General features: G+C 37.0%; 6 protein-coding genes across 14 annotated transcripts in view; 4 read left to right on the top strand and 2 right to left on the bottom strand.

Moving 5' to 3' along the window:
• The window catches only part of plekhf2 (pleckstrin homology domain containing, family F (with FYVE domain) member 2), a 22,969-nt gene extending 5,936 nt beyond the window's left edge, over positions 1 to 17,033 (bottom strand). The window contains exons 1-2 of one of the 3 annotated variants that reach the window (XM_084089890.1): positions 16,811 to 17,033; positions 14,972 to 15,013 (exon numbers count right to left, since the gene is read on the bottom strand). The gene's annotated coding sequence lies outside the window, so the exon portion shown is untranslated. The other 2 variants (XM_084089889.1, XM_084089891.1) reach the window with 2 other exon arrangements.
• Positions 17,034 to 18,852: 1,819 nt separating this feature from the next.
• Positions 18,853 to 21,575, top strand: LOC311067789 (RYamide receptor). Its single transcript, XM_084089882.1, has 2 exons — positions 18,853 to 18,976; positions 19,470 to 21,575. The coding sequence occupies exon 2, from the start codon at positions 19,588 to 19,590 to the stop codon at positions 20,632 to 20,634; it is 1,047 nt and encodes a 348-aa protein (XP_083946008.1). The 5' UTR covers positions 18,853 to 18,976; positions 19,470 to 19,587; the 3' UTR covers positions 20,635 to 21,575.
• Positions 21,576 to 26,337: 4,762 nt separating this feature from the next.
• On the bottom strand, positions 26,338 to 34,741 carry ndufaf6 (NADH:ubiquinone oxidoreductase complex assembly factor 6). Of its 3 annotated transcripts, XM_084089884.1 has the most exons (10): positions 34,481 to 34,741; positions 33,487 to 33,586; positions 33,178 to 33,300; positions 32,513 to 32,569; positions 32,218 to 32,320; positions 31,243 to 31,376; positions 29,097 to 29,198; positions 28,018 to 28,074; positions 27,854 to 27,915; positions 26,338 to 26,552 (listed from the first exon to the last, which is right to left on the bottom strand). In XM_084089884.1, exons 1-9 carry the CDS (start codon positions 34,669 to 34,671, stop codon positions 27,889 to 27,891), a joined length of 894 nt encoding a protein of 297 aa, XP_083946010.1. In that variant the 5' UTR covers positions 34,672 to 34,741; the 3' UTR covers positions 26,338 to 26,552; positions 27,854 to 27,888. The 3 variants fall into 3 exon arrangements, with proteins under 3 accessions (XP_083946010.1, XP_083946009.1, XP_083946011.1); XM_084089883.1 differs by lacking the exon at positions 27,854 to 27,915; XM_084089885.1 differs by lacking the exon at positions 27,854 to 27,915 and having other exon boundaries at positions 33,483 to 33,586; positions 34,481 to 34,718.
• Positions 34,742 to 34,940: 199 nt separating this feature from the next.
• nagpa (N-acetylglucosamine-1-phosphodiester alpha-N-acetylglucosaminidase) lies at positions 34,941 to 56,545 on the top strand. Of its 2 annotated transcripts, none has more exons than XM_084089874.1 (11): positions 34,941 to 35,144; positions 36,979 to 37,461; positions 38,978 to 39,117; positions 39,312 to 39,420; positions 40,479 to 40,607; positions 40,701 to 40,903; positions 42,726 to 42,773; positions 42,988 to 43,116; positions 44,003 to 44,134; positions 45,689 to 45,770; positions 56,407 to 56,545. In XM_084089874.1, the coding sequence occupies exons 1-11, from the start codon at positions 35,059 to 35,061 to the stop codon at positions 56,441 to 56,443; spliced, it is 1,578 nt and encodes a 525-aa protein (XP_083946000.1). In that variant the 5' UTR covers positions 34,941 to 35,058; the 3' UTR covers positions 56,444 to 56,545. The 2 variants fall into 2 exon arrangements, with proteins under 2 accessions (XP_083946000.1, XP_083945999.1); XM_084089873.1 differs by lacking the exon at positions 56,407 to 56,545 and adding an exon at positions 46,822 to 49,876.
• Positions 56,407 to 61,672, top strand: tp53inp1 (tumor protein p53 inducible nuclear protein 1). The gene is made up of 3 exons (XM_084089895.1): positions 56,407 to 56,729; positions 58,996 to 59,347; positions 59,425 to 61,672. The coding sequence occupies exons 1-3, from the start codon at positions 56,606 to 56,608 to the stop codon at positions 59,675 to 59,677; spliced, it is 729 nt and encodes a 242-aa protein (XP_083946021.1). The 5' UTR covers positions 56,407 to 56,605; the 3' UTR covers positions 59,678 to 61,672.
• A 550-nt stretch (positions 61,673 to 62,222) lies between these two features.
• Positions 62,223 to 70,914, top strand: ccne2 (cyclin E2). 4 transcript variants are annotated; one of them, XM_084089877.1, is made up of 11 exons: positions 62,223 to 62,316; positions 67,120 to 67,160; positions 67,252 to 67,327; positions 67,431 to 67,484; positions 68,075 to 68,223; positions 68,522 to 68,657; positions 68,748 to 68,894; positions 69,006 to 69,236; positions 69,326 to 69,437; positions 69,525 to 69,682; positions 69,769 to 70,914. In XM_084089877.1, the coding sequence occupies exons 2-11, from the start codon at positions 67,147 to 67,149 to the stop codon at positions 69,871 to 69,873; spliced, it is 1,182 nt and encodes a 393-aa protein (XP_083946003.1). In that variant the 5' UTR covers positions 62,223 to 62,316; positions 67,120 to 67,146; the 3' UTR covers positions 69,874 to 70,914. The 4 variants fall into 4 exon arrangements, with proteins under 4 accessions (XP_083946003.1, XP_083946005.1, XP_083946004.1 ...); XM_084089879.1 differs by having other exon boundaries at positions 62,243 to 62,316; positions 67,434 to 67,484; XM_084089878.1 differs by lacking the exon at positions 62,223 to 62,316 and adding an exon at positions 66,184 to 66,202.
• Positions 70,915 to 71,262: the final 348 nt, after the last annotated feature.

The raw sequence follows: 71,262 nt of genomic DNA, 5'->3' as shown, positions 1-71,262 counted from the left end.
AGGCGACACATCCTATATGAGATTAATCAGATATAATGTAACATTACAACTTGTATCTGCAAAAGAGGACCCAAATGTAAGTCAACTTGAACTAAGTTAAGTGTTAGCCATAAAGTGTTACTCCCGTTGTGGATGCGCTCTTCCCGTAACAACAACACTGAAACACGGGCAACTAAAGCACAAACAATTTAAAACAGTGTTCTCCTTATAATGTTGTATGTGGCAGATTGGCGGTGCACATCTTGCACTTAACTGTATTTTCATGATCAAAGTGATTCCAGACATCACTGCGCACTTTTAAATCCATAGCTTTACTTCATTTTGCCAGTCTGGACCTGCATGCTGCTATAACCAATCAGAAAAAATGTAATATATTTTTTGAAGTCACAACGATCATCATTTTCATGATCGATCGTCGCTGTCACGTCCAAGTACTCGTGCACATCCCCAGTTGTAGCCCTAGTCTCTTGCATCATCACAAGAAAGACAAGTCTGTTCAAAGGAGATGCGTTCCTGCAGAACAATACATCATTGTGAAAAATGTTTTTGTTGTTGTTGTTGGAGGAATAGCCTTCAATCTGCGAATGTTTTGATGGAGAGAATGGGTCAAAAATGACAAGCATTTACAATAAAATGGTAAATATAAAATTAATTTCAACAGATTATCAAAATAGTTGTTATTTGCAGCTCTAATAGTAATCCTCCGATAAATCGAAACCAACTCAAACTGCATCTTTTTGATCACTACATTATTACAGTGTCCTTTAACAGCGCAAGAGAGAAACAGAGCTAGATGAGCATGAGCTATTCAAGGTAGGACAACAGGATCTGATCATTCTCACATTACATCCTGTCTGTCCGCCTCTTCAGTCGCATCTGTGCTGGTCTAAGAAATGAACTGCACCGGTTTAAAAAAAACAACAACATGATGTGACAGCAAATGACAAACACCACATAAAGCTACTGATTCATTTAATAAGCAGGTGCTAAAATCAAGTAATACTGTAATACTATAGTGCGTCACCCTTGTTTATTCACTCGCCTTTGGACGTAAACAAATTACATAATCCAAAGCTTCTTCAGATGGCAGAGCAGATTATGACAAATCGCACACTAATGTAGTGTCATGCAAACGCTATCAATCACATTTCCTTTTTGTGAATTAAAAAACAATTATGAAACCGGGTATTACCATCACGCTGTCTGGGTTTCCAAGATACAGGGTGTTTGAAAATGGAGAATCTGAGGTCTGTATGGGGTCTGAGGTCTGTATAGCTTGGTGAGCTCATAAGTCACACGAGATTTTCATAAGATCAGTTAAACTCTGGGGGATTAAGAGACCAGAAAATAGTGCTGGGCGTATTTCCATTATGCCATGGATAAGGTAAACCCCAGTTCTGGTTCTGTTATGACTATCATATTGTAATCTGATGATATGGCACACAAAATGAGCCTCAACCAAGAGAGGAACACTATGACATTTAATACATCCTACACGTTGACCTCGATGTTGAAAAACCAAGTTTGCCCATGTACAACTTCACAGTTCATGCACAAACCACATATTAATCTAATGCAATCTTATCCCTGAGCAGGAAACATCACCACACAACTAACCTTCCCCCCAACTAGAGTTTCTACAAGTGATAGGCAAAGTAAAAAAAAAAAATTTTTTTTAAGATTATGTATATTGGCTGATAACTGGCTTGGCTAATGAACAGCAACTTGACTTGCCTTGTTTTGGTGAATTTTAAGAAATTATTATTATGAGAATTGTTTAAAAGGATAATCCATTCAAAAATGAAAGTCGCATGCCATTATTTACTCACCCCCATGTTTAAAACCTGTTAAACTTCTTTCTTCTGCTGTACACAAACGATGACACACATGATTTTTGGATTTTTGTGTCCATACAATGAATGTTAAGGAGGTCAAAAACAACTTTGGATGTCAGAGACTTTAAACGCAAGGACAAAAATGACAACAAATATTCTACAAAATAGAAGAAAGGAAGTCATACAGATTTGGGACAACATGAAGTGAGTAAATTATGACAGTGTGAACTATCCCTTTAATGTCAGCAAATTGCATCATATTAGATAATATCTCACCAAGTGCCAAAAGGACGTGGCACTAGAACAGAATGCATAGATCTCAAGACACTTTTAAAGGTTAGCCTATTTTTAACACAAGTGTCTTAAAAATGGTGGATTGCTCAAATAACTGCACAAGACATGATGCAACAGCCAAAGACGTCCATCTGAATGTGCATGGCCGCAGTGACAGTGCTTTAAAGGGGATTAAGTTAAAAGATGCAACTTTTCCAAGAAGGTTTTACTGCAACTCGCCAATCGATTAGTCAGTTGTAGAACAACTAATCAAGCTTTAACCATTTGTGCTGTTTACTTCCACATCCACAGGACACACAATGGTTGGGGTCTGGGAAACAAACGGTTGACTTATTGGTTAGCGATATAAAACCAGAAAGGAAAAGACAAAAACATGTCACACCATCTTTAACATGGACACTCAGCATGAATTTTGAAGTAACGTGATGGGCAGTAGAGAAGCTCTGTGTGCCTGAAACTCAGTGAAAGGACACCGCTGCCTCCTACACAACAGCACTTTCCTGACTCACTTCCTCCTTTCTAATGAAAATGAAAACTACTGTTAAGTTACTCCACACATGCTGTGGGCAATACTACATGTTTAGAATAGCCAAACATATTGCAGTTACAACCATTTCCATTTCCACAGCAAAAACCAGTGATACTTTGAGCATTATAAGCATTGTGCTTTACATGTGTCTGCAGTATTATCAACACATTAACCTATCAAAAGTCAGTAAATATTGTATTACAATGCCCATAGACAAATACATAAACATTCTAGACAGAATTAGAAACCACATACCATAATGACAAATTTAAAAAAATTACCTGCATCAAAGAAAAATGACACTAAACACTAAAATGCCTTTTCGCTTTCACTTGTGAAAATCTAGTTTCAATGTTTTTAAAAGTATAGTAATTTACCTCATGTTGTTCCAAACATGTATGACTTTCTTTCTTCTACAAAGGAACAATGATATTTTTGGTCTATACACTACACACAACTTTGAACTCCACTGACTTTCATGGTATGGACAAAATGTATCTTTTGTGTTCCACAAAGAATAGAAATGCAAAAAATGTGTCATGTGCTGCAAACACCCACTCTTTTCAGAGGCTTCCCTAAACCAGCGTCTGGTTTAAAACCGAGAGGCACAAAGCGTCTTATTAGCTGCCTTGTAAAAGGTTTCCTCTCGTGTTGCTGAGTGACATTAAGGTCAATGATGAACACTTAGCAATGGCACATTAAGCAGCTAAAGCTTCTTTCTTTCAGGCATTTGTGAGCGACACCCTCTTGGTAGCAAATGAGAATATCAAGTATATAAACTCTTCATCTACATATTCAAAGAAATAATAACAAATCAGGAATGAGAATTGCTGTGTAAAGCCTAATTTTACCTGGAATCAGCCTCAGAAAAACTGCAACAGAAATGCATACTAAACATAAAAATGGCACGTTCCAATGTGAAATCCTCAGATGAACAACATACCAGATGTTTAAGACACTATACGCTCCAAGTATGATTTTTTTTAATAAAAAAATTATATCTAATACTCTAAATACTCATTTTATATGTCTGTGTGAATGTCTCTTTGTGACTGAAGCCTTGTCAAAGAAAATTTTCTGTAACCCTATAGTGTAACAGACAATAAAGTATTATCTTATCTTAACATCAAGTAAAAAAAAAAAAATGTTGTTTTCCAACATGTTTCATGTTGTTTTACATGTCAGACAGATGGCACATGTTCTTGGCCAGAACAAGCTGTTATGTTATTTATTAGGGCTGCACAATATATCGAAATATCGCAAATGTATCGCAATATGCATATCGCAACGGCTTGCAATAACTGGGGCCATGAACAAAAGACAAAGAGAAAATAACTCACTGCTCTTGGCTAAATAGCTTTTGTAGCTTTAAGAATCAGTATTTAAAGGTGCCTTGTGTAATGTCCGCCAAAAAATCAATTCATACTCCACATTCCATACCAGATGGGGGCAGTATACCTCCAGAAAGTGAGTTGGTCTACTCTAGAGTAACAACCGAGAAACGGCATAGTCTCTATGCTCCGCCCCTACCTTCACAACGACCCTAGAGCCATAGCCGAAGCCGAGCCAACTCCTAATAGAGGACGTTTTGACTCCAGAGGAACGTTGGTTGATGTCAAGTGATTTTGAAATATGACATCTTCAAGCTACTCCCCTTCACCTTTACCAGTGAATATGTTCATATTCGTTTTGTTCATATTACATTTTTATTGTTAGTTTGAATTACATTAATTTGACAGACAGCATTCGCTGATGTTGACCAAGCTAGCGCCAACGTAACCAGAGCTGCCAACTCTCATGCATTCACCGTGAGACACAAGCAATTGACACTTTTCACACGCTCTCACGCCACACAATTTTCTCACGCACAGAAAAATCGCGAAGCAAAGAGGACACGGAGACCGACAGACTAGACAGAGCAGGTTAGTTATGATATAAAAAAATCTCAGCTCTCAGATTCTGTCAATTTTATTACGCAATTCAAACAATAAATACCGTTTTGGCGCTTGTAAATGTTACACGACAGATCCCTAGCGCACGTGAACCAATCGTCTCTACTAGCTAATAGTAAAAAAACACGAACACTGTTGAAAGATGCAGTAGGCTACAACTTACCAAAATGTATTCCTCATACATAATATCGACCAATCAGTGTTTTTTATCAGCGTGAAGAGGTCAATAACATAGCTGGAGAACAATCATGTCAGATGTAGTGGGCTGTACTTTCCACACGATTGACATCAGGTTCAAGTACGCCCACAAGCCGTGCGAGTTATTCGTGTATTGCAGTTTGGCTGGTGGTTATGTTGCCCGCATACCGCCTCCCACGGCCGAAACTGGTATTATGACACCCGTCGGGCTGTGGCTAGTAATTTAGCATGCTAATTCAGGTTGATATCTCTGCAGCACTATAACTTGTCATTTTTTTAATGACATCATCGCCCTTATTTCTTCTCATTCTTTTGATGCGTGTAGCTCATTTTTTGGATATTTTTACCTCAATTCTTACACATGGCACCTTTAATTCATACAGAAAAAACCAAGCAGTATTTTATTTATTTGATTATTCAGTTTCTGTTGTTAAATAAACCTAATTTTGCTAACCTAAACACTGCTGTTCACTTTCAGAAGTTGTAGGGATGTTTTCTTGTCACAAAAAGAATGTGAAACACGTATGTAGGTTATATAATTTTTAATATATTTGAAAGATAATTTAAGTTTATTTTACACACTTTAAGCATTATCGTATCGCATATCGAATATCGCATTATTTAATGAGTTATCGCATATCGCAATTTTCTTCAATATCGGGCAGTCCTATTATTTATTTACTATTATTAACACTAAATTTGAATGCATTGCTACAAAATTGGGGGGGGGGGGGGGGGGGGGGGGGGGCACGATTGCAAAGACCAATTAATACAAACATGCTTGAAAGTGCATATTAAGGCCTCGATATTCACTTTAAGTACATCAGAGAATTTAATCACTGTAGCCTCTCAAAGCAGTCTGCTTCACTAGATTGCTCAAATGCTTATTTCCATTGCTGAAGCATATGAGTCTGGCGATTAAGTCCCTGACAGTATTTGCTTAGATGTCCTGCTGGCAATGACTAAGTGAATCTGATCTGGAAGAGAAGCCTGGAAGGCTTACTCTCGACATGCAGGCCGTGTAGAGAGATCTCATCCTAATTCTGCCAGCCTTCATGACAAAGGCTGATGGATGGGTGCCTGTCTCCATAATTAGACTCTCTCTGCTATGACTCACTAAAGCATTAGCCACAGCATCTATTTCACTCAGTTCGCAAACCCTGCAAAAAGCTCATTTATCATTCAACAGGCAGGAAACAAATAGAATGTTTATCAAGCGATGTCCAATCAAATATTTGCAACAATTATAAATTAATATGTTATTATGATCAACTGAATGTGTCTTTGCAGAATTTGATTTGTTTTAGTCATGTTAGTTATAATCATTGTTACACAAATATAGTGTTTGTCATGTGTTTTTCCTCCATTTCACACAGTCGCCTTGTAGTACATCAGCTGCTATGTGGAAAAGCACATCTTGACACTTTCAGACATTAGTACGGGAGATCAGAGACAGCTGCAGGTGGGAGAGGAGCAGCAGGTGCGGACCAGACCTTTCTTTCTCTGCAGAACGCTAATTTTGCAGGTCTAACAGCCAGCACCTGGCCCTCCAGAAGCCAAGCAACTTGATAGTCCATCTGCTGGAAGAAAGCCGGAGCTGTCAATCACACCAATCAACAGGAAAAACAAAGCACAAATGGTCTCTAATAGGCATTGACTGCTTTCTTGACGCAGATTTATGTGATTATGAGTGCTGTGAGACAGTATAGTGGCAAATCACAATGGTGTGCTGTTGATGAAATGACACATATTAGCTCAAAATATCCTAAGACTAAAGGAGTTTGGTATGACCTGGGTCACAAGCCTCCTCAAAATGTATCAGGAAGGTGACATAGGGTGGGAATGCGATGGAAGAGGCGGTAAAAGAAGATTAAACTCAAACAGCTTGGACAGCTGAAAGCTCAGACTACACCAATTAATTAATGACTGCTGGTTTCCGTGTTTATCCAAGCACGTCTGGAGCATACTAACTGCAATTAAATGATTCAGAAAAAAAAAAACACTAATAGCCTTACATAATACATATAGATGCACTGATATTTATAAGACAATTGCTGGTTAAAACCATCAGTATATTATTGGCCATACTAATGTTACATGATGAAAGTGTTTTTGTACAAACACATTACAAAGTGAAAGTGCTGGATGATGCAACATGCCAATTAAAAATGTTTTATGTTTAATATACATGCAGCATGGGATTTTCATCCAGTGATATTTCACTTTAAGTGGGGCTACCAAGCACAGCAAAATAGAAACCAAGTGAGCGAAAATGTCGAATGCTTTATTGCATCACACCTGGTTAGGACACGGTTGTGACTGGTATAGCCAGACACTTTTACAGATAAATAATAAAATGCCACAATAGTACAGCCTAAAAACTATACAAACTACACAAACAAAAACTGCATATCAAGCGCTTCATAAAGCTGAAATTTATGACAGGGCTGCTATTTGGAAACTATATGCTTCCAAGACCAATAAAAATGCACAAAACCTAAACTTTCCTTGAGAAAAAGTAGTCAAATGTTCAAATAAGTCATACTTACAAAACAATACTATTTCTAAAATAAAGATGGGTTTACATTTAAAAAACCAAAGAATCCCTCCAACTCACAATGTCTGCCGCCAGCTGTTTGGATAAATTTGTTATCGTATGGACCAGTGTAATTCAAATGTAGGGTGGACATAATTGGGCCATTTTACAGTTTCTACAGATTAAAGTGAGCAACGTGTGAAAACAACAGAGTGGTTCACACCACAAGCACTCAGGGTCGTTTAGGGTAATGATCTTCATTCAAGCCCTTTCCACTTCGTGTGCATTGCTTCTCTCTCTCACTCGCTAAAAACGTAAAGAGCCACATTTAGAGCTGCAGATTACATGGTTATTTTAACAACAGTAGCAGAAACCCGATGAGCAGCAAAATAGATATAGTCTAGCAGGAGAAATAGGTTCCCATGTACCCGTTTGGCATTTTTTTGTAACCTGTTTTTTTTGGGACCCTAATGGTGTCTGGTTAAGAATTTTTGATGTTGCTGAGGTCAACTAATGTCCCATGTAGGGCTGGGCGATATGGCAAAAAAAATAAAAAATCTAGGTTTTTTCATAAAGTTTGACCGATTCACGATTTCGATTTCGATTTTTTTTATTGTGTAACTAGTCAACTTAAAACATTATAACAACATGACTTAAGTAACATTCTCTTTGTAAGTAACTTGAAAAACCATTTGGTTAAGGAACATTGTATTTTTAATGGCCATGCCATACTTGGTCAACAAGGTGTAAATAAATGTAAAACAAATTCACGAGTTAAATATCTTTGCAGAAGATTTGAATGAAATATGAAAGTAAATATTGTGCAATTTGAATGAAACATTAAATACTTCTGAATATATAGTAAGAAAATAACCATTTTAACCAATGTAAACATTACATCAGTCAACTCAAAAAGTTATGCAAATTTTCAACAGTAAAAAAAAAAAAAAAAAACACTTTGTAAACCATCGTGCAAACATAAAGCATGTTAATAAACTGCGCTGCACAAGTGCGCATTTAAAAGTTCACGGCACAAAGCGAAGAAATGTCGAGCGCACAAATCCTAGTGTCTATCTGTCCAACAGTTTATTGATCATTTGTTTCTTCACAGTTTTAAATTCCAGTTATTGTGCGTTTGATGCCGATTTAGTCCTTGTGATGTGTGATCTAACAGGCACACGGTAGCGCGAGTCGTTTAAAAACAGCAACAAACTCCAACAAAATAAAGTCATTTTATGCAAATCCACAGCCCTTTCTCTACAGATCAAGCATTATAATGTGAATATCATATTGGAGAGAGTTTTACCGTGCATGTATGCTGCTGTAACCGGAAGAGGCGCGCGCGCTGTTTGAATACCGAATGGAGAATGACAGCCGCAGAGGAGGGAAAACTAGTTTTCGTAAACTTTAATGATGTAAATAGACTTCTGTTGCGCGGGGACGGCGATTGTGGTTCCGTCCCGGGTTAACATGGTGACGGGTGTGATTATTCTGCCATTGGTGCAATTACAATATCTATTTTTTTTATTAAAAAATCGCGATACCTCGATTTAATAAAAAAATAAATCGTCTTAAAACGTAAATTCGAATTAATCGAAAAAATCGAAAAAATCGCCCAGCCCTAGTCCCATGGGGTTCGTTTGGCAGCCATCTTGAAGTGATGTCAGCGCTAGGGGCGAAAAATTTTCATATCTCCTGAACCACACAACACAAAGACAAATTAACCCACTTTTCCATTTAATTCTAACACCAGGAATCAAATGGAAAGGTCACTGACATGGTACAACCACTCTTTATTGGTGAAAAACAGGCAAATAACACATTTTATGCTCATAACAATGTAACTTTTGCTATTATGTTTTTGCAATAGTTAGGGCTGGGACGGTTACCGCATTACCGCAATACCGCGGTCACGTGACGCCTACCGCGGTCTGAGCTCGTCACCGTCATCACCGCAAAAAAAAAAACATTTTTAGAGATGGCAAGCGAAGATAAAAATACTTTTAAATTAATACTAGTTAACTTTGTTTTATCCTCATGATTTAGATTTTTAGATTATGTACATTGTTTGTTTTTAGTAGTTTATTGCTTTGAGCAAAATAAAAAAATGGTCCATATTTTTATTAAGAGGTAAACTCTGCACCCCCAGTATGTTTTCTTTGTCCCAAGGCCTTCTATGTACCATACACAAAGGTGACTAAATGTAAAACAAGTAAATAAATAAAAAATAGCCAGTTAAAACATCTGATAACCTTTTATATTCATATCTAGTTGGTAGAAATATTTATTTTTTTGGGCCCAAGATTCTACTCTTTGATTAAAACTGGAACAAGCTCCCTGTAGCCATCCGAACAGCACCGTCTCTTTGTTTTTGAATCTATGCTTAGATCCTATTTCCTTGAACAGATGTTGTTAGTCTAAAATATTTAATCCTTTTGTACATTTTTAAATGTTTAATTTATTTTATGTACAGCACTTTGGTCAACCCATGGTTGTTTTTAAATGTGCTAAGAAAGAAAGAAAGAAAGAAAGAAAGAAAGAAAGAAAGAAAGAAAGAAAGAAAGAAAGAAAGAAAGAAAGAAAGAAGATAAAAATTGCATTTGCAATTCAAAATGTGATTTAAAAACTTGTTTGCAGGGCTGCACAATTTAGCCCAACATTTTGGATTATTAGGATTTTTATTATTACATAAAAATATAAGAAAATAAGAAATATCACTACTGTAATATTTTACTGAAAAATAAAAAAGCGTATTAAAGAAAGAAATATTATAATTTTATTTTACAGCACAACTATAAAATTGCAATACTATACTAACATTTACAGTACAACCGTTTTAATGTCCCTCAAACATTAAACCATCAAAATTTTATTTTCACGGAAAACTGCTGGGAGCTCTTAAAGTTTCTCTTTTGTTGGCTTTAATCAAATAAATGCATAAAACTAACAATTTAATTAAACTTTTAAAATGTAATCAATTGAAAATGTTTAAATTTTATTTTTTGGCAAACAAAGTGCTGCACTACAGAGGTTTACTGTTTAACCATCTGGGGACCAAGCTGTTTTTGGGGTCCTTGAGATGTTCTGACATGCCTTGACATTTGTGCTTTTTTCAGTTATTTATAAACATGTTAATGGCAAAGGTGTAAATTCACTCTATATAGCACAAACAGGGCTACCATAATATGCGAGCAACGTGTATGTAGATGTTTGTATTTTTAAGAGAATAATGTTTATGCGTGGTTATTGAAAAAAATTAAAATGAAAGTTGCTGAATTAAGACCACAAAACACATATTAAATATGTGTCCACAAGACTTTTGACTAATTGATGTTGTCCCTTTGAGTTCTAGCTTCAAAATGATGTAAAAATAGTCTTGCTTTATCGTTCACAAAAAAAAACACATTGATTTAAATGGTGTAAAACAGGTTTTGCTTGGAAAGCCAATATGCGAGGGGGAGGAGTAGTTTACACCTTAGATTATGAATGTCCCACCCACTCTGTATAATGAGCCATTCACTCAGGTGTGAAACTGACTGAGCCACAATGCAAGGACAAAAGATGTATTTAGAAGAAGACTTATATTGACCATTTAAGATTTCGCTTACATCTCTCTTGTAAATATGTTTTGCTATTTTATTCAAAATGTTACAATAACAACAATAATTACAATTTCAACAATATTTCAAGTGTACTCTTTCTTTGTAAAAAAAAAAAAAAAAGATTATAGGCCTACATTTTATCATGTATTCATTAGTTTGAATATAGCCAACATTGGAACATCTAACATCTTAGTCTATGAATTTATTTTTGACAAAAATAGTATTTTTTTTGCAGTTTAATACGTTGCTTATACAAATACATTTTATTTCAACATATTGTCGATTTTTACTCATCTCAGTAGGCTATAGCAAAGCAGTTTATTCTTTCACACACAGACGCGCGATTCATATTTAGGCTAAACAGTCTTTACAAATATGTCCCCTTCATTCATCTCACAGAAAGGCGAGTCATATTATAGAAATGCGATTCATCTTTTTGCGGTTTACATAGGCCTACACTAACGTTATTCCATAACGTTATTCCACACGTGAGAAAAGAAAACAGCCTACCTCACTCCTCAGCGGAATCTGCTCCTCATTTCAGGAGATATTGCTCCTCATCAGCACTGTTCTGAGGAATATTTTCTCCATAAGGTAGGCTATGTCTCACTCGCGAGGAGTCGCGACGCGCTTTGTTTACAGCTGATGTGGGCGTTTCACAGCTCTGAAATAGTTCTCAGAATTTGCGTTTGAATAGCACGCGCTCTCCGGGGAGTGGTCACATTACTGTGAATGAGCTCCTAATGAGCTCGACAGGAGTCGCTCTCTTTTTATACAGATTACAGAAGCTGAGAATATTTGTTTTTTATATAAATGACTTCATTTAAAAGATGCGATCTCAAGCTTTATGCCCGTGGGTCTGTTTGCCTGTTTGACTGAATTTTCGCGGAGTTTTTATATCATTTTCGAACGCGTTTCAAATGGGAGTTTACTGACAGAGAGAAGGCAGAAATCGCATCATGTTAATTTTTCTTTATTTGTCAAAAAGCAAAACACTTTATTTTTATTGTGAGTATACAGAAAAAAAATAGAAACTGAACAGGATCGATTGATGTATTACACGAAAATGAAAGATCAAAATTAACAGAGCATTTAGTGTTTATTTTCATTGCTAAAAAAAAAAAACGAGCAAAACGCGCGGGCGCGTTTGTGGTCCCCAGAGGGTTAAGTTAAATTGTGGATGGAAAATTGTGTGATATTAAAAAATAATGTTTTCATAAATTGAATAATTTATTATTATTATTATTATTATTATTATTATTTTGAACCAAACTTTTATTTTGGCGGGTTGGCACTGAAAACACCACAAGCATCACGTGTGCTTGAGTATGTGTGAAACTCATTCACACAGAGATATGCAGAACATGCAGACTTTATATTTAAATAGCAGTCATGATTTAATTAATTGTACAGCCCTAATTTTGATTTATTCTTCCTAATTTTGCCAAATTCTGTGACATTTCGCAATATACATTAAATTTCTTTTATGACTGGATTTAACAATTCTGAAGTCTCTAAGTGTGCTCTTAAATGTACGTTATAAGCGACCCAAACCAGGTTTCAACCAGAAGTCGGCGCTGCAGACAAAAAATTATATAATGGCTAGTGTGCCTGTCCTTCTGGATTCGTCTCAGAGCACTATAACTCAACAAACCTGTCAAAAGCACCTGGAATCAGCAGTTTTGTGCAGTAAATGCCTGACCCTAAAGCAGCCAATAAACCATTCTGGGCCAATTAAACAGTTAAATGATGCCAACATAGTGCCTTTCAGTAAGTTAAGATATTAAGGAAGTACAGCAGAACTATTCACAGGCTGCTACACCACAGAATATTTTTATCTGTTAAAACCTAATCTTTTGGTATCTCCATCAGCTCAAGAAACAAACAAGATCTTCAAAGTGAACTATTTCTGAGCTACGCAAACCTTTGAGCCCACAAAATTAGATTAAGCCTGTTCAAATATACAGACATTCAGCATTCACACACAAAGTCTAACCATACATCCTGTCACATCAACATACCTAAATAACATACAAGTAAAACATGAGATAAGATCATAACACTGGGGAATCTGGCTTAACAGATAAAGAAAGCAGCTAGCTATTAGTAAAAATTGGCATTTATTATAGCACTTTGCATTCTGCAGTATAGGTTAAAAACTCAATGCATGGTTCTCTTGCTTTATTACTGCTAACTAGGGTTGTCACCGTACCAAAATTTCAGTAGTCGGTACCAATACCAGTAACATTTTGTGCTTCTCTGTACCAATTTCGGTACCAGAGCAAAAACTGTTGAATCAACAGATATGATTGTGATTGGCTACAATGCTCAACACTAGTTAAAAAGACCCCCCCAAAAAAACATGCTGTAATGTAAATAAAAACCTGTTTGCGAAGAGCATCTATCAGTGGGTACCAAATATACGAAATACACGAAAATTCGCGGGACGAATACGTGTACCGTTACATCCCTAATTACTATTTAATCAAATGTCATGGAAGAAAAATTAGTTTTGTGACATAGGTAAAGTGAGGTCAACCTCGATAATGGGCTAGGGCTGGGCTGCGGGCAGGGCAGCGTTCGGTACGTCATGAGTGTGTCGCGATACGCACCGTGGGTGGTGTATCGCGGTTTTTGGGTTCGGGTTTGTATATCGTTACACAGCCTAGCTAGTACCCTCAACTTTTTTTTGTACCAACTGGTACCGGTACATTTGACAACCTGCTAACAATGACTACGTTTACATGCAGCCAATAACCCGTTCAAAACCGGAATATTAGCAATAACCCGGTCGCGCACGGCCATGTAAACACCGGCAAAAACCCGAATATGCTCATATCCCGGTTTTTAAAAACCCGAATATGATCCCTGGGGTACCCCTTTTCTAACCCGAATATTTGGTCATGTAAACGCGTATCGGCATATCCCCATCAAAAGGAACATTGATTTGTGTTCTGCGCATGTTCTATTCGCAAGGAATCTTGGTCTTTTTAGTAGAGACGGCGCATACAAAAACCCGCGTGCAGTATACCGGAAGTAAACAAGAAGTAGAGGTAAACATGGCGAGACGCAGCACAGCACCACACTTTTGGAGCGAGGAGGAAAGCGCAAACAAAGGTGATCGCTATCTGCCCCGAACTATTCATTATCCGCGTGCTGCTGCTGTTGTTGTTGTCTTTGGATACAGGAAGAAGAATCGGAAATGACACATATTGCGTCTTAAGGTTGTCCATACGTCCAGACGCTAACCGTGCGTCGCCGTTTACATCGGGATATTGCCAATCGATTACAAATTCCATGTATACAGGAGTAACTCTCTCTGCTCACGCATGTAAACGGGTTATTCCGAATGTTTCAGAAACCCAAATAGTAACCTTAACCCGACCATAACCCGAATATTGACAGCTTGTAAACGTAGTCAGTGTTAAACCATCATCCAGCATCATAAAATCGCTCGGCACAGTCTAGGTACATAAAATCAGTGACTTTACACTAAATTCAAGTTCACATGTCCGTTAGCTGGAAAATATCTCTGCAAATGAAACCTGTTGTTTCAGACTTAAGGAATATAAAGCATGTGTTGCTTAGTGTAATAATTCCAACAACTTGCTTGGTAATAAGCCACAGATTACCTCTCACCAAACAACATGTTCAGGCTACAGGAGGGTAAAGATCTCAGAACTTCTCACACATCCTTTATTGGAGTGTTTTGGAATCTTGCCCAACATGCACTGTCTGCATTTGAATAAGCTGTCTACAGGAATGAGGTCAATCACTATTTCCAGGGACTTGGTTACGTTGAAGACCTAAGCCAATTTCCTACTAATCACCACTGGATCTGTTCTATGAATGGATTAAGCAACATACACTTTTGTTTTGATGGCATGCTGAGGGGTGGGACTGGGAATCTTTAGGCATCTTGTGATTCATTTCAATTCCAAATGCTTTAATGGCTGATATACAGGCCTAGATGTTGATACCAACAATAAGGTGGGGACAAAAGCAAATTATTAATCATCACTTACTGAAGCCATTCCAAAAACAGGTTATTGTGCAACCAAACGTTCCTATAACCAAAAAAAAAAATGAAGATTAACATTGGTCTTTTTTTTTAACTATAAAAAAAATGGACTGTGCTCCTGGCGATTCACAAACAGAAAAGAAAATATGTATTCTTTAAATCATCTGAGACAATACAATAAATGCACCCTCTTCATGCACTTTTCCCAATGTCGCACACCGCATGGAACTTGACTGTATCTGTAATGTTGTCTCACCTATGCTTTTAAATCAAACCAAATTGTTTTTGATGGATCAGTTCATAATTGTTAAAAATGTTGTGCAGAGTAGAGCCTTGAATTTAGGCTCCAAGTGCTGTTTTGACAACCATTTAATCTCTATGAAAATCTACCTTAAACTGTGTGTGCACAGCTGTCCAGACAGGAGGGGATCAAACAGGTCATTGACACACATTTGAGCATGCAAACATTTAAACCTTGTATGAATTCCTGCTAACTGGTAGTTTCAATAATATTAGGCAAGACATCTTAATAGGACAATCTTTTCTTTAACATATAACAAAACAAAATCCACATAAGTAGCTTTTGCTTCATTACACTAAACAACTTTTCAATTTGACCTTTCTGTCGGTCTTGCTGACACTGCCATACGCCTGTACCCATTATTATTACAGACATGACGAAGTTAGCAGCACCATTTCAACAACCTCTACTTTGACAACTAAGACAGACTTGCATAAGCACAAGCTGTTCCTTGGAAGTACAAAATTGTAAGATTCATTTGAAGCATTATGAGTGGTTGACTCACCCTCTTCTTCAGAATACATTGCTTTTACATTTACGATTTTAGCTGAAGAAAAAACATATATATGTGCAGGCTACCTTTAATTCACTGTTTAATTCACACTTATCCAAACTAAGAACCATCCAACTCCAGTGGCTTTTAAAAAAAAACAAAAAAAACAGGTGTGAATCAAACAGCCATATGAATGCAGAAGCGAAACTTTCACTACAGAATATATTACATTACTAAGGACTCGTTTGAAAAAACTAAAATGAATGCTCAGTGTGTGGTCATAAGAAAATCATGTACAAGTATTCTTATTGTGAAGCAAAAAAAGAAGCAAAATCAGTCCAGGACTGCTTCCTTAATTCATGGTTTTACAGCAACTAATTAAAAGTTTCATACTGCTAAAATTCACTACATGACTGCTGTTTAAGCCAGGAACGGAGTTGGGTGGTTTTCACTAACGTTAGTTTCGATGACTCACCCATCACTAGCTGTCACACAGGCGAGGTTAATAGTAAAACTTCTGATGTCTCGGCATCAAAACCCTAAAGGTTTAAACCAGAATGAATGAAGGTACTTTGTCATATACTTCTATTTTAAACTTTTTTTTTACTTACTGTAACGTTAACTTACTTGTTTTGACACACTGACAGCTAAACCAGAAGACTAGCAACTCTCACAGAGTTTTGCATTGACTGACTAGGTATTGAGCTATAAATTAGAGAAAAATATTCAAACAGCCACCTGTAGTGTTGTTGTCAATTTAGTTTTACATTTCGTCGTTGACAAAGTTTTCCCACACGTTAGCATGCTACAAGCTAACAAGGCGCATGGATTGTCCCATTCCGCACTAATAGTTCCTTGACCTCGTCCAAAATCTTTCAAACTTACCTTGCTGAAACACATTTCACCAACACTACTGCAGCCGAAATAATAAAAGGTAACCATAGTAAACAAGTAGTAGTAGTTCAACAACTGCAACTTGCTCTGACAGGCGCGAATGGAAACTAGACTATTCGCGAGCGCTTCGTAAGTTTAGGCACGCACGCACTTACCTCAAAGCAACTGATCAACGGCTGTAGACGCAAAGCCACAATCTCAGGTTAGTTTTCCGGCGACCAAAGTATTCAAATTCCAAATTCAAAAAGCGTTAGTTGGAAGTTCTTCTGCCACCTTCCCGGGCAGCCAAAGTCGGAAACTGTCGTTTCAATATGGCTGAGGGCAGGAGCAGGGAATGTAAACGTCACTAGCGTGACTCCGGGTCGGGGTGGTGTGGGAGAAGGGGCAGGGACTAATCTGGATAAATACTGAGCCTTGTATTTAACGTTGTCGAGTGTTCCTGTAGCTCCTTTCACTTTTCTTACTCGCTGTAAACATTAACTTAGCCTATGTTTCTTAGGAATACACCGCAGATGTGGGTTAGTGTGTGTGGTAATCAATAACCAAGTTGAGTAGTAAAAGTAGTCCCAACTGATAAAAAGTTGTAAAGGAATAATCTTTAGTTTTACAACTGGGCTATTGGGTTATGATGACAATGACTATTTTTTATTTAGGTTTGCTGCAAACACACATGGTCTTTCTCAGGTAAGTTGACATGAATGACCATGCAAAACAACAAACACAACAAAAAAGTTGTCTTATTTCCATCGTTAAGTGGGTAATGCCATATTTTGCAGTGTTTTGCAACCATTCTATTGTCTTCAGGCCGTTTTATTTCTAAAGGATATTCTATAAATATCAGCCAGACCCACCTTTATTCATTTACATATAAAGACCTGTAAATATGTAAACATGAACATTTTTCTCATTGCATTTTTTTTTTTTTTCAAAAAGACTGAAAAGCATAAATGTATATTATATTGTGGTGCATAAGTGTGGACTAAGTACTTCAGTCTAGTAAACACCAAAAGTGGCAGCAAGCATTTCTCTGTTTTCATTGTACCAAAGAATCCCAAGAATGTTTTCATGTGTTGTGTGAGGGAAGTGGCCGCTGGTGATTCAGCACATCTATATTAAGGCCATTCACTGTATTTCCAACAGAGAAAAACATTGTCATCTAAACGTGATACCCGTACCTCACTGAAACTGTTTTGCTGATTATAACACTGACAGCAGTTTGGACGTCATGGAGCAGCCTGACTGTTGAGGACATTGCACAGCTCTGTTTGTTTTAAAGATTATAACTTTTCATTTTTATTGTTATCAATTAGGTTTCAGGTTATTTATGGTGTGATCTGAAGAAATGACAGTAGCCTATGTTTAACTTTAAATTATAAATTAATATAATTATCTTATTAATATCATTATATTATATTAATTAATATTGATGATATAATATATATATATATATATATATATATATATATATATATATATATATATATATTAATACATCAACATATTTTATACATTCATATTAATTAAACATGTTTAATGCAGTAGGCTATTTTCTATTGCTTCACTGTTTGGTCAGAAATGAATTTAACCATAAGAATTAATATATATATATATATAAACTATAATTAAGAGATCAGATGGCATATTTAGTTCTTAAGATAATTTTAGGGTTCTCATTTGATCCACCTTTAATATTGAAATGCAATTTGCATTGAAACTCTCTGCTGCCCCCAGGTGCCAGGTATACACCCCTGTCTTATTAGGATGCAGACAGTTCCATAATAAAACGTTTATTTTGGTTTTATCATGTATCTTAGGTGTCACTTTGTTCATTGCATTTAGTTGCAATTAAATGATGTTCTTGTACACCACGTCATTGACAGTTTATTTGTGGCTATGGTATGGTGCTCTAACTGAGTCATTGGTTGATTACTCATGATGATTGATCATTTTATAGCTTCCCTAATGCTTATGCCGCATAGTAGGCTAATTGTGGGAAAAGTAAACAATAGCCATTGGGAAATCCAGTGACTGCAGCAGTGCGCGTCAGACTGGCATTACTGCACGCGCTCAACGCTGTTCGTGCACACGCGGAATGTAAAGAGCAGTCAGAGAAAGGGGATTGCAGAGGACATTTGCCCATTTATCAAAATGCAAAACTAGGGCTAAGTTCTCGCTTATAAGTTGCTTAGGCTATAGCCTAAATTGTGAAAAGATAAAAAAAGAAGAAAAAAAAAGAAGTCTTGACAGAATATTCCGGACTCCTACAGAATATTTTCTCAAAAGTGCTGAAAGACGAGGAGAAGTTGGATTTTCCTTTTAAGGTATGTTCACAACAGCTCTACCTCATTACAATGCCATATGCACTACTCGCATATCTAGCCTATATTAATTGCTCTCGCAAATGGTCTTTACTCTTTTACTCTAATCGTGTTTAGCCTATAGTGTTTTTTTTTCCCAGGGTACATTTTGTGAGCGTCTTTGGCTCATTTCGACAAATGGGTAGCTTTTCCATTTTAAAAGGCTGGTTTTAATGTAATTTTATTTTAAACATTCTATCAGGCAAATATTTAAATTATTTGGGCTAGTTACAATAAGGTTGATGCATCTGATCCATAACTTCTTCAACCAGACGTTAAATGTACACTAAGATCCAAAAATAACAAAGAGAGAACACTATTTGACTTTCATTCACAATGTCCATTACTACTACACCAAGAGGACCTTATAAATGCACCATTTTTGTGGAATAAATATCCCCTTCTTTCCCATTTATTCATAACGTTATATTCATCATTATATCATTGCTCTTGGCAGGAGTGAATTTCTCAGTTTGGACACAGCACCATGCGTAGGTTGCCGTGCCTTGCCTCCGAGCCAAGAGGAGAAATACCATTGTGCTACTGACAGGATTTTTACGCGCAGCTGAACAAGGATGCCAGAGCTCGCAAACTGCAGTGTGTGTACCAATAAGATACTCATGGTGGTCTTCATGATATCACTGATACTTGCCATACTCTTCGGAAACATCTTGACATTAGCAGTGATCGTTGGAACTAAACACTTCCACACTCCACAGGGTTACTTAAAAGCCTCACTGGCCGTGGCAGACCTGGCTGTGGGAATTTTTGTGGTACCCGTTTCGGTTTACGTTGAGATATCCCTCATGATCTACAATTCAATGCCGGAGTGGACAGCGCGCAATTCCCAAACCACACCTTTCCACCCGTGCAGTTTCATCGGACCTGTGTTTGCGGGATGCACTTTAGTCTCCATTACAACCATTTTTCTCCTTACCATTGAAAGGAGCATTGCCGTTTTGAAGCCACTGCACAAGGAATCTGTCATAACTAAAAAAAGAACAAGCATACTAATAGTTTTTTCCTGGATGGGCAGTTTTTTCCTGGCAATATCTCCAATGGTTTTCAGCAGTGCAATCGCGCTGGAATACAATCCTTGCAGCCGCATGTGCAATTACGCGCTGGGAAGCGCAGAATTCCCATCCCAGGCTTGGAAGATTCTCTTACTCTTCCCTGCTTTTGACTTTACGCTGCTCGGAGGTACTGTTGTCATCAATATAATATCGCTCACCACAATCCGCCAGCATTCAAAAAGAAGGAAACATCTCGCTGAGACAGAGAATCAAAGCGCAACCAAACCAACCTTCTCTGACATCAAGGCTGCCAAGACTATAGGCACTCTGACGTTGGCTTTCACTGCTTCTTTCACTCCCATCGCTGTGTTTGTAGTTGGGAATGTGTTGGGAAACGAATGGTGCACTTTTTCCTTTTTTTCCTTTTGGATTTTGACCACGAACAGTTGCTGGAATGTTATTATATATGGTGTGAGAGACCAAAAGTTTAGAAGTCGTGCGTATCAGCTGCTCATATCCGCTCATTTGAACACTGCGCCCAAAAAAACTGTGAGTGAAAACACTGTAAATGGGGGGAAACTCAATGAGGAAATAGTCAAACAAACCTAATTACTTACTGATCATAGCCCAATTTACGTGCAGCTACTGTATTTATAACTGGCCCCTTAAGCTAGTATCTGGGCATTACATAGAGCAAGCTGGTTATTAGCTGGCGTAGCTATAATGTTCCATATACTAGCTTATAAAAATAGCTGGTTTATTGCTGGTCCAAGGTCCACCTTAGGCCAGCTAGGCCACCTAACCTGCCAGCTTTTTCAATCTCCATGGATCAACTTGAGGTTAAGTGTCTTTCTTAAAGACACCTTGTGGATATGGATCATTCTTTGTAATCAAAATGTTTTTATCATCAGCCTAAATCTCCAACCATTAGGCCACAGGTGCCTATTAATGCCTTCATAACCACCTGTTGAGTGGCATCTGCTGCTATCCTCGTGTCACCTGTTTTGTTGAGTGTGAGATCTATTCTAAACGTTGCATGACTTTTCATTGTCACAAGATTTCACCATGCATTTGAATTTAATCATGAAAGTCCCAAATATCTGCATTGAGGTCTTTATACATACTTGTAACATGGATGCTTCTGTAGGATATTGATTTGCTTTTGTTTATTTTTTTATTGATACTGACAAGATATTCACTCAAGATATTGCGTGGCTTCAATAAAATGTGCATATAAAATACACTCAACAAGAACTGATACTTATGTAAAGGATCAATGTAAACACTAGGGGGCTAAAGTACAAATTATTATAGGGTTAATTGTTAAAGGCTTATGTAATAAAACATATATATATATATAGTGCTAGAAGGGTGTGCCATACAAGACAAATGCATTTCTCATCAGTGTATTCATATGCATAGTTTGTTTCTCTTGACACAAATGGGCCAACACATACTGTATACCAAACTATGGTTGATGTTCAGAGATTGATTTATTATTTATTCAGACTATTATTCTTTTGCACAGTTTTGTATACAATAAAGCATTATTCATCAAAGGTCTGTTTTAACTAATTAAATCCCAATCATGATTTTGGTGTTTTTTAAAGTATTTCTTTGACCATGACAATGCACTTTAAATGTTTCTTAAATTTGCAAAACATGTAATCCTCTAATAGACTAATTAACTCAAATGACAGCAATATACTGAACAGCTCAATCTCAGTGCTTCACCTTAAAGGCTCAAATGGACAACTTACCCGTCAAAATCTTTCATCTCTCTTTGTGCAAATACACTCAGACAGATGTGATGCATCTGAAGATCCTGTAGAATAGGCAAATGTTAATCTTAAGTCAGAATTTAGTAAGCTTTAATCTTGTTTTGGAGATTACTGTCTGGTGAAGCTCCAATCATTCGTCCCCTCATAGATGTGACAAGCCTGGAGGGTCCAGTTTTGTACCCGGGGTTGTCCAATTCCCATAAGACCTTGGGAGGAGTGCAGATGGCCTGGCTTTAGCATTTTTTTTTTTTTTCAATGTCATTTCAGTGGAGCAATTGCACGATTGTTATTTATCACAACAAAATATGGCAGCTGCCTTACTCATAGGGCCTTGTAACAGTGGGAAAGGCTCTAGAGAGCATGCCAGTCACGTGTATGTGCAGAAAACCAGTACATATGTGTGTGTGTATGTTCACCTCACTTTGAGGTCATATATAAAACACACTCATGCAATAGGTTCAATGGCGTTCTACCAGGGTTCTTGACTCAATGCCAAAACGGTTCAATAGAGAGAAATTACTAATATGATTGCATAATATTTTCATGTTTAATAGATTATTTCAATTTATTTTTAGTGATAACGTATTTTTATGAGCTGTTTAATTGATAAAATGTAACTAATTAAAACAAAAAGGAATTAATTATAACTAAATCTGTAAAATGATCATGGGAACACCTTATGAAGCAGCTGACAGAACCCTTTAAGATTTTAAATATAATCTTTTATTCTAAGAGTGTATGCTAAATGTAATTGAATTTATTGCTGGTATTGTAGTATAAAGTTCACCTCATTTATCACTTAATTTATTCTAACAGACTTGGTGGAAGTTGAACATTACATTTTAAGAAGTGTTTGCAAAGTGGTTTTCATTAATCCTGAGTTCCTGTTTGTCCATTTCTGCAAAACAAGTCTATTTAAACTGGCGTTTATGAGGTCATAATGAAGGATGCGTGTCTGGCATCCATAAAACATATGACCTGGAATTGCCTCTGTAAAACTAGCACATCAGGAGGAAGGTCGCATTACTCTGATTTGCCTTTGCTGGTGGCTGTTTGCTGCCATGGAACATGTGAAAGTCACATACATGCATGATGTACTGTTTTAATTTGTGACACAGTTACATACATTAAAATATAAAACCTCACAAAACTCTTTGGGAGAAAAAGTCATGCATATTTGCGTTCTTTAAAATCCGGCAGCATTTTAGCGACTCTTTCCCCCACTCAGATTTCATAATTGCTCTATTTGGACAATCGGAATGCAGTTTTTATAGATCTGTCCCTGCTTGAAGAAAATTACCCTAAATATACCACTTTAGTGGAATCCATGCGAAAGTGAGAAATGACAGCCAAATGTCATACAGTTGATCAGAGACACAATACCCCTCATTACACATGGCATAGATGCAAAGGATGAAATGCATTCAATGACTTGTGCCAGTGATCCAACAGGATAAAAGTGGCTGAAAGTTAAAAGACCAAAAGTGATGATATTCAACGATGATTCATGCTGGTAATAATTGGCTCAGAGAGTTAATAATCTACTTTCACGAGTGAATTCCAGTTTGGGCTTTTGTGTGCTGCATAATTACTCAAACCTTTATAAAATAATGAAGAATTTGACGTAAGAATGGATTCTTTTTAGAAAGCTTCCTACACACTTTAAAAGAATAATAATAATACATTTTATTTGTAACGCACTTTATATTTAAGCAAAATCCCAAAGTGCTACAATTTAGAAACAACCAAAAAAAAAAAAAACGCTTTTAAAGGCATCTATTGCGTGACCTCAGATGGTCAGGGAGAGCTTCCACAGACTGGGAGCGGCTGCACAGAATAATAATGAAATAGTTCACGCAAAATTGAATATTCTGTCATTATTTACATTTTCCTCACATACATGATTTCAGAAGACTTATAATCCACGAGTCATTTGAACAATTAACTTTTTATGGTGCCTTTTTGTCATTTTGTAATTTCCCATTCCCTTTCAATATGTGGAAAAGAGTGGCCAGAATATTAAAACATTCTCCTTTAGTGTTGAAGAAAGATGATGAAAGAATTTCAACTTCTTTCATTTATTGGCAAACTATTCTTTTAAAAGCATTTAAAGGGACAGTTTAGCCCAAAGCGAATATTCTGTTATTGTTTACTCACCCTCAAGTCATTCCAAATCTGTATGACTTTTATTCTTCTGTTGAACACAAAATAAGATATTTTTAAGAATAAGTAATATTTTTAAGTTGATTTGTATCAACTGTTATGGTTTATTTAATGAAAGTCAGTTGGGTGATCCCCTTGAATTAAAAAAATGGACAGATGAAAATCAAGACTGCAAAAATATGTGGGAAAATACCATCACTGCTCTAAGATGATAAAGGTCTCGAAGGGTCATTGCGTCACTTTTTAGATATTCTTTGTATAAAGATAAAAGTATTGCTAAGAGGCTTTACATTACTACACAAATCCAACTGGATTATGATTCTTTAGTATTTAGATTGGCAATAAGAACTTAGATGCTAATTATAATTGGTTCTTTTCATGCTGGTGCAGTTTTTCAGCACATAGAGCCATAAATGTTCACACAATCAAAATTGCTTCTAACTCTGCTGAAGCTCAATAATAAAGTAAATCAGAGGACAAAGAAATGGGTTTCTGCTCATCCAAAGATTCTGGCCTTTCCTCTTAAGCAATTTTTAGGGATATAGGGATAAATGGAATTTTACCTTGTTATTTTGGTGTCAATGATCACACACACTTAATTTGAACAGAGATCATACTGGCATTCAGCAGCAAACCAGCTATGGCTATGGATGGGTATTTAATGATTTTGACATAATGACAGGTGTTTCATTTGTAGTCAATTATCTCCTAAGTTGATGAATCGCTGTTGTCACTTTATAAATAATAGGAATACCATTTACCACAGGTCATAAAATGAACAGCAATCTCAAGATCTAAATGCGAATAAGAGGGCCGTGATGGGCTAGCAGAAGCTGTCACTTCCATTTTAGAGGTGCAGTGCAGCAATTAGAAACTGTTTTCAAAATGCATCAGCATCTCCACTGGCCAGAATTGTTTTGTTTTTATCTCCATCATCTAACTTTCTTAAAAGAACCTCTCCAAATTCTTCCTGATAGAGAATCAGATAGAAGAGAATGTCATGGACATTAGAATAATGAGGCACACGAAATCAAGAAAATGTCATGTTGCGCGAAGGAGTGAAATGTGATGGTAGCCTAAACGTTCAAGACGGTTAAACATGCTATGGATGAGGTTTCTAAATTGGCTGGAAAAACAGAACTCCAGTCTTAAAAGAACATGTCAGGAATCAGGATCAGTCTCAACTCACTTTTATTAATAAAAAGATTCAGTCTGACACTATCTCAGTGAAGGAGGAAGTTATTTGCAAGTTTTGTAATGCGTCTCCTTTCATTTCTGCACCTCTATTCGAAGAGGCAGAACTTAATCACTGACCCCCAGCTGACTAGATCAGATTTGAGAACAGAATGAGCTTTAAATGTGCTTATTATCTACGTGCAGAAGTAGACTAATGAGCTCCAGGCAGTTTTTTACAGTGTTGAGATTCATTGTTTTGAATGCATGTGCTTTAAACCAAATCAATTTAAAATCTATGGATAGGAGCTCATTAATAACTCACACTGCATGCTATTAGAATGCATATTATTCTGTTTATAATCAAAAAGCTTTTCTCATTTCCTTGTTCTAATGAGATAATTTCAGTGGACTTGTCACATGGCAATGAAACTCTGAAATTAAACACAAATTTGTTTTAAAAAAACATACCTATTGGGAAAAGCATCTTAAATCAGCCCAAACTGGTCTTAGCTGGTCTCCGAACCTTGCCAAGCTGGTTTAGCTAGTCCGCGAGCTACTTTTCTTTATTTACAGAATGAGCATATATATTTGAGTGTCACACCCATTGCCGAACACAATCCTTTCACATATTTTCTTTCCTTCTGAGTGAGTTAAGCAAAGCAAAGAGGACCTCACTCCCAGCGAAATACTCTCTGCAGTTCAAGAGCAGGCACAAACAGCCAGGAGTTGTTTTCTTGTCGATCAGATGATAGTTTCTGTGGCAGAGGGAGGACTGTATTTTTCATGACTAAATAAACTCATGATTGTGCCACAAAAAATACACCACCTTGCAGCATGAAAACAGAATTGGTTGACCTTGCCTATCAGGAGGGGGCATATGACACATTCCTCAGCTATAAATATTTAAAATTGGTGCAAATTTTTTTTTTTTTTGCAAAAGCCTAAATAATTGAATTCATTATGAAACCCGTTCCATGAGTCAAGTTGTGAACAGTTTGACATATTTTGTATTATCTCTCAAAATGTGTTTTGCTGTTGTTTGTTTCTGAGTTCAAACACATTTTTTTAAATTAATGTAATTGACTTTTTTGGTTGTGGATATTTTTCTGTGAAACTTGGTAGTTATTCAGTAATCAAACTATTTCCTTTTATCTAAAGTATACCAGCATGAAAAAGGACATGAACACTTAAAAATTGTCAACATACAGTAGCTAGATGATTTATTGCAAGTAGTTGGCTCGTTTGACAGGGACGAGAATCAGATGTTATTCAAACTTCTCAGTAGATCTTCCTCCATGATCGTAAATACAGCTGAAGGGGCAGCATTGGATTCCTCCTCTGTAGGCTGGGGTGAAACACGTCGAAATCTACTTTCCTCACTCTCTGCAGGTAGTCCTCCAAAACAACCTGCGGCACAGGACACAAAGAGGCTCAGGAACTCCTAGTTTAATTAATTTTGTGCAAGCCTGGAGGATGATACATTATTGAAACTACTTTAAAGTATAAAGAAAAATAAAAATAATTATACGGCTGGAAATTTAGTAGAGTGGCGACATTACACAGCTTTTCTTTTTTATAATCTTTAACAAAAAATTGAAAATATCTTGATGTTTTGGGGTTAAGATACAGCTGCAGGAAAAAAATATGTGAAACCTTCAGCTTTATCTGGATTTCTGCATAAATTTGTTACAAAATTGCCTATTAAAAAGTCACAACAATATAACAATCAATAACACAAAATACATTTTCAGGTCTTAACTGAACATACACTACCATACAAGTCTCTTATACTCACCAAGGCTGTAAAACAGTATTAGTGAAATATATTTACAATTTCCAAAAACTGCATTCTATTTTAATATATTTGAAGTCGAATCATTACTGCAGTCTTCAGCGTCACATGATCCTTCAGAAATCATTCTAATATGCTGATTTGAATGTTGAAAACATATGTGTTGCTTAATACAGTTTTCTTTTTTCAGGATTCTTTGATGAATATGAAGCTCAAAAGAACAGCATTTATTTAAACATATTCTTTGGAACATTATTAATGTCTTTAATGTCACTTTTGATCAAATTTAAATCCTCCTTGCTGAATAAAAGCATTTCATTTCTTTAATTTCTCGTCTTGAACAATATAGTTTACCATGTAAAGTGGAAGATGGGAAAACATAGGCCTATGTAAATCCTTAGGTTATTGCTAACATGTCCTAAAAAAAATTTGGAATTTGCCATTCACAAGAACACATAAAAGTTTGTGTTCTTGTGAATATAGAAGTTTTCACATACTTTTTCTTGCAACTGTACTACAAAAATACATTCCTCAAATGTCAAACCTAACAGTACAGTCCTTTCGTGAGCACACAGTTAACACCAGCCAAGGCAAGTGGAGCGCGATGTGTCACTAGATGGCCTGTGGGGAAAGGATGGCTTTAAAGAATTCAAATGACAGTTAAACACTGGGATGTGGAAATGGAAAGTAAGAGCAGAATATTACAGTGACAGAAAGTGAAATAAAAATGCTTTACAGGCCATTTAGTTCACCCAAAAAAATAATTTAGCTGGCTAAAACATGAATTGTACTGAAAATGACAGTGTTTCCCTATTCATTGCCTCGTAATACGCTAAGAGTTATTCCCTCAGCTCTTCTGAGGCGGGCTTCCTTTACTGTAAAAGAGTAAAAAAAGGCTCAAGATGTGTAATCAGACCATGCGATTGTAGTGGCGCCTCCAGGGAGCAGGAGTCATGTGGGACGAAGGGGCTCCAGTCTCTTTGGAGGCAGAATGAGGATAAGCCATGAGCTTCTCTGTGTCACAACACATTAGAGAGGCATGGGGAGGGGAGAGAAGCTGAAAGAGATGAAATTACTCACCGTTTGTAGAAAGGCAGGCATGGCCGCATGTGGAACGTTCTCGTTGAATGATCTAGCCTGTAAGACAGACAGTGCAGTAATGAGATGACAAGATATCAAAGTTCACGCAACTGTGCTGTATAGTATATCACACAAACCCTTCAATTACTGGGTCAGTCTCATGGTAAATCAAATTGGGTCAAACAAACCTGTCAAGATACATATTTCAGCCCAATATAAAAAAGAAACATATTTTTCTCAAAGAGAATTATAGCATTTTCTTGCGTTGTGAATTTTTTTTCATAACAATTAAGCACAGTTCTCCAATAATTTTCAATGGTAGTCTATACTATACTGGCTTAATTGTATTATTTTGTAAGAATTATTGTATTTTATAAAATTGTATAAAAAGACAGTATTTTACAGTACTTTCTTTCTAATTATATTCTCATTATTTTAATAGTGAATTTCTTTTACCGCTTTACCGTTACGAAAATTAACATTGAGAATAATATGAATAACAAAAAAAACAAACAACTAAAACATCTGAATGCCTTTCGATAATGCAAATTAATAGGGGGAAATGTGCTTAATTGTCATCTCACATTGCAAAAAAACTTAAAAAACAGGCTATTATTTATGCAAAATGTAATTAATTGGGGCAAAAGACAATGTTTTCATAGCTCACCCAAACTTTGAACCCACACAAATACATAAAAAGTTAGATTAAAAGGATCAAATTCTAGTTTAGCCCTTGTTTGTTTGTGATATTTTAGACGGGGTCTTCACCAGTGAGTTCATTCGGCGCTAACCTTGAGTCATACCACCCGACCAGATATGCAAAGTGGGGTGAGCAACATCTGATGAAATCTCTGATTAGCATTTTCTCGGAAACACCCTGAAATACTCTTTGGTTACACTGGACTTTTAATAATTTCAGTAATGAGGAGAGGGCAACAATCGAGGGTCATAAGTGCTGCTGGTGGAGGAGGGGTGCTCTCCCTTGTGGAATTTAATGAAGTTAGTATGCAAATGGAGAACATACAACAGTCAACATCTCCCATCTGACCACAGATATTAAATTGAAGGGCTTCGCATACGTGTTGGAGATGGACATGGGCTTGACTGGCAATGTCATAAACGACGTCCCTGACGTTCTGGTCCCTGCTGCCACGGATGAAATCCTCTTGAGACGCTCCATGCTGGGTGAGAAACAGTGAAAGTGCATCATCAGTAAACCTCTGCTGATAGACAGAAAGAGGAGCTTGATGAGATCACAATCTTTTCCTTATCCCTCCATATTTCAGGCACCATCACAATAACATACCAGTCATATTTTACCACAAAAATCAAAGAAAAAGCACATATTAAGCACATTTTCCCCTTAAATTCTAATTACTGTAATAAAAACTCACTCATTAGTAATAAAAATCATTATGTTATGTTATTATTAAATATTTTTACTATTTTATTAGAACAATCTCTGTACAACAAAAGAAATTACGTATGGTGTCAATTGTACTATTTTAAAATTAAAATAATAGTTTTTTGGCATAATTAAAAAATAAATTTGCATTAGAGTAGGCTACTGGAAATTGGAAAGGGGGAGGATGTGCTAAATTCATGAAAGCATGCATGAAAATAATGTAAAAATACTGTCTTAAAATAGGCTTAATTTAACAAATTCACACACAAAAATAGTTCTCTTTTTTGGACTTTGGGGTGAAAAACGACCCAGGCATTTCTTGACAGTTTTCATGAGATTTATCTTTATAGATTTTCTTAAACAGCAGAACAAATTAGTATGCTGGATGAAAAATCTGTATGCAGAACGTAAGAGGTGGTGTGTTTACAACTCAGCATCCCAAGACTTCTTCAAAAGAAATATTTGCTGAAATTACACTTATTTATATTTGTGAAAATATTATTCAAAGGAAGTCATAAATGAATGAACAAGTGTAAATTTCTTCTTGCCTGTGATTGCACTGCCTTAACTGTGACCTGAACAAACAAGAATAAATCCACGATAGCAAGGGATCAATAAACACATACTGCAAAAGCTTTCATTTAGAATTTAATTTAAAAGTCAATTGTTCCTCAAACAATAGCTGTGTGGCTAAATAAAGCATTGGCATGAATAACCAGGCAGTGTATTTGTAGGGGGGCTATCATTATTGATCTAATCTGATTATTGAACGGGGGTTTCACATCACGCAGAGCCCTTAAACTGTGACAAAAATTGCTTGCAGACACTCAGAGGCTTGTATTCACAGTTTACCTAACAAAAAATACCCACAAGCACACCTTGCATTGTTTTACAAGCACATTTGGCTCAGGGGTGTTTTCTCCGAGGAGGCGAGGAAGGCAGTGCCTCCTCAAAAAATTCCCTCAGCAAATATTCTCTAAACAACTGCAATGAATGTAGATAAACATTCAAAGACTTGGCATTTCCTTTAATTCAACATTGTACTTGCAATGCATTATTAAAGATATTTGTTTTCGCCGATTGCACATGTTGTATCTGCCTTTGTTGGGTCATAGAATGTCTAAGAAGTGACATAATGTAATCTGGTGATTGTCATGTTTGTCAGCGTCTGTTGGTTCGGTATTAGTGAGCATTTATCAATCTCAGAAACCAAACAACATCTTCACATAATCTATGGTGAAACAACAGTGCCCTCTTCTGGTGAAAGTGCAATCATACAGCAAAACAAATACAGTATTGACATCATCTTCATATTGCATAGTTGTGCTCAGTCTATTGTTTTATTTGTGATAACGCAATGAAACATGCGACATGCGAAACATGCAAAAATGCGAAACATGCAAATTTAAAATACATTTAAAATAAATATTTTGATGGTTTAATCAAACTTGTAGGGTCATTAAAAACAAATCCCCAAACCAAATCTCTTCCAGACATAATTTTTGGCCACTACTGTACATAACGTAATTTGATCTTAATACTCTAACTGAGATTAGTTGAGGATAAACGACAGATGATTTTCTTTTCTTTTGTTACACTAAGGAAAAGATCTTCTAAATCCCATTTCTAATGGTTTGTTCATGCTGCAATGGCGACAGATGGCTGACACAAAGCCCATGGGATTGGGCTTTGCAGGCGAGAGGGCACTGGGCAGCTTCATCCACGGATATGTCCCTAGTCCTTCACAACAGTAACTCTGATGAAAAGCTTGGAATTACAGCCAGCTACACACATCATAGGGTGACAGCAGATTTACCCACCAGCATGCAGATGTCCATGGGCAGGTAGACCTTGCGTCTGCTGCTGTTATAGGGGGTTGCCCGCAGACATGTCAAGATGCCCTGGGCTTTGCCAATGTGGCTTGCGGCGTGGTCTGCATGGACGTTTTTCACACCTACATAAACACATGCACAAAGCACACAACTTCACGAGACCAGGTTTGACTTTTGTGTCAAATTGTGAATATCCAATTGTTTTACTACGCAAAAAAAGTTCTCAGATTATCTTTTTAAATAGGTCATATAATGACAAAAAGTTATAAAATAAACAAGAGTTTTGATGTATTATAAAAAAGCATATTCTAACTAAACTTCCTCAGTCTGACATTTTCAGCTTATGCATCATATTTTCAGTGGACTGTTTTGTGATCTTGTAATGCAAGGCTGTTATTGAAGGATGGGGCAATACAAACTACTCTACCCATTTAAGTACGTTTTTATTAATTCTTTTTTGAAAGAGCAAGGATGCATTTAATTGATCAAGTGTAACAGTAAAGACTTTTACATTCAATTAAATGCTATTGTTTTGAACCTTCTATTCATCAAAGAATCCTAAACAAAAATGAATAGCACAACTGCTTTTTACATCGATAATAATTAGAAATGTTTCTTGAGCATCAAATCAGAACATTATAACGATTTCTGAAGGATCACTCTGAAGACTGGAGTAATGATACTAAAAAATTCAGCTTTGCCATCATAGTTATAAATTAAATAATATTTCATAATATAACTGTATTTTTTATTGGAACTATATTAGCAAACCTACAGCACAAAAAGTGTTCAGTTATTCTGAATGGTTTGCGGTGGCAATGGAAAATTGTAAAGAACAAAAGACTGAATGTTAGGGACTGACAGCCTCAGTCACCATTTACTTTTATTGCATATTTTTCCTATACAACAGTGAACGTTGGCTAAGGCTGTCAGCTCCTAATATTCCACCTAACATCTCCTCACCAAGTGTCTCCAGCAGCAAGTAAAGAAGCGAGGATTGTGTGTTTTCACCATAGGCCTCCAGATCCTGAAGGTTCCTGTACGCTCTGTCCTCCATGTCTTTCTCCTTTTCAAAACAGATTTATTTTTTAATACAATTGCCAGAGGACAGACAGACTGCATAATGTGTCGACTCACAGAATTACAGAATTAGCCATGCATATCTCTCGGACAGCTGTCAGAGTTAAAATGAGTTATTTTAAAGAGAACTTTCCAGTATTTTCTTTAATCGTATATTAGGACAGAAATTACTACTTACTCTTTCAGATATGATTCTCAACATCCACCTCCTTGTTAATGTGTGCTTTCTTACTGCCTGAGAACACAGAGTTATAATATATCAGTGACTAATATTTAAAAAAACATTGGGGTCACAAAAAAGTTGTATGGACAAACTTTTCAAAAATAATTATTTTGTGTTACACAGAAATAATGTCATAAAAGTGTGAAACAACATGAGATGTAATGTAATTTATAAAAGCATAAAATGTAATTTTAAAAGCTGAATTTTCAGTCACATGATAATATAAACATCATAAATCATCCTAATCTTAAATCACACTAATATGCTGATTTGGTGCTCAGGGAACATTTCTTATTTTTATCAATGTTGAAAACAGTTTAATGCTTGATATTTTTGTGGAAACTATGATACACTTTCTTTCAGGATTCTTTGATGAATAGAAAGTTTAAAAGAACAGCATACATTTGAAATAGCTATCTTTTGTAACATTATAAATGTCTTTATGGTCTCTTTAGATTGGTTTAATGTAGCCTTGCTGAAAAAAGTATTAATTACTTTTAAAAAATTGTAATGACCCCAAACTTTTAAGCCGTAGTAAATGACAACAGAATTGCATTTTTTGGATGAACTATCTCCATCCCTAGTCATTTAACTCTTTAATTTACAGATGGAAGACCTACCCTCCACAGTTCTGCACCGATGGGCTGGGCTGGAGGGTCATCTCTGTAAATGTCTTCCACTGCGCTCTTCCAGAACTGCATTCGCATTAAACCAATGGTTTTCTGGGAAACAGAGTCCTTAATCTAAAAGAGAAGCAGCAAATAGTATATGAGCATATACAGGTGTATTTTACTACAAGCACTTTTATGTCTCAAGGCTTTATTTTATACTATGATACACAGTTAGAAATGTACATAAATTAAATTAGCATAATCTGAATTGAATAAATAAGATTGTACATTGTTGCACTTATTAGCTGGAATACCTGCCTGTGCCAGTTCTACATTGAACGCCCTCAGCGCCAGTGTAGAGCGACGAACAGCCTCAGGAAGCAGCAATGAACATAAAAATCCATCATAGTCCCTCTTCCTATGGGTGAGAGTTCAATGTTATACACTATACACTTGGATCTGTTGTGTCATTTACCTACCATTTACAAAACTGGCTAAGCCTTAATAGTGACGGAAATTTCTTTTGGCATAATTATCATTATCATATAAGGATTTCCAAAATGAAGGATTTCTGAAGGAACCGGCTTCTATAATGAGAAAAATGAAGGGCGTGATTTTGTCCATGGGGAATTGATTGGATCGTTGTGGTTTGCTATTGCTGTGATCTCATGTGAGTGACAGTTTGTCTTGCCCTCGCGTCAGTAAAAAATCATAAGAGAAGAGAAGAGAAGAGAAGAGAAGAGAAGAGAAGAGAAGAGAAGAGAAGAGAAGAGAAGAGAAGAGGCTGCAAGAGGGAGGGGAAGTTATTTTGATTGAAAGTGATAATAATACTGCAAAATTCCACACAAATTAGGAATTGTCCATTTTGATTTAATTCATAATTCATGCTTGTTTCAGTGTTATAAAAAGTGTTGAAACCATCAGATAAAAAGTACTGAAAATCCATGCATTATGCATACTGAAAAAAGTCGACAAGTAAAAAAAACATGACTTTTTTGCCAAATAACTTTTGCATTTCATTTATTTAATTTTCAGCCTTTTAATAACAAGTTTTCTATTTATTTTTAATATCTGGAAAGCTACACCATCAAGACGTTTCTAACATTTATTTAAAAGGAAAAGTCAATTTTGTACTGCATTTTACTTTATTTTTGAGCAAAAGAAAAAAAAAAACTACTGATTTATATTCATATACATGCACAGGAATACTACTCTGACGTATACATGGTATTTCCGGTTACATTAAAAAAAAAGATTATTTGCTTTTAGGTAACATATTCAAAGTAAATCGATCTTTAAATTCACAACTTACCTTACAATATCAAAACAATACTGTTCATTGTGCTGTCCTGTCGAATTTGTTAATGCTCTTGTGCATTTGATCTCTGTTGGCCTATGTCTAAATGTGGGATAGGGAATCTTTTTGTGCAGAGAGATTTTGGTGGTTAAAAGTCCATTCTTTATGTTTACACTGGATGCCATAACAAACCCCATGCGTCCCATAGACAGTATAAGAGATGCGTCCAGTATCCTTGAGCTGTTGCGTGTGCGTCATATTACAACTCCCCTGTTCGCAAGAACTTCTGACAGTAGGTTCCGCTTCGATGTAAACAGTCTGTTTTCATCTAAATCGAATTAAGCTATGTATGAGTGAAGCATATTAACTTTATGGGGGGGGAAATGAATTATTGTTCATGTGAATGCAGTCAATAGGTATTAAACATTATTCTCTCCGCTTAGGGAGAATAAATGATTGACAGATAAGATCAGTTGGCTTGATCATGTGATTTGCATCATATGACCAGCACAACTGAAAGTCCGTTCATCGAAGCAATCATATAGAAACGGGATAGTAACTTATTTTATTTTTATGTGTTATACATATGTCTTATGGCAACATCGTCTGTTAATTTCGATCAGATTTCTTTGTTTCTAATATGTCTAGGAGTATATTTGTGCCAGTGCAAAGACATCCGGTAAGGACGTGCATCATGTAGTGCAGTTGTGATCAAACTCTTGAAGTTGTATAATGTTTCCAAATGATTTAGAAACATTTTTGTAAGATGTTTTTCTTGAAGTTAATGTATTTTGTTGTTTTAACTTATTTTGCAAATCTCTTGCAATAAGCCTTTTTGATTCTAAAAGACTTAACCCTCTATGGGACATCGTCATTTATAAATGGCGCTAAGAAAATTGCATTTAAAATACAATAATAATGTTCAACCAAAGAAATAAAATAATAACTTTAGTAATATCATATTACATCCCCTTCAACCAATAAAATAAAAACGATTTACCATGTGCTTTAGCCTACATTTTTGGCAACAAGAAAGTGAGGGAGACATTAGCACATGTTTGGTCACATGCTGTCAGAGTCAACTTAGTGAGTTCATTTTAGATTAGAATATATATATAAATTCCATTTAAAAACATAATTTTACATTCAAATGCGCCTTTTAAAGTTTTTGGTAATTTTGAATGCACATTTTGCAAAAACAATAACTCAAAGATCAAAAAAAAAAAAATCCTGCGTTGTAGGTTGATGTTAGTAAGATTTATAGAAGACAGAGAGGAAAAGCTGTGCTTTTCCAGAAAGTCTTGATGATAGTATTAGGCACTACAGTTCGTCAGAAAATGAGGTCGTAGTAAGAAAAGAAGTTGAGGATCAAGAAGGATAGAAGCGGTGAGGGTAGAGATGAAGAATATAATCATAGATTGTTGTGGAAGTCAGGCATTTGGGTACATTATCCTATGCCAGTTTGGAAGATGTAATCCATACTACAACCAGAGGTCAGGAAAGATGCCAATGCTTATTGGCCTCACTACACTGACAAGCAGGGATGCTGCAAAAATGTATGTCAAGTATAAGACATTCACATGTGAGTTCCAAATGAAATATAGAACACAAGATGAAATGGAATGTTAAGCTTTTTAATGTTTTCTGAAACACTAAGACCTTTTAACTCACAAAAATTATTTACAAAGTCAATTTTAAGTGACGGCATCCTAAATTTTTAAAGTTTTTATTTTAAAGGTACCTAATTAATCAGCATTCCTTGCTGTCTGTTTATTTTTAACTCTTTAGAGGCAAAGTATAACTGCACACTTGCTTCAGCATTTTATTTATTCTGACGGAAACGTCGGAATAAATAAAATGCTGAAGCGAGTGTGCCGTTATACTTTGCCTCTATAAAGATTTTTTCTCTAGCTTACACATCATAAAGGTGTGCATTTGCTCCAACACATTGTTAAAATAATTGTTTCTGAACTTTTATCACAATATAGAAATTTAAGATAATTTTGCAGATCAGTAATTAGCCTATTTATTTTTAAAGCATTATTGGTTAAGTTTCATTAAGCTTTGTGTACAAATAGTTGCAGTACAGTACTTTACTCCAACTGAATCTACAGATAATTTGCATCTTGCATTTGCATAGTGAAAGAGGATCCAAGCAACCACACACTGAACCCAGGCTTGCATAAGGATTGCATGACTAAACATCTGCTGCTCCTTAATTGATTTTACTTTTTCCTCAGATAACATTGTCTTAGGTTCAGACTGAGAAAAATGCAAAATTGCAGGTTTCTTTAAAAGGAACATGTACGCATGAAAATGTGCTTGCGCTGCAAAACAGTGAACAACATCCACATGCTACTTTGTACAACTTGGTTGAGGATCTGTTCTCTCTGAATCAGTTATGACATCTCTTTGATTCGTATCACACAAGTTAACCTAATTAGCTTAAAAAACTAAATTTGCTGTTTATTCCTCTGATTTAATCATGATAATTTTCCACATTTTCTTGACAGACATTCTTTGGATGATGACCTCTTGTTACCCTACACCAAATCCCACGGGCCATCTCATTCCCACCGCCATGTGAGAGACTGTCAGCCCATCGCCCATGGCAACGTAACCCACGAAACCTGGGCAGCAAGCAAACACTCGAGCTCACCAGTGTTCAAGTCAAATATATTCATCTCCGACATCGCCGATGACTCTGGTGCTCACAGATGGGCAATTGGCCATATCACAGAGGTGCTTGACCCACTGAGATCCGTGTCCATTCTGGAACCAGGAGGCCCTGGAGGGTGCAAGCGGAATCACAGAGATCTGGTGGAGCTCACTGCCAAATCTAGAAAGTGCCTCATCGCCCAGAATGGAGGCTACTTTAACACTCAAACCGGGCAGTGTTTAGGGAATGTTGTAAGTGATGGGAAGCTGGTGAGGAACAGTGGAGGAATTCAAAATGCTCAGTTTGGCATCAGAAAGGATGGGACACTAGTGTTTGGGTAAGGGCATAGCTTGAGGTTTCATTCTTTGCAGTCTTTCTCCTGGCCCTCGTGATGTTTTGCATCACCACAGGGTTTGTTTTTGTGTGGAGACCGAAGAAACAATAGAAAATAGAGCTAGTCTCTCCTGGTTGGGTGCTGGTGTACTTTTGACCTGGCTATAATTAAGCTGTGCTTTTATATCTGTATTGCACTCTTAAAGGGATAGTTCACCCAAAAATTTAAATTCTGTCAATATCTTCTCACCATTAAAACATATGATTTAGTTGTTGTGGAACACAAAAGAAGATATTTATTTAGTAGAGTGAACTTAAGTGCACTTCCTCATTCTCAGTGAAATGTTAGTATATGTCTGTAAGTAAGTGGTTTTCTCCACTCTAGGGTGCTGTAGCTGCCTTCAGAACTAACCTCAACCTGAATATGGGTGCAGAATTTGGGAGGAAGTCAGTCATGGGAACACAGGGCCCTTAGAACATCTGTTTCCTAAAATAGAAACCTTACAAAAACATGCCAATATTGCATAACGCACCAGTGCTCTTAATAATAGCCAGTACGTCTGAACTGCATGTACCCGGGGTGTCTCGGTCATTCATTATGACGTTAAGAGCCTGGTGTTAGATAAGGTGTTTACATAGCATATTTGGACATTCACCTGGATGAGCTTTAAGGAATTAAAACTGCATAACTGCTGTCAGTAAAATTTATGTGTGGCTTTACTGGCACTGATAATCTTTAGCAAATCAAATGTTTTTCTTTGCTTTTTGCTGATTACTTATTTTTCATTTAGCTCCTGCTTTTATCCAAAGTGAATTACAATACAGTTATTTTAGAGAAAGACCTTCTGGACATTGTCACAAACATTTTGTGGATTTTAGTCCATGTCTGTTAGCTTTGAGTGAACTAGTATATAATCAAAGTTAAGCATTAACAGACACACAGTCTCTTCTGGCAAAACAGACCAAAAAAATATTTGTTTTTATATACAGTTTTTTTTATTTTTATTTGTGAAGTAAAATGCTCATTCTCTCCCACTAAAATAAAGTCTAGCTAGCAGTAATATAGTAGTAAGTAGCTAGTAGCATATAATTGTCCGTGTGCCTTGGGTTGTGCTAGTATTTATACTTCATTGCCTTTCCAAACCATCAACCTTTTTTGTAAAGGAAGTTGCTGGATTTATTCGTTGTTGAAAGTGCCTTCATTGCTTCCTTCCATAGTTCAATCTGTCAGGTGTGGTTTTTGTTGGGTTGTGATGTACTCTACTGTACTCTACAATTTCCATCTTAAACAAACACTGTTATTTTGAACTTTCTGTTTATCAAAGAAACCTACAAACATATTCTTGGTGTTTTCTTGATCAAGAGCAGTACCCCTTGTGGAGTTTGAACCTACAGTACAGCATCTTAGTTATCAGCCCAAATCTTTAACCATCAGGCTGCACCACCTCATCTTGATCCATCTCACTTGCGCTTTCTCACTCACCCTCTTTCTTACGTTTTTTTTCCCTGTATATTTTTAGTTACCTGTCTGAAGATGATGTTCTGGATGAGGTAAATCCCTTTGTGCAGTTGATCAGTGGGGTGGTTTGGCTGCTGAGAAACGGCGAGATCTACATCAATGAGAGCATTCAGGCAGAATGTGACGAAACACAGGAGACCGGTAAGATTTGACAAGATCCTGTCTGAAGTGTGACCATATAATAAGCTTGTTTATCTGGCTCCCTAACATATTTTGACCCCAGAGTCTATATCAGAAAAAAAACTGTATTTTCAACAGTAGTTCAGACTTCAGGTACTTCATACTCAAATATTATAATATAAGATTTAATAAGTCATTCATCTTTTATGTTGCAGGAACATTTCGAGACTTTGTGGATGTGATATCTGCCCGTACGGCGGTGGGTCACGATGCAGAGGGGAAACTCATCCTCTTCCACGTCGATGGTCAGACGCATACGAGAGGGTGAGAATGGACTTTGAACCTGAGCTGATGTCAGCTGTTTATCACTGTAAACATTGATCTCTTCCCTCTGTGCATGCTACCACACAAACTAAACCAGAATGATTTATTGATCAAGAAGCAGCAAAAGAAGCCAGATATCAATCATTTTTCCAGTGAGACCATATTCAAGACTTTATCTTTTTATTTTCTATTTTCTATTTTCGCTTTAGTGCACTTGTAATGTTACTCATGGTTACTTGCAGCAAAAACATGATAATTTACTTTTTGAAAATTTTGGGGTCAATAAGATTTCTTTTTTTTTGGGGGGGGGGGGGGGGGGGGGGGGGGGGGGGTTAATACTTTGAGTCAATAAGTGATCAGATGTTTATAATGTTACAAAAGGTTTCTGTTTCAAATAAATGCTGTTCTTTTGAACGTTCTAGTCATCAAAGAATCCTGAAAAATGTATCTTGGTTTCCACAAAGAATAGTAAGCTGCACAATTCTTATTAAGAAATGTTTAATAAAAAATGAGCACCATATAAAAGCAGCATATTAGAACGATTTCTGAAAGGACCATGTGACACTGAAAACTGGAGTAATGGCTGCTGAAAAATCAGTTTGTCCACCACAGGAATGAATTACATTTTGTTAAATTAATTTTATATTGTAATAATTTATTACAATATTACTGTTTTTTGATCAATTAAATAAAACCTGTTTAAGCATAAGAGACTTCTTTCAGAAACTTTAAAAGATCGTACCAATCCCAAACTTTTGAGCGGTCTTGTCTCTCTGAGTTTGGGTCAATTGATTAAACTCACTTAAATTTGCACTTACATAAAATTAAACATACGAGATCTATATATAAATGACCATTATTATGGCTAATTTGCATATCATTCGTATTCTCTGATTTCCGCTTAGCTTAGTTTTCATACGTTTCAGATTAGTTTTAAAAAGTTTATTCAAACCACAGTGAGCCATTTAAATCAGAATGGAGAGTGCGCATTTGGACTGTATACCAGAGGTTCACTTTCAGTTTGATTTATGTGTGTTTAATAAACTATGTCTTTGCAGAATGAACCTCTGGCAAGTGGCAAAGTTTCTGAAGGATCAGCATGTCATTAACGCTATTAATCTGGATGGAGGCGGCTCGGCCACTTACATCCTCAACGGATCCCTGGCCAATTACCCTTCAGACCACTGGTGTGTAAAAGCAACAGCAAAAATACACAGATACATTATACAAACAACAGTGTGGTGCATTTGTCAATTTGATCACAACATTTTCGCCTTCAGCGTACCAAGATCGGAGTGGCGCTGCCCAAGGATGGTATCCACTGTGTTGTGTGTTCATGAGAGGCTGTGCCATCCGGAGGACTGCAGTGGCCACGGGCGCTGCGTGGAGGGCCAGTGCGTGTGCCAGCAGGGCTGGAGCGGGACAGGATGTGCCAAACTCATATGCCAGGCTGAATGCGGAGAGCACGGGATCTGCACTGAGAGTGAGTCGCTCTCACACTTCTTTAGATCACAAGAGGAAAATATAATAACACTTTATATATATATATAATACATTATAGAAATATTTTTTAAATGTATTAATTATGCCTTGTAATTAGGGGTGGGCGATATACTGGAATACACGATTAACCGGTAGAAATCTGTCAACCGGTAGAGATTTTGGACTATCGTCTCTATCGCGGTTACAATCACGTGACGTTACTGTGCTACGCCGTCACAAAAGCTTATCATTTGCATGTGGTTTTGGTATTGCGGTTTAAAAACAAGTGATTTTAAACCGTTGAAGTGCAGTAAGCAGCGAAAGACAACTCATTTCGCTTTATACGCATGCTGTTTCTCAGCGCTGTCTGAGAGGCGCACGCACTTGAAGCCACTATTTATAAACCGCGTGAGAACTGTACTCACTTTTTGAGTGCTTTTTGCAGACTAATTGGGCTTGAATGGTTAAATACACATACTTAAGTGTCAAAGTGACCATGTCTTTGCAGGTAAATACAGTCATTTATGTCTTAAGTGAATGTAAACAGTTGAGAAAGAAAGCGCACTAGTATATTGGATCCGTGCAGTCGCTCTTAAAGTGACAGCATCCAAATTTACCTGCTGTCGTTATTAATTTTAATCAAACAACAAAAAAGAGAAAATATCTCACTGTTCTTGACTGAATCACTTTTGTAACTTTAATAAGAATAAATGTATATTTAATGTACACAGTGAAGACTATATCGTGTGTTTTATACATTTTGATAGGGGTGCACCGAAATTTCGGCCGCCGAAAATTTTCGGCCGGAATGGCATTATCGGTTTCGGGCCGAAATAAAAAAAAACAGCCGAAAACGTTTAACCGAAAATGAATGTCACCCGCCCCTCCCATCCGTGCGCAAGCGCTTAGGTTTCACTCACGGTCGAGCTGTTATCACGCGTCTGCCTATCAAAGATTAAGCATGTCAAAGGGCTGTCACTTATTGCACAATCAATCGGACCAACCAACACAAGTTTCGAAAACGAAAATAGGGAATCGATTTTAACGGCCTTCTCTCGGAGCGCGTCCAGCTCGTCACTACAGTATACGCTCGCAGCGAACGCGCGTCACACAGCAACTGCAGGTTCTGACACACACACACACACACACACACACACACACACACACACACACACAGCCTATTTTTGCATAATATAGTGCATAATATGTAGCCTTCAGTAATGCTTTTCATTGATGTTATGGCAGTCCACATTGCTGACTTGTGCGCCCTCTTTACGGTCGTCCTAATTCTGCAAAAATCTCGAAAATTGTGGATTTTTTTTGCACAACTTTTAAAAAACTATTTTATTTGATGGAACATAAAACTTGAAGAATAATATTATTTGGTATTATTATTTATATTTATTGTTAAAAATATTTTATGTTTTGTTATGTAACTGTTAATAAAATTTGATTATTATATTGTGATTTTTCATTTCAGATCCATTAAATTCAAGCAGTATATATACATTTTTAAAAGAAGCCATTTTCGGCTTCAGTTTCGGTTTTCGGCCAAGAGCATTCTAAATTTTCGGTTTCGGTTTCGGCCCAGAATTTTCATTTCGGTGCATCACTACATTTTGATTACTTTATACAATTTATGTCTTTGTTCTATTGTAGTTTATTTTCCTATATGCTTGTAATTAGTTTCTCTAAAATCTCTAGATTTTGACAGATTGTTTATAGTTACTGAATGACAAAGAAAACGCTCTTGCATTAAAGGTAGTATTTTTGGATAACCCCATTCTCTTTATTTCTCTCTTCTTATCCCTGTCTCTGAACAGATGGATGTGTGTGTGATGCTGGATGGATGAGTTTAAACTGTAGCCAAGGTAAAGGCAAAGTTAGCTTGGCTGTCACACATATTCAGATTTTTCAATCTATCAAATAAAGCTCTGACTGACTGTTTACTGGGAGATCATTACTTAAGTGTTCTATTGGTTGCAACATATTTGTTTCAGTCAACAATTGTAATGATTCTAAACCAGTATGTTCATCTGAATGTACCTCATACTAATACAGTGAACAACATCTGTATCCTTGCAGTATGTGTGGCAGGTTTCTATGGTGATGGCTGCAATCAGACATGCACATGCACAAACGGAGGCTCATGTGATCCCGTCCACGGACGGTGCACCTGTCCTGCTGGTTTCCATGGAGATTCCTGCGAGCAAGGTATGCAGTCTTATCTCAACCGGTTTTAGTATATAAACAATTGATCCACAATTAATAAACATATTTAACATGCAACTGAGTGTCCTGAGAGTCGGGTGAATGTGGCAAGGAAGTATTAAGAAAATAAAGGAGATAAATGTAATTCCAGGTAAATGTTTAGGAGATGCCTAAATTTTACATGTACCCTGAGTGCAACACAAGTTGTTTTGGATAAAACTGGATAAAATTGAATATAAATTACTTTTTCTACATTGATTTGACTGATTTGAAACGTTGTTCAGTAACTTAATGGCAGTGCACAAATTAGGTGATTTTGCCAAGTAAGACATGTTCCTGGATCAACATAGTTTGTTGGTCCTGGAACAACATTCCTGTCTGAAAATTGAGTCCTAACCCTATCCCTACCCATAAACATAACCCTACTCATAAGTTATCCCTAATATCAGAGGGAAATGATAGGGGAATAACACTGATGTAGAAGGTCCTAACACTGGTTGTAAGCCTGAACTTGACAAAAACTGTAAACTTGTTCCTTTAAATCTGATTGGTTGATTGGAATGTTGTTCCAGGATAAACAAGGATGTTATACTTGGTGAAATCATGTTCTATTGATTCCAATTGTTTAACATTAGCATGTTGCTAATCTAACAATGCAATACTCATATAAGCATAAATACCATGTAGCTTATTCATGAGCGATGCATGCAGTGGTGCAGATTTTGGTCAAATATATCATATTAAACAGCTTAATATTGCTGAGTACTGTGAGAAACAGCTTAAATTTTGAGCGTGCACATATAGTGCCTAAGTAGGCAACTCTCTTTTGGTGCAGATCTACTCTATGAATAGTTTTAACTTTTTAACCATGCTCTATTTGTCATCCCAGAGTGCCCTCTTGGATTCTACGGGCTGAACTGCAAGCATCCGTGCCAATGCCACGACATGTGCCCATGCAACTCTGTCACTGGAAGCTGCAATACCACATTCCAGGGGGAAAGAAACTTCAGTCTGCACAGAGGTGCGGTACAGCCCCTATTAGCACTCACACGACATGTAAACAACACATTCCCCCTGTGACGTCTCTATAGATCAGTTTAATGCTCACACTTCGTCAGCACATAACCCTTATAGTTTGACCGTCAGCATTCCTCATTGCCCTTCTAAATGTGTGCGAATGCTAGTGTCAGTCCACACTCTCTACTATTGAACATGGCACGCCAGTTGTCTGAAATATGAGCCTTCCATTTTTTTCTGTGATTCGCTGGAAATGTTTTCACTAGGGCTATGCAATTAATTACAAAAAAAAAAGCTTAAAGGGATAGTTCACCCAAAAATGAAAATGCTGTCATTATTTACTCACCCTCAAGTTGTTCCAAATCTGTATGAATTTCTTTCTTCTGCTGAACACAAAAGAAGATATTTTGAAGAATATGGGTAACCAAACAGTTGATGGGCCCCATTGAATTCTATAGTATGGAAAAAAAAATACAATGGGGCCCCATTAACTGTTTGGTTACCGACATTCTTAAAAAATCTCCTTTCTCTTTCTCTGTCTGCTCATTCACCATAACATGATTGCAGCCTCTCTACTCAAACTTGCGCACACACACATACTCAAACAGTCTCTGATAAACAAAGCTACTGGTTGTGGGGGGGGGGTTGAGAAAAGAGACCTTGGAGAATCACAGTCTACCCAACAGCCCCTTGTGTTAGTGATGACCTCTGCGACATAGAATCTGTCAAGACCAGAACCTGTCAGCTCGTTCTATCTTAACTCTCTGACCTCTGTCATCTAATGTGAGATGAAGATGCATTCTCAAGCTTCCCTGCAGAGAAATAAAAGGCCCTGAACCCCCTGTGCTCTGGAGTTCAGGAACAGCTCTTCACTTGACTCCACGGGCTCATTACGATTGGAATCTCCCGTCTGCTGTGCACGTGAACGGCTTTCTGCTTATCTCTCCCTGTATTCAGGCCAGGGTGACAGCCATCTCCATTATTCACTCCACGTGAAAGATTTCATATCATGAGAAATCCAGATGGACCTTTCCTAGAGGTTTAGAAATAATGAAATCATACTATATCAAATACTATGTAATTTTCAAAATGTCAGCCCAAAAAGACTATTTTTTTGTAACTTGGAACTGCAAAAACAACTCATTATTTTTAACAAGGTCCCTGATCTTGCACAATGTAACCCAGGCTTTCCAAAAGCTGTTATTGAATAATGGGGCAACACAAGCTGTATTAGACCTGTAGACAGTAAGGAGTGCAGCAAGAGCTGTCACTCATTTTTCACATGCAAATTCGCTGAAATTTCGCTAATGTGACCGCACCTTTACTCTAGAGGCACATTTAGATGTTCATCAAAAACAGTAATTTCATTGATAGTAATACACACAGCATTGATTTACCAACAACAACAACAAAAACAGTTGCACTTGCACTTTTGTTTCCCACAGTTACATCTGAAGTTAGGAAAGGGGGAAAAGGCAAAATATGCCTTTAGAGGAGAGCTGTTGTCCCAACAAATGGATTTGATTCAAAAATGTGTTTTTTCCCCACATACTTTTAGCTGGTCACTGTCTGGCTACCCAGATGTGGAGGGAATGGAGACAAGAGGAGGAATCTCATGCTCCCAGACGCTATTTATCTGAGTAAGTGCTCCAAACACACACGCACACACCCCATAACAACAGTCCTCTCACTGCTTCTTGAGACAAAGGACAAATCATTTGGTCAACTTTTAATGACTTAGTATGTCAATATAGTCAGATACAAAAAATATATGTACTGTCATGTAAAATATTTATCATAAATATGTAAGAATAGCATTCCATTACAATAAACAAATATAATTAATATAACATATATATAAAAATGCAGCAGACATATAGTTTTTCTGGTGTTTCTAGGTGATAATCATATTAAAAATGAGAGAAGTGTCTAAAAATCTAGAAACATTTATTTATATTTTCTGTGATGGAGCTGAAATGATTGGCTCAGAAAATATAATATATTTGAAGACCACAACTCAATATTTTATATAGACTAGAATATATATTATTCAATCATTTAAAATATAAATCATATATTTTTAAATACATATTTATTGTTTTTTTGTTTTATTATATACATTTTAATTGAATATGAAGTATTGAGTTGTTGTTTTAAAACAGGTGGTTTTGAAGAATTAAATCAATTGCTTGGTGCATTTGTTGAAAACATTCTAGTGATCATCTGATTAATTTTAGAGTGGAAATGTTTCTTTTTTTAAATCTAAAGTCGGGTACAATTAAATGACATGCTTTTTCCTATGCCTTAAAGCCACAGTTTCCACAACAAAGGGAAAAAAATCTGTTATCTCAAATAACTTATCATTATACCATTCCCTATCTGCGTGTTTGAGTAACTTGATTATTACCAAGGAAATTCACTCTAACAAATTCCAGGCCCGTGTTTAGCAGAACGGGCTTTCAGACAAGTCTGAACCAAGTGCCCAGACTGTACTGATAAACAGCTCTGTGGCAGCGGAGTGGCACAGATGAATTTATTAGTCAGTTCAGCCTTTCACATGCAAGTAAGGGATTGTGCAGTGTTTCCATGGTTGCAGTCAAGTGCTTTGTGGAGGCTGTGGGCAGCAGCGGTGGAGTCAGAGGTCAAAGTGCAACTCCTCACCCTGAGAGTGTTTTGTTTATGTGTGTGCAGACAAAGCTGGCTGGTTGTCTGCGCCATCCTGGCAGCGTCGCTGTTGGCCAGCCTCGCCGGTAACCTTATCCAGACGTGCAGAAAATGCAAAGCGCGCAAAAAGAGGGCGGACTACTCCTACTTGCCGTTGGGAGAGATCAACGGGTCCGCGGAGCGAGGAAGAGGGCAGGGGACAGAGTCTGGGAAAGTTCTCTTTCAGCAAGAAGACTCTGACTCGGAAGGCTCCTCGTAATGTTTCAAAATGCGTGCATGCATGTGTGCGGGTTCACGCAAGTGTGCCAACAGCAGAGGGCTGAGAGAAGAGCCAGCACAAGCCCTCATTAGGAAAGGGTTTGTTCATGCTGTGAATCGGTGAGCTTTTGGAAGGGCCTCTTCGTCCTCGGATTTGGGCCATCCAAATTGGCGATGATGCACAATGAGATGGGCGTTAGCATCTAAACAGCTGTCTGTGCGCCTCGGTACGTTCATATTCGCCCCTGCTTAGTCTGTAGACGCCAGCCAACTCTGTTCACACATGCCAAGTGCCCTGATTGTGCGGTTTGACTGCCTTTAGCACATGTTCTTGTTTGTTTGGGTTTTTACTACAGTTTAGCTGCTAGCAATGTAAGAACCAGTTTCTCATGTTTAATCCATGTGTAATATTTCAATGAAGCCTTTCATTTTGGTCTTTAGGTGAGAAGAGAACCAAGAAAAAGAGCAATATCACAAAAAAAGCCTTTTTTATTGACAGAATGGCCTAGTTGTTCCACCTGTTGCCATAGGAATAGACACGTTTTGAACTATGAACTCTTTTTGCGGAATCCTTCCTGCTGGAACTTGCCAAACTGCTATTTTTGAAACAGTTTTATTGAATGATTTTTCACCAGAGGTCATTCAGTTTATTTTGATTCTACCGTCAGACCTTTTGTTTCTGTGAACGCCTTGCCAGCTTTATCATGGGTGTTGTTTTGTTTGTTGTCACTTAAAACCAGCCATAGAAACACATTAGGGGAAAAAAGAAAAAAAATCAAGGCCTGGATTGTTTACACGCTCAAACGCAGGAGAAGGACATTAGCACAAAGTTGCTCTTTTTCTCTGTGCTGAAACCAGGCTTTGGATTCAACGTGTTTTGTCAGGTTCTGTTTTAGCTCTGATACATGACACACATATTATAGAAGAGGAACATTTACTTGGGTTAGTTGTTCCTTTGCTGTTTCCTGTTTGCATTTAAATAGATTTAGGCTTGTCTTGTTTTAAGAATTTCACAAGCAAACATAGAGGCAAGTGGAATTATGAATCTCATTAAACCTGTCAAAACATTACCCCCAAAATCAAACGAAATCAGTAATTATATTTTTACCTATAGAAAATGAAGCCTATTTTGGACCATTAACATTTTTCATATTGTGACATTACTTTAATGACAACTAAGCACATTTTTCCTCTGCCCAGTTTTCATCAATGTAATAGAACATTTCTAAATTCTCATGACTGACACACACAAACATTATATATTTACTAAATTGTGTTTAACTAACAAAATGATTTATACATCTTGGTAGTACTTGTAGTTTCTTTAATTTGTGCTGATTTAAAAATACAGTAAAAGTAAAACACCCAGAAACAGTATGAAAATGAGAATTTTGGGAGGAAATGTGCTTAATTGTCATAAAAAAATTGTTACAGTGCAAAAAAATAAATAAAAAAAAAATAGACAAATTTCTTCATGCAGAATATATATATATTTGTTGTTATTTTGAGGTGAAATGTTGCCCAGAAATTTATAGAGTTAAATATCTTTTAAATAGTGAAAGGCATTTGTCTGCAACATGGTACATTTGACTGTTTATTAACTTCCACCTGGTTCATTTCCTGCTTTGCATATGATCTTCACTGCAAACGACCTCTGTGCTGATCCCCTTCTAAGAGTAATGCACTTCAATAGAGGTTTTTGATGTAGCTTTTTATTTAAATCTAATCAAGCGAGCAGATTCCACACAGGTTAGAGAAGGGTACCTGTTTCTCCCCACCGGTTCGGTCATGATGTTTTTTTTGTTGTGTGTCCTTTTGTTAAACAACAGAAATTGCTATCAAAAGAACATGCATTATAAATAATGGTAGTAGGTTTTTCGTTGAATTTGATGCAGCGATCATGCATTTGATTGTTATTCAACCTTATTTTGTTATGAATCTCTCTCATTCAGATCATCTGGTTGCTGTCAGATTGGCTTGACATTGAGATTAGTTACAGTCTAACCTATGTGCCTGACCTGTTTAGCAGGCAACATCCCTCTTGTCCTCATAAATAAAGGCCAGGATGATTACTTGTATCCCTGTTCATGCTCCTGGGTTCATTTTTAACCTTTCAAATTCAAATGAATGTAAAAAACAAAATGGTTCCAAAATAATGTGAACTATGAGATTTTTCTGTACAAAATGGTAATTATTTTTATATTGTGTATGTGTTTGTGCACAAAAAGACTTGTTTTCTCTTGAGCGCCCTGACAAAACAGTCGTCATTTGTATCTTCCTTGCACCGGATCAGTTGATAAAATTGGGCTTTAATTGACTATTTCAGCTTATATATTTGTTACTACTGTTTTATACTGTTCAGGCTGATAATCGAATGCACTGCTGTTTTATATGTTTTCAGATAGAATAGATAATGGATTTGTATTGTCAATAAGGGACACATTGCTGCAAATGAAAGGTGTGTTCTTCCAGAGAAAAGTTAAAAGCCGGTTTATCTTTGGGTGTTTTCAACGGAAAAGGTGTTTCACAGGTGTGTTACACAGAACAGTAGGCCCTACCACTGATATGATAGTTCATGAAGAGGCTTTTACTCAGAAGTTATCTCTGCTAGTTTGTCAGTAATATTTAACTGTCTGTCATTCCAATTAGCATTGTTTGCCACTTGATATTCCCCAAACCTCCTGGGGAATATGCGGGCAAAATTTGTTCTAACACAAAAAAACAATTTGTGAATAAAATAACAGCTAGTCCATTGGTCCAAAATCAGATCACCTGCAACTAACAAAATGAATAATAAAAGCCATTTATGTTACATTTCCACTAACATGATTTGTATTGATTGTCATTGTTTTTCATGATCGTCTGAATTTTTTTTGCCGCTGCATGACTCAAAACCCATATGCTTGTCATATTTTGCATCTGGCAAGGTTAAAGATGGGGTCAAATTAATCAACCGCTTACACTGCATTTTCTTCATCTAAACAGTTTTATATGGTATTTTTCCTCAAGCCCTAAAGAAAACACTATCATAACAAAAGTATAAGAATAATACTGTACACCTTAAAGCATACCAGTGTAAAGGAGGTGTAATGATACATTATGTCCATGTTTAATGATTATGTTTTGAAGTTGTTTAGGGCTTTTCAGGTCTCAACTTGACGCATCATGCCATCACATTTTTTACTACATGCTTTAAGGTGTTTGGTATGCAGAGATATTTCCAGAGGCGCAGGATTCCTACTACATTTTAACTGCAGTTTCTTTACAGGCCTTAAAGTCAGCATGAAATTTACAAAATTTACTTTTGTTAGTGCACATTGTGGTGAACAATTCATCGGTGCAAGTTGATTCACAAAAAAATATTGTCTTTGTAATTGTTTAAGGAGACCCCCCTGATATGATTTTAAAGCGCTTTTGGTGCACAGTAGTACATAGTAAAGCGTTACATTAAAGCATTATTTATTTACTCACTCACTCACTCACTCACTCACTCACTCACTCACTCACTCACTCACTCATTCATTCATTCATTCAATTCATTCATTCATTCATTCACTTCCCCTCTGGAATGGCTTTCCCTCTCTGATGACGTGAGTTTGAAGGCTTATTGGGTAGAACATTTCCTCCAACTGTCAGTCTCCTGTGAGCTCTGACAGCGAGCTGAAAGGACTTTTCTAGATCCAATCAATTAAAAAAACAAGCCACGCCCTCTATTTTTCTCATTCAATATTCAGTTTCACTCGGGGAAAATGCGTCACAATCATAGGTCACAGTACTGAAGTAAACTCGGTCGCACTCGCAACTTCCGTTTCCCAGTGACTTTAATGCAGTCTTCAAAATAACAGATAGACTTGCACAACCACAAAACCAACAGGTTCTGACTGACAGGATGTCACGGCTGGCGGCTCACTGACTTGCTCGCGCTTGTGCCTCCCACCTGTCTGTCCTCTTTACATTATGCAATCCTCTACCCAGATGTCACACTGTAAGCTTCTTTGCATCATCATCATCTGTTCTCATGATCTCCCTCCACTCAAACAGTCAAATATGGACCTTAGGCACTTTAAATGCTAAGTTTCAGTCTGCATGTGGTATGGCTTTTCATTTTCATTGATTTATATTAGATATTAATGAGGATTGTAATGTGTTGCAATGTGATCACAGTTGTACAGATGGTATCAGACAGGTTTGCTTGCAAGTGAACTCTTACTTCTTGACATTTGGATGTTTACAATTACCAAAAAAAATTCAGTCTGCTTTGATTAACCTTAAGTAACATGAAGTATGAAGTATTCTTTCAGAGAGCATGTCTGTCTACTTAGTGCTTTCTGTGATTAAGCTCCCCGTCACACTCCACTTTTGCCTTTTATTTACATCAGAAAAAGAGGCTCTGAAAATGTCACAAGGATTCTGTGACGTATATTAGTTCAGTCACCTATGAACACTTGTATAACATCAAATTAAGACACCTAAAAAGGTTACCACTGAGAATATACATATAAGGACCACAACTTTTATCCATTCTATCGCTCACAGTTTTATTTTTATTGACTTCAAACCAAATATGTCTAACATGACTAAGGTTTGTTGCACAACAAGTTTGGTACATGCCCTAAACATTAACAGAATTACATCAGAGTGTCAAATGGACTTCTGAACAGCGTACACTGTAGATGTTGTTTATATCAAGAATGCTGTGGAATCATCATGAACAATATGTTCTGTTTTAGCAGGGTTTGATAAGAATCAATCACAACTTAAATTTTATGATCTTGGTTTGTTTTTGTTTTTTTACACTTACACTTTACACAGGGTTGAAAACCCTGTATGTACTAACACCTTTGGTGTTCCCGGTCAAAAATTACCGGCCTTTTAAAAATTGCTCGTAAATCATTCGTTATGCTATATTATCACCAAATATTGGTTTCAATATTTTTGTCAATTTGTTTTCTTTCAATTAGGACGGGTTTTGTATTTATTTTTTAAAACGGATTGATTGTAGGTCTCGTTGATCTGAGCTTGCACCTCAGTTTTTGAGTGAAAAAGCATTATTTGTGGATAAATTTGTCAATATTCAACAAAATATATAAAAAAAATTACACTATGTATCACACTAGTGTGGTTTAATGTTTAACCAGGAAGTTTGTTTAAAATGCTTTTATTTTGTACAAAATGGAACAAAGTCACACTGGTGGTGTTCCCAGTCAAAGATGACTGGGCCTATACACCGAAAAATGTTTTGCTTATAAATCTCTTGTTATGCTCAGATCAAGGAGGCCTACGATCAATGAGTTCCAAAAAGAAATACAAAACCTGTCCTAATTGAAAGAAAACAAGTTGACAAAAAGATTGAATCCAATATTTGGTGATAATATAGCATAACAAGAGATTTATAAGCAATTTTTTGTAGGCTGGTCATTTTTGACTGGGAACAAGGTAGAAAAAATTATCTCCAAAAAATTGGAAAGTGTATATATAGTTATACCCTGTGTGAGCAAAGTCAGTACATTTTAGTCCAATGCGATAACATTAACTAATATTTTTGAGAAAAAGAAAAACCTCTCTGGCCCAATCACCACATAGGTGTTAAATTATTTATTATCAAATAATATTTATAATATTTAAATGAGATTTTATAGCTTTTGTAAAAAAAAAAAAAAAAAAAACTCAAAGATATAAATAGCATGCATTTATCCAGATAGTTTTCCAAATAGTCAACAAATGTTTTAATAAGTTAGTTAAATGAGTGTTCTGACAGCACTTTTAAAGACAAGGCCTGTCGAGGTCAGGGTGGGTTGTGGCTTATCTTTATGGTTTAACCCAGAGTGAGCAGGTATGGCCTTGTTTTGGAGGGTAAATAAAGGAAATGGAGGGAAAAACATGATGACAGCACATGAGAACATTGATTCACTCTCACGTCATCCTACAGTGGGAAAATGGATGGATAGAAAATATTTATCCAGCAGAAAGATTGTCCCTCTTGTATTCAGACAGCCAGGACCAGTGTTGATGTCTGAAAGAGTGGAAGTAGATTGATTTGAGAGGAAAGGAGAAAAAGGTTTGTCTGAGACAATCTCCAAACCAGGAAAGAAAGTTAAATTTTTTTCCATCCCGATGAAAACATCATCCATCACATTTTGAGGGAAGACAGGACAAAGGGTACAAAGATTAGTCACACTGATAAATATACTCTCTATGATGTGGTATATACATAATCATAAATGTGTTTAATGCATATATTAGCTATATAGATTAGTGTAGCTATCTGTAAATATAATGGATATATGAATGATGCAATAACATGTTTAGATTGCTTTATTAGATCTGATGACTCACCAGAGTGCAAGTCCTTTTGTTCAAACTTGCTGAACGGGCCTCTCACTGGTGACCTACATCTTCAAAAGGAAGGATTTCAATGTTTTGTTCAATGTTTTACACATTTTACTTAACTTAAGGGGCAAAAAAAGAACATGTCATTTACAATGTACCCCAAAATGACAGTTTTGCTTAAGCTTTTTAATTATTGAAAGCTCCCTGGAATACTTGATTCTGATTAGTCAATTGTGGCATTCAGATATTTCTATATGATGAAGCTGTTCTATTCTAATGAAAACCAAGTCTATATTTTACATCCATTTATGTGGTAAGTAAATAAATGCATTTTAATGGTTCATGACTGACTGACTGACTGTACATTATACTTTGCTGCTCTCTTTGCAGTTTGTTTAGTAGGATGAAAATTGAGAAAGGTACATAGTTGAATTTTTTTTTAGAGCAATCACACTCTGGTTAAACGTGAACATCAGTGAAAAAATTCCAATCATTTCAGTTATGCTATGTGACAAGATTATTGTTTATTATTTACATAATCATGTCCAGTCAAAAATGGTTTAAAAGTTAAGAACCATTTAAAGCATATTTTCAAAAACTTTGTACAACCCAACAATTAGTGGGTGACACTCCTTAACATGGAGTGCTCTGCCTGGTCTTGCCTTTCTCGGGATGGGTCACGTGCGTTGGTGACAGTCAGTCATAGTCAGGGGCGCAATTTCATTGGCTGAGAGGGTTCCGACAAGCCCCGCCTGTGGGCCGTCCTCGGTGACGTAACGACCGATCAGCTGTTAATTTTCCACAACAATAACAAAGGGAGCAGTTGAGACCTCGGAGGAGAAAAGAAAAAGAACCGACTGCGAAACTCCGAACTAAAGGGTCCATAAACTTTTAATTTCTTCCAGGAAGAATTGTATTTATATATTTTTATATATCGCACGACAAATATTCTACCTCATCTGTTTTTGTTCTTGAAGTCAACCCTCTTCCTGTTTACATTACTTTTTGCCGCAGGTGAGTTAAAACCTCTTTGTTGTTGATCGACAGACATTCTGGTTTAATTCGTTAAAGAAAAGTTCCGGACTTAAAGAATACTGCGAATTTTTCATCAATTTTGATCAATAGAGGTTGTAAAAAGAAATGTAAATGTAAAAAAAAAAAAAAAAAAAAAAAAAGTAAAAAAATTGCATTTAAATATATCGACGCTCTGCACAACCTGTCAAGGCCTGCAGGCCATCTGAAATGTTTATTGTCTGTGTCTCTTGTTTCTGCAATGTGAGCATGTTTGGATTTTACGGATTAAGCTTTGTTCAGCAGAGCCAGTTGAAGCGTTTGGGTTCTCGTTCCGCCCAGTCGGTCGGTGTAGGGTTACACTCATCCCTCCCCCGGCCAGTCTCTGTGTGTTTGGGTCAAATGTAGCTTTAGTATATGTCTGCATCTTTGAAATTTCGATGTCCCAGTGCCAATTGCTTACCCAATGCATGTTTGCGTTGTTAACAGATTAATAGTCTATCAGCTAAGGGGTTTAGTTGTTTATGAGTGTTATCTTATGTAGCTAGGCTATATGTTACCTTAAGTATGAGGTATTTTGTTTTCCTGCTCTCCATATGTCAACTTTGACGCTGATTTTCTTTATTTCGACATTAAATGTTGTTCTACGATTTTATTTTCATTTATCTATATATTTATTTATTGCCAGTGTCGACCAGTAGTTTGAACAAAGCTGTGAATGAATTTTGAAATATGAGCAGTGTTCTACTCTACATAGTGAATTATGTAATTGTACGTTCAAGCTGCTGTAAAAAATGCTTAAACCAGTCTAAGATGGTTTGCTGGTTTTGACTTGTTTTAGAAGGGTTTTGGGCACTTTTCACCAGGTCTGGTGAGGAAACCAGCTGAGGACCATCTTGGCCAGGGTGGGAGGCCAGTCTTATAGGCTGGTTTAAGATGGTTTTTCAGAAGCGAGTGCAGTTCCAGTAGCCTATATTCTGCTTTAATTGCATTGTTATTTTCAGCCTAAATGGGGCCATTGTCATGTCATGGGCATAATCAGATTAATGTGCACTATATTACTGCACTTTGCATTTGCATTTTTTGTTTTATTGCTCGTTTGACATGTAGAATCAATAGCCTTACAAATGACTTTTTTCTGTAGTGGGCTGTATAATCTGTACACATTAGGGCAGATTTGATGTATTTTATTATAGTCTGTACATCACCTTTAAATGGATGACTAGATTAAACGGGCAGCAAATTTAAACTTTTGCTTGAGTCTCTTAGCTTTGAGGAATATATAGATATATTAGATATATAGAATGATCTCCTAAATATTGGGAATAAAAACCCAAGTAAAAAAATTGGTTATTTTTAAACAATTAAATCTGACCTCTGGCTCTGAGCCATACAGTTTTCCTCTAGGCTGCTGAGACAAAGCCATCCCGGTACTGCTTATCGCTGCTTGTCAGTCTATAATCCTCTTTTTGGGGTTCTGAAGGGTGCTTATTATATGTATGTGACCCCATAATAGCCCCCACCCCCCTAATCACACAAACAAAGACCGCTGCCATGACTATATGAGCAGGTGGGGAAGGGAGTATGAATTGGTTGTCTTGTTTCAATAATGCTGTGGGGTGAAGAACAGTTTGTAGTCCTTCACTTCACAGATGTCTCTCTTTGTTGTCGCAAGCAAAACAACAGAAAAGGGTACCCTCATGAGTCATAGTCCTGAACTAGGCTGGGTGTAACTGTGCAAAGATCAGTTATCATGGGCATCAGCTTCACATGAAGAGGACAGGTAGTATCTGTGACAGCAGAGACACTTTAGACTGCTTTGTTTTGGCTGGTCAGTTTTCAGGAATATCCGTCTGTCTTTTATAAGCGTGAACCTGTAATTTATTGCTAATCGCAACAGAACATGACCTGCTCATCACCAGTAATTGTTGTGTACTTGAAGGCTGGTCAGTTTGTGCTGTTTGCGTCTACATTGTCATTAACAACAATGTTGTCTTCTCGCTTGTCCTCCAGGGCCTGTTTTTGCACAATCAACAAAAGCAATGGCTGAACTTCATCAGGTGTTCCTCAGCTGAGAAGGAGTAACTAATGCACTTCAGCACCTTTATTAAGATCTCAGTGAGCGGCTCCCGCAGCTGATGACCAAAGAGCTCGGCCCTCGCCCACTCCCAGCAGGACTGTCCAGCCTCACGCCTCTGCCCGGGACAAAAACATGTTTCAGAGGTTCACCAGCATCTTGTTTGGAGACTCTCTGGAGGAGGGCAGTGGATGTCCTGTGGATCCAGACTTCAACGAGAAGGAGGAGGACGATGAGTGGATTCTGGTCGATTATCTAGGTGGGAGATCTTATCTTGCATCTTATCTTGTTTTTGATCAGCAAAGTGAAAAATGGACATTGTGTTCTTTTTAAATGCAGATAGGAACAGGCTTGGTTTGCATCAAGAAGTCTCAGTTTCGTTTGACACTTTCAAAGTCAACATGAAAATTAAATGAAAACCTTTTACATTTTTAATGCACGTTCATTACCGTACCATGAATGATTCATCAATCATTCATCACACCTTTATTTATCATGGTATTCCAACCATGTTTTAAATTATATAAATTAAATTTATACATTTAAATTTAATCAAAATGTACTTGCTGTTCTACATTTCTTTTTACGCTTACGTCACTTAAGCCGAATAGTCCATGGGATAATGTTAAAGTTGGCATGAAATAAAAACGCATGTTATAGATCTTATTGTAAATGATTAATTTTTAGTGGAATGCCCACATCTCAAAATCGAATCAACAACCAATGCATAGAACAAAGTCCCCAAATTTCCAACTTCAAGAAATCAAGTCAAGTCTCGCTCTACATTTTTCTCATAGAATATTCAATTTTTCTCTGAAATAAAAAGGGATTGCAAACTGCAACTTGTATTGAATTTTAAATGCATTCAACAGAATCCTGCCTATTTCCCACGGAAATCAGTGCAGATATGGCATGCAAACGTCCTCTTATGCATGATATGACCCTACCTCACCTCAGTTGATAACTGATGACATGGTCAGCTGGAGCCATGTTACAGATTCTGTAAAACCTGGCACAGATGCAATGCCCTCATTAACATGATCCCTCTCATAAGCTGCCCAAATACAGGCCTTCTCATATTGTGTGTGTGTGTGTGTGAATATTTTAGGTGCAAGGCAATCTGGTTGGCCCAGTTTACCTCTGTTAGGACAGGAGGAGACAGACATGTTTATGGGCAACAAGCTTGTCAGACAAAAGTGTCTAGATGGGGTCTGCGGTAAAAATAGGACCGATTAAGTTACCGTTTATGCTCATAACGAGAGTAGGCCTTGAACACGGAATTATTACAAACATCAATCGTTGCCTGAAGGCTGAGTTAGACAGGAGGGGACTGGAGATTTAAAACATTGCTCTCATTTCATATCCATATAGCTTGATGGAAATATCTTTATGTGAGAATTTTCCCATCATGGTGAGGGGATTAAAGGTTAACTGGCTTCTCAGGGACATTGAAGAGGGCCATAAGAAGGTTAAGAGCTTTCTAACCAGCTGAGTTGAGAAAATGTTCGATGTCATCTGGCAGGATGCTGCAAGTCTACAGATAAACAAGGTGTGGCTCTATGCAAGGAAGTTCTGTGTGTACTATAACATCAGTGCTATGGGTGTGGGACTTTCTAGTGACTAGTCTTGTTACATTTAGTGCAAATATATGAATTATTATCACTGTTTTTCAAATCTGTCACATGAACTGCATGTGATGGCTGTCAAGTTTCTGCTGTGTTTGGTCAGTCCAAGTACTGGAGTGAAGGATTGTTCAATCACACTGCCATCTAGAGGCCACTGAAAGTGTAATGCTTCAGAGACTGCCCAAAAGCCAGCTGTTTACACCAGTTTTGGTTACCTGCCAGGAGCCACAAAGAGTACAAAAAGAAATGAAGTGTGGGCAAAAATATTGACTCTCTTCGTTTCTGTCTATACACATGACTTGTTTTCCATAGAGCCAGTGACATGATGTTTTCGATATAATCCAGTGCTGAATTTTGGTTCCATTTTATTTACTTCACAAGTTTGAAATATAATTTTTTTTTTATAATGCTATTCTTAGTCAGTGCTAAGATGGTCTGTATGGTTGTTAAGATGGTGATAGGTGCTTGCTAGGTCATTCTAGGCAGTCTTTTACTGTCCCAAGTCATTTTGTGCGATAATCTCCTCCCTACATATGACTTTAAACATATATATAGTACTCCTTCAGTTACTTCAAAAATGAATAGCACACCTCTCCTCAACAAGCCAAGTGATTCAAGGTGTCATTAAAATTTCATGGGATATTGCAGTGTTCGTTATAAATAATTTATCCATGTACATTATTTGTTTTTTAAAATTACAATGATCCAATACTCCAATTAATTCCCAATGGACAAAATCAATTCCTGCCCTACATTTTTCTAATTCGAGAAGCTCCGATATACTACACAATAGGAAAGAAAAGATGATCACAACTTTAATGTTGTGAACAGTGCGAATGGAGTTTTATTCAGATAGTAATTTCACTGTAGTAACATCCTCTCTGTACATCCTCTCTGTAGCGAAAGCCTGCTCAGGTGTGTGTGGAGATGATCTGGTGGATGTGTGCTCTGATAATGTCGCTCCCCTGGACTCTCCTGTGCGCTGCTCCTCCTGCTCCTCTCTGGATTCAGCGACAGACACCGACGCAGAGGACGGCAACTTTTTGCGTCTGGAGGCGGCATGTGGGCTGGAAGAGAGCTGGTTCATCACCCCTCCGCCATGTTTCATGGCTGGAGGCAGAGCTCCGGTCCTGCTAGAGACCAGTCCTCTGGAGAACCTGCTGATCGAGCACCCCAGCATGTCCGTGTACGCCGTTCACAGCCCTCGTCAACGACCTGCCAAGGACGCCACCCGTGAGCCATCGATTTTAAGGTAAAGGGCAGATTCAGAGTTTTCTATTGTTATATAATGTTATATTAGAATCTGACAGATTCTGTTTGGCTTTGTAGATCTGAAGTTCAGCGTCGGCCGAATCATCCTTCTGGCTGCTACGCAGCCGCTCTGGTCGCTGCTCACGCAGGGTTTCTGAAGCAGACCAAGAACGTCCGTCTGGCTCAGCGCATCCGTGACAATGTGGAGCGCCAGCAGCTGTCCCGCAACGCCCTTCGCCGCCTCAACCTGCTGCGCGAAGGCGGAACCAGACAGGCCAAAGCCACCGGAGGCTACGTTCACCAGCCAGGACAGAGGCAATACAACTACTGAGACGGTCCCCACTGCACTCCCCCGTCCTCCCCCGCACGCCGCCCTCTCCTCACTGGGAGAATTCGCCAGAAGGAACGGAGTCCTTTAGAATCAATGCCATAGGTCACTTTACTTCACGGCAGGTTCCGCTCTACCTGAATGTGTCTGCATCACGTGTTTCCTCCATCTGTTATGTTCGGTCTTATGTTATATGTCATGAAGGTTGAATAACCAAGTGTTTTGTTATAGTGAGCATGATGTTGTAAGTGCTCTGTTTCGAGCACGTGTAGGCAGCTTGACGCTTTCTTTGCTTTTTTGAAGCCATACTAATTTCAATCACATCAGTGATGAAATCATCAGCAGCACTTTTATGGTTAGGAAGGAACCTGCCTGTGACTCTGTAGATCAGTGCTTTCTTCCTCTTTGTTTTTTTTCCTCTTTAAAAAAATTGTAAAGTATACTGGGTTTATTATCACTAAAAGCCTTGTTTCTATAGTAGATTTCAAAATATATAAAATATATTTAAAAAAAAAAACTTCCAAAATATTTTCAAAAGAAAAAAATATTGAATATATTACATATCAGTATGAAGTTGATAAGAGTGTGTGTTATTGGCATAGATATGTATGTAAGCAGTTTTTTCCTATTTTTAGTGATTGATTTGATGTATGACTGTGTAGTGCTAATTTTCCAACAGGTGGGAAAACCAACAACAACAACAAAAAAAAAACACACACATCAAGTGTTGAAATGTTATTTTTCATGTTTGCTCTATATCTGCAGTACATGTCTCAGGGTCATCACTGTTCACCTTTGCTCTTTGCTAAGAATGCAGATTACTTGCAGATGGTAAACTGTCTCTGTACATACTAGAAAACCTCTAACTTTGTAAATGTCTATGTTACCTTGTGGAAATATTTGTAATGGATGTAAATCTTTAACATAACGTGCATCTCACACTTTGAATGAAAGCAAAAACGCTTGCTTCTCCGAGGACTGTGAAACAAACTCTTTCTCTTAATTGACTGTTAAAAACGTAGACGACGGAGTGAAACTGTTATAGCATTTAAATTTTTATCAATGTAGTGACTTTTTGTGTAATATGCCTTTTTCATGTTTTATTTAGTTACACGTTGTACATTGCTGAGCGAAATATTTAAAGTAGCAATGAACTTACTCCTTATTCCTTTATCGCTCGAGACCTGGTGTTGTAAATTTCCCATCACTCTGCCAAGGTAAATGTCTCCCCTAAATGAATTAAACTGAATTCATTAACTCTGACATTCAGCCGAATGCATTTTATATGCATGAGCAACTCAAGGAAAACAACTACAGCTTCTCTTCTTTTCTCTTGCTTGCTGCAGTCTGCGTTGAGCAGTATATTGCATTTTCTGACATTTCTTTCTGTGGACGAAGGGAATGGAAGGGACGGAAGGTTCTCTTCGTATTCCTCGAGTAATACTGGAGAGGCCCTCTTTCCCTGTGTCAGTAGACACATACTGTCTACTGTCAGACGATTTTTGATATTCACAACAGGGATTTAATTTTGCCTTGAAATGCATTTGGGGATCATGTGCCTTCCAGTTGAACAGTATGACAATGCATCCGTGAAGAACTTGAAATTTGTCCAAAGGGACACAAACAAATGTAATTTTACTACGCACAGAGGATTACCTTGTCTCTGTGAGCCACTTGCTCTGTCAACTTTTTACACGAAATGTAGCAAATGTTTTCTGTGTTTAATGTGTGAAGAATATTTTCTGTGGCATTGCTAAATTTTAGACTATGCTTTGGTTGATTTTTAGTTTACTGGAATAATACAGCACTTTGCCAAAAGTGTAGGGTTTTAGCATTGTTTATTTATCTTTTTCTTGAACTGAAATGTTTTGGATACATGTCATACACAAACTGTTTTGTATGGGTAGTATAATTTGCAAATAAATTGTTCATTTCATATGTCTTGAAACCTATTTGTCAGTATGTATACTCTCTTCTCAATAAATGTTTTAATACAAACTAACGTTTTCTTCCTTTTCTAAAACGAAACGTTCAAATATGTAAATCAATGTAGGCTATGTATGATGCCGGCCTTATAGACTAGGAAGGTTTGCATGTTCTTGCCATAGGCGGGACTAGGAAGGTGTGCATGTTCTTGCCATAGGCGTCGATTTCGGTGGGGACGGTTTTGACCGTTTTCAGTGGTTATGAGGAGCAATATGAGAGAGAAATTTGGTAATCATTGTTTAGGTACATTAAACCATGTCATTGCAACATGGTAGCCTACTTATGAAGCAGAATAGTGGGTCATATGTCTAATTCTTTTTGAAAACTTAAGGCTTTCTTCTTCATAAAACGAGTCGGACATCATCACAATTTTGTAAACATTTTTATTGATTTACATTAGTAAGCTAGAGGACATCGTCTTTCAAAACATGACCTGCGCGAAAGAGAAGAAAATAATAATGCGTCATTGTAGGGGAGACCGGGGACGGTTGTAACACGGGGCTAGTTGTAACACTACCAATTCCACCAATCAGGGATAAGATAGGAGTTATGTAACAGTTTCAGTTTCCTCAGGCTTCCTTTACGATCGCGCACGGAGGGTTTTAAGTCTGCGTTGCAATCTCTCCTGAAGCTACAGCAGGAAATCAAATTATGAGGTAAGAAAGTAAAAAAAAAAAACATAACAAGATAATATTTTGTTTAGTAGCCTACTTATACCGTTGTAGATAATGTTATATGAGTTATATCAGGTCAAACTGTAGTTTCTAAAGTAAAGAATGGTGTATCAACCTAATTTCAAAGCACCATGCTAATACAGAACAATAGTGACAGTGGCGGGGTAGGTTGTAACACACACACACACACACACACACACACACACACACACAAACAGGTACACACATCTTTGTGGGGACTCTCCATAGACTTAATGGTTTTTATACTGTACAAACTGTATATTCTATCTCTTTACACTAAACCTACCCCTAAACCTACCCATCACAGAAAACTTTCTGCATTTTTACATTTTCAAAAAAATATAATTTAGTATGTTTATTAACCCATTTCCCTCGTGGGGACCGCTGGCTGGTCCCCACAATGGAGGTGATCTCATGTTTTACTATCCTTGTGGGGACATTTGGTTCCCACAATGTAATATAAACCAAAACACACACACACACACTCTCTCTCTCACACACACACACACACATATGAATGTGCACGTACAGACATGAACACACAAACGCACACTTGTGATGCACAAACACACAAAATATGCACATACACTCCTCATACTCACACATATTTTATTGTTGCAGCCATTCATTTAAAATAAAAATGTTGTTAATAAAAACCCTTAGTTTTTGTGCATTTTGTCTACCTGTTACAACTTACCCCAGTATGTGTTACAACCTACCCCAGTAGTGGGGTAGGTTGTAACAAAGGACCACCTTGTATTCATGATCATCTCACAAAGTCTGTGATATATTTGAAGAAATTTAAATTGTTGCCATTTGTAGTAGACAAATATGGGTACTTTGCCTAAAAGTTTCAGACGTGTAGCTAAAAAAAAAAAGTCGTTTCAGGTGCTGAAGAAAAAGGTTTTACAACCGTCCCCTGTCTCCCCTACCCAGCACTTCTGAAAATGCACTTCCGAATGCATCTCTGTCCCCAGCACATTTCAAACCAGACTGACTGCGCAAGTTATACTGTAACCACATGGAAGCTTTCCACTCAGGAGCGTTTCAAGAACCCATACCAAGCTGTAACTCAACCCAACTAATCTCTCAAGAATCCCAAGCCATGATTAGTGCAAGCTTATTATTCATTGTACCAGTGTGGGCATTAACCTTAATAATGCAGATTTCTAACTGTACCCATTTAATCGTGCCCTCCTCGTTCTTTTACTGAATGGTTACATGCATCCCAATAAATATATATTTAAAATCTAAAATGAAAGTGAAGTGAGTTTCCTCTAGTGCCAAGTGACTTGTAGCTTGTACAGAAATCTGTATTCATAATGTTGAAGCTAATATGGAGGTTTTTGCTAACTGATTAAGATCTGAAAAGATTAACCAAAATCTAAAATATTTAATTTTTATGTCTTGACTCTTTTGGATTAATTGTGGCTGCTTTAGTGTTAATGATGCCAATATTTTTTTTTACAGTTTTTTACAATCACTTTGTTACTATTTTCAGAACCTTGATGTCAGTTTTCACAACTCTAGACACAAAACTCACAACCAATGATCAAAATGCACATTTTTCAAAACTCTAACCCTTTTCTCAATTGCTTGGATACAATACACATAAAACTTAGATCATTTGTTCATTCAACAAAAATCACCTGTTCAATATGACACAACTTAACATCAAAGTACTACTATTTCAAAAGGCAATTCACAACATTACATTTAAAATGAGTGTCTATTCATTTCCTTACAATGATCTAACTATCAATTGATACAACTGCTCAAAGTGATAAGTAACTGTTGCATTACTCTTAATGCATAGTTGTATGGAAACATCCATTGTGATGTAGATGAGAACCTGTGGCCAAATCCACAACACAGAGTTGATGACAATGTAGAAGTACAGTAATCACTCCTGTTTTGTTTCTTACAGTACAAGCAAGCAAGTTGAGGAACACTGCATTTGATGTTTTACAGTATACTGTCTTTTCTTTTCTATTTCATAGCTAATTATTTTTGCTTTGATTCAAATAAACCTATGTTGTGATTGTACTGTAGTGTTTTGCATCAATATATTACAAACTTTGTTCAATGATTCCACTGTGTCTGTAGTATTCTCTCTACTACTGTAGTACTTTTACAGAGATGTATTTACTGTACATAATGAAACCTGTATCACCTATTTTGTTCTACAACAATGTACGAACAATGACACAGTGAAACTATCGGTTGCTTGTGTGTGGGTGATCTATAGTTATGTTTCAATGGTATTTCACAGTAAATTTGTTTTTTGAACCAATGATTGTGCAAGTGCAAGATTTCTTTAAAGATGTGAATGCACAATGCAATGTTTTGAACATTAGACAGCCTGTGTTACAAGTGATAACCGTTTTGAGTTTTGTGTCTAGAGTTTTGAAAAATGACTGAAATCAGACAGAATCAAGGTTCTGAAAATAGTAGCAAAGTGATTGTAAAAAACTGTAAATTAACAAAGTATTTCAATTAATAATTCTTTTTATTTGGCCAGGGAAACAATTAATGCACTCACAAAATTAAAATGCCTATTAAAATAAATTCTTTATAAGGAAGTTAATTTGTGACAGTGGTAATGTAGTTAGGAAGGTTAGCTTTTTGTACTGGCTGAATTGTCTGGAAAGTCCTCTCAAGTGAATCCATCAGACATTCAGAATTCATAGTTTTGTAAATATTCATGAAACATAGACTATCGGGGATCTTTGCATTTGGGAGACATTCATGAAGTACATGAAGAAGTTATTCATTTTCATATTACACGTAGCTGCACTTTTCTTCACCCCGGATGTGACGTATTTTAACATACACAAAAGGTTGAGCGGGATTACTGTTGAAGAATTCGCGCCGATTTCGCTTCAAAAAAATTATTTTTGGGATTTTGATCTCTCGAAAGGTTGATGGAATGCATTATTGCTTGTTCACGTGTTTAAGTACGAAAGCTGTCGCGTTGATTTTATATGAACAGAGCTGTCTTTTCTGAGTGTTTTATTTTGTGTTTCTCTCACCGGAAACCCTGCAGTATGTATAGTAGTGTGTTCATGTAAGTGTATGGTTGGATCAAAATAACAAAGTAACAGGGAGTAAGAGACATAGAAACGCCTTGTCAGAAAAAAAATTGTATATCGTGACAGAATTAACATTTCCTTGAAAACAACAGAAAAAAATCTTCTAGTTGATACATTTACACCTATGATTGTGAAATGCAAGTAATATTACGATAGGATTGATGCTAAAAAATACATTTCAACACGCTTTTCATTGCCTGTCAGAAGGGCTGATCTCTCTTCTCATGGGTTTGTTTACAAGAGCACGTTGTTTCTCATGGAATAACGATGATTGGTTCAGACCGAATCAAATCCCCGCCCACGAGAAGCTGTCAAACTAGGAAGCGTCTCCTTCGACTAAAAAAACTCTCATAATATCACATAAATGCAATGTTTAACATACAGACCCACTCGCATATGGTGCATTAGGTCCTCGGGCCCCGGATTCGTTTAACCGGGAAAGCAGGAAAGCGCGTTTTTTACATATTTAAAACCAAAGGTCGGCGCGGCCATAAGCAAGTCTACAAACCACAAACATTCCCGTAAGTTTCTCAAAAACGATCAACATAATCATTTCTAAATCAATGCGGATTTTTTTTAACAATACACATCAGGCCATCTGATCATTTTTAGCTCGAAAACACAATGTTATATATAGTTTTTTGGGTTGTTTTTAAAAGCTGAAAAGAGCGCCACGCATGCGCAGTAGCCACGAACCGCTTGACTATATAATGCTTGGCGCGCCATTCATTCATTCATTCGCACTGAACTCTGCGGTAAGGACACTTACTTTAGTCTTCTTTCACCTATAATATTTCTTACTTTAATCTTACCTCTTCAAAATCGTGTTACAATCATGTTTAAGCAGGAACCGTGCTGTTGTTTTATGTTACTGTTGGTTTAAAACGGATGTTTGAGCCTTTTAACCAGTCATCTATCTACGACTAGATGAAGATTCCTGCGGGACCCTTAAAAGCAGCTGTATTTAGCTTTATTATTTAGGAAAAGGGGACAATTCATATTTTCAGAACCATCTTATAGCCAAATGTTTGCTGTAATGTCGAGCTCATAGGGGGGGATGTTGTTGAAAGTTAGCCAGCTCTGCTAGGCGCCAGATTAGATCGTATGTACGTGGACGTGTCTTCGTAAACTTCTTTCTTAAATGAAGTAAATACTTGATATTGTGAAGAGTCGTATGGATTTTCTACACACTAAGGAGTTCCCTGAACAGTATTCTCGGTTAAACTGGTGTTTAATGCGCTTTTAATAGCTATCAGATGGGTTTTTGTGGGGGCAGCTGTAGTCTCCCGCTTCATGTAAATTGGCGCGGACTGTCCTTTCATAAACCTACAGAACTGGATCACGTATTTCTGGTTTCTGTAAAAACATAATACTACTGTTTGTGCAGACTTTGCATTTACTCTTAATGCCTTTTAGATTTTTTAACTGTTTGGCTTTTAGTTCGTGTGAATTATAGAAGTATGATAGACTATTTCTGGTCATGTATGTACTTCGCTCCAGTCAAATGGCTTAACGTTATTGTTAAGCCTTTTTGTCGAAAGTATTTCTCTTAAACGCTTTATTAATGATATTTTAATAGTGCTTTATAGACGACATGTAGTTACGTCGTTATTCTTCCTTGTGGTTAATTCACTTACATTGTGACTTAACGTTGTATGTTTCTGCTTCACAGGAGAAAAGCACACCATTTGTTTAGAAAATGTCAAGACGCAGGTAAGAACTATTTGTCGAATCAATATTTTATTTACGCTAACCCTAAATAAACGACAATACTTATTTCTGTATTACTTATGTATTTCAATAGTAGTCGCCACACATTACAAGAAAGAAATGAAAACGCACCAGAACAGAACAAACCGCAGAAGAAAAGAAAAGGCGAGGTGAGATAACTTACTGCTATTTATTTGACATTATGTTTCTGAAACGTGTATAATCTTCTTTCCAATGTACGCAAATATTTAAATATCAAAACCTTATTTTCAGCAGTGCAATAGAAGAATCCCGTCAGCAGCTAAGAAACAAAATTATGAAATTCAGGTGAGCTGATTTGTTTTATCATATGTAAAATGTATATTTGTACATGATTTGTATTATTCATCCAGAGTTAAAAGAGCCAAACTAATTGTGTTTCGTGTAAGGAATGTTAGTCTGTTAGCATATAGCCTATGTTAGTTTTTCACTAGCAGTCAGTTTATTATGCAGTCATGCAATTATTCAGTCATGCGCAGTAATGGTCTCACTACGCGCCGTGACGTCACGCCCAGACCCTCCCGCGTTTATTCCCTTTATTCACCAGCCCGCGTAAAAAATCTTTTTTAGTTTAGTATAGTATTTGTTATCTTTAGTATTAACTTTGTGTTTTGAAGCTGCTATATTAATATAAGGTCAGAAACATGAAATGCTGTTGTTTGATACCTGAAAGCATATTCATGTGCAGCAATACAGAATATAAACTATATACAATGCACACTATAAGTGATTTTATGAAAAGAAAAGTAATGGAAACACTATGCTTACTCTGTTCTTATTCATGCCCTATGTAAGTGTATTTGGTTGAGCCTTATTCATATAATCCAAGTAGTAACAGCATACTTTTTTTTTTTTTTTTTTTTTTTTTTTTTTTCTAGAACCGTTGTTTTGAAGGTGATAATAATCCCAGTGTCTTAATCGAGACTCCTCAGAAGGAGACTCATCAGGAGACCGGTAATCTCTCTGGTTTTAAGCACTTCAGATTCAAGAACCTCTTTGTGAAGCCCTCTCCTCTGCCATGCCTCAGGTAGGACCTGATCACAGCGTCTCATGCTTTGAAAAGTGAAAGTAAATGCTTATAATCAATGTTTTGTTTTTTACAAATAATGCATAATGAACCGAACACTTAACGACATTAGATTAGTTTCTCCAAAGGAGAAAACACGGGTAAAATCAGTGAAAACTATTTGGCTATTTATTACCAGCATTTTGCAATGCACAAGCAGGATTTATTTGTGATATCCAGAATGTGTTTTTTTTAAGTTAATTATCATTCAATGCTTTCTCTCTGGTTTAATGGCACACATTTAATGTTGTCCTGACAGTTGGGCCAGTTCAGATGATGTGTGGATAAAGATGCTGAACAAGGAGCTGAAGTATGTACATGACAAGGGCTTCATCCAGCAACATCCAGCCCTGCAGCCCAAAATGAGGTCTATTCTACTGGACTGGCTCATAGAGGTATGTTTGTTTTCATCCACATTTGTAATGGTTTTTTTTGTTCTTGTCATCTAAATGTGTTTAAAATGATATTCATTTCTTTATGTGAAGGTCAGCGAAGTTTATACTCTGCACCGAGAGACGTTTTACTTGGCTCAGGACATCTTTGATCGCTTCATGCTCACTCAGAAAGACACTGGCAAAGATCAACTGCAGCTCATCGGCATAACATCACTCTTCATAGCCTCAAAGATAGAGGTACTTCGACTTCGTTTTGACAGTGTTAATACATTTTGTAGTCAAAGTCAACTGAAGAACATCACAGAACTCCACGGTGCCACTTTTCTCACAAATATCTCTGTTTGACAGGAGATTTACCCGCCAAAGCTGCAGGAGTTTGCTTATGTGACGGACGGGGCCTGTAATGAGGAGGAGATTCTTTCTAAAGAGCTTGTCATGTTGAAGGCGTTAAATTGGGAGCTCTGTCCTGAGACGGTCATCTCATGGTTGAAGCTCTACTCTCAAGTGGACTCTTTGAAGGATGACGCCAGTTTCCTCATTCCTCAGTTCTCACAGGAAACCTACATCCAAATCGCACAGGTGAGACTTTAGCTCCTTTGAAGTGAATGTGTATATTGTTGTTTTGTTATATCTTGATGCCCCTTCTGACTCTTGAATCCTCTCTGCAGTTGTTGGATCTTTGCATTTTGGACATTAATTCTTTGGATTACCGGTATGGAGTCCTCGCTGCTGCTGCATTTTGTCACTTTACGTCTTTTGAAACACTCCATAAAGTATCAGGTGAGCTTTCTGATCTTGGATGTGCTTTAAGGATTGAAGTTGTTGTGTCTGATCTGGGCTAAGTATTTCCTTTTTCTTTCCCACCAGGGCTCACATGGGACATCATATCGAGCTGTGTGCGGTGGATGAACCCATTTGTGCGGACGGTACGTGAATGGCCCAGACCACAGCTGAAGGACTTCAAAAAGGTGGCGGCAGAAGATCGACACAACACACAGACGCACGTGGACTATCTGGCCATGCTGGTCAGTTCTCATTTTCATCGTCTCCTCAGTCAGGTCAGTTATTTAAGGTTTAACAAGCTTTAACACAACCTTGTGTGTCTTTTCAGAGTGAAGCACATGATCGGCAGCAGGACAGCTTGGACCGGATGTCTCCGTTGGCTGTAGCGGGAATATTGACCCCTCCTAAAAGCACTGAGAAACCTCCAGTCTGACGGGTTTGAGGAGAACATGGCGTAGCTAGTCTTCATTATTGCCATCACAGCCCAGAGATGTGAGACCTTCTAGACCAACGCATCCAGAGACACACAGTTGTGGTGCTTTTTGGGTGGTCTATAGGAAACAAATCAAAGGCTGAGATGTTAAGATGTTATGTGTGAAATTGAGGGAGAACCTAAATTTGGTTTCCCGAAGCAGTATTTGAAGCACTCAAAAGTGCCTTCCATCGAAGAATGGATTAAAATCCATTTTCTGAAGCTAGAAGTGAAACGTGAATGATCTCAGTCTCAGACTTACCCTGCTTACGAACTTCTGGCCACATTGCCAGTTCAGAGGTGTGCACAAATGCTGCTGCTTCATGGATCATATGTTACCTTTTATGTTGTGTAAATACAATTTAATTTTATTGCGTGTGTGTGTGTGTGTGTGTATGTGTGCGCTTGTTATGAAATGTTCTGAATTTTGTCGTTAATGTGGTCCAATGTCAACCCAGTGGTGCTAAGTCTGCTTGTTAAACCGGACAACCCTGTAAGACGAGCGGAATCGGTTAGTGGTTTATTTTTATTTTTGTGAACCTCATTCCCGTGCTTTTATTCTCCTGCGATTGGAAGATATTCCTGTAAGACTTGACTGTTTTTACCCCTCAGAAGTGAGTTTAACCAAACTGAATTTAAGCAAGCTGCGTATTTATTTCATATAGGTAGATTTGTATTATTTGAATTGCAAATTTTCTTTCCTCAATGCCAAAGGCATATTTAATAATTTGAGGTGCTTGCTATTTATGAATTACATGCCTTGTTTGTAGCATAGCCTGATTTAAATTTGACCTGGACTTGAGCCAATGGTCTTAGCTACATGTGTTGGAATAAGAACTGTAAAAAGTACTATGAATTGTACATAAGATGTATATGTGTACAAATAACAATGTCAATCTTCTGTAATTTACAATGTGAAGTTATTAAAAAAATGAAAGAAAAAGAGCCATCTTCTTTGTGCTTAGACTAAGTGGTGGGTGAATAAAAAAGAATTGGCATGATAAAACAATTACTCCAGTCTTCAGTGTCACATGATCCTTCAGAAATCAATTTAATATGCTTATTTGCTGCTCAAATGTTTCTTGTTGAAAGTTTAATAAAATAGGCTTAATATTTAGTTGGAAATCATTATTCATTTTGTTTTTAGGATTCTTTGATGAATAGCATTTATTTGAAATTATAACTATTTTACTGATCCCAGTCTATAAATATATAGCCTATATGCACATAAAAAATCCAGAGCCAAACATACCAGAAAGGTGTCATGGCCCTTCTATATATATAAGCATTAATTTTACGCTTATGCCACATTTAACTAAACATTCAATTGCATTAGATAATATATCTGAA

This window comes from Abramis brama, assembly GCF_963993115.1.
Source record: "Abramis brama genome assembly, chromosome: 17".
NCBI classification, from domain to species: Eukaryota; Metazoa; Chordata; class Actinopteri; order Cypriniformes; family Leuciscidae; genus Abramis; species Abramis brama.
Note: the sequence above shows the minus strand (reverse complement) of the source record. Positions and strands in the feature narration are given on the sequence as shown.

Excerpts from the sequence above, each read along its gene's own strand:
- LOC311067789 (XM_084089882.1), top strand. The coding sequence starts at position 19,588 with ATGCCAGAGCTCGCAAACTGCAGTGTGTGTACCAATAAGATACTCATG.
- ndufaf6 (XM_084089883.1), bottom strand. The coding sequence starts at position 34,671 with ATGGGACGCATGGGGTTTGTTATGGCATCCAGTGTAAACATAAAGAAT. Across the intron at positions 29,199-31,242 it reads CCATGGACATCTGCATGCTG|CATGGAGCGTCTCAAGAGGA; the intron begins GTGGGTAAATCT and ends TTTCTCACCCAG. Across the intron at positions 26,553-28,017 it reads TGCCTGCCTTTCTACAAACG|GTTGTTTTGGAGGACTACCT; the intron begins GTGAGTAATTTC and ends CCTGTGCCGCAG.
- nagpa (XM_084089873.1), top strand. The coding sequence starts at position 35,059 with ATGGCAACATCGTCTGTTAATTTCGATCAGATTTCTTTGTTTCTAATA. Across the intron at positions 37,462-38,977 it reads GATGGGACACTAGTGTTTGG|TTACCTGTCTGAAGATGATG; the intron begins GTAAGGGCATAG and ends GTATATTTTTAG. Across the intron at positions 43,117-44,002 it reads TGGAGATTCCTGCGAGCAAG|AGTGCCCTCTTGGATTCTAC; the intron begins GTATGCAGTCTT and ends TTGTCATCCCAG.
- tp53inp1 (XM_084089895.1), top strand. The coding sequence starts at position 56,606 with ATGTTTCAGAGGTTCACCAGCATCTTGTTTGGAGACTCTCTGGAGGAG. Across the intron at positions 56,730-58,995 it reads GATTCTGGTCGATTATCTAG|CGAAAGCCTGCTCAGGTGTG; the intron begins GTGGGAGATCTT and ends TCCTCTCTGTAG. Across the intron at positions 59,348-59,424 it reads CGTGAGCCATCGATTTTAAG|ATCTGAAGTTCAGCGTCGGC; the intron begins GTAAAGGGCAGA and ends TTGGCTTTGTAG.
- ccne2 (XM_084089877.1), top strand. Across the intron at positions 67,485-68,074 it reads AACAAAATTATGAAATTCAG|AACCGTTGTTTTGAAGGTGA; the intron begins GTGAGCTGATTT and ends TTTTTTTTCTAG. Across the intron at positions 69,683-69,768 it reads TGGACTATCTGGCCATGCTG|AGTGAAGCACATGATCGGCA; the intron begins GTCAGTTCTCAT and ends GTGTCTTTTCAG.